The 70019-nt window shown below is 49.0% G+C and overlaps 1 protein-coding gene and 1 long non-coding RNA gene across 4 annotated transcripts; one reads left to right on the top strand and one right to left on the bottom strand.

The window, feature by feature from the left end:
- Positions 1-37837: 37837 nt before the first annotated feature.
- Positions 37838-58511, bottom strand: LOC140420166 (uncharacterized). Of its 2 annotated transcripts, XR_011946217.1 has the most exons (3): positions 58442-58511; positions 52904-55080; positions 37838-39738 (listed from the first exon to the last, which is right to left on the bottom strand). XR_011946217.1 is itself a non-coding variant. In XM_072504186.1 (2 exons), the coding sequence occupies exon 2, from the start codon at positions 54720-54722 to the stop codon at positions 53565-53567; it is 1158 nt and encodes a 385-aa protein (XP_072360287.1). In that variant the 5' UTR covers positions 54723-55080; positions 58442-58511; the 3' UTR covers positions 49691-53564. The 2 variants fall into 2 exon arrangements, 1 of the variants encoding a protein (XP_072360287.1); XM_072504186.1 differs by lacking the exon at positions 37838-39738 and having other exon boundaries at positions 49691-55080.
- Positions 58512-58677: 166 nt separating this feature from the next.
- On the top strand, positions 58678-64552 carry LOC140420165 (uncharacterized). Of its 2 annotated transcripts, XR_011946216.1 has the most exons (3): positions 58692-58965; positions 59134-59535; positions 62056-64552. It is a non-coding gene; the product is annotated as an uncharacterized lncRNA (long non-coding RNA). The 2 variants fall into 2 exon arrangements; XR_011946215.1 differs by having other exon boundaries at positions 58678-59535.
- Positions 64553-70019: the final 5467 nt, after the last annotated feature.

Raw genomic sequence — 70019 nt, 5'->3', positions numbered from 1 at the left:
GAACCCAGTCAGTGTACTGAGAGAAACTGTGAGAGAGAGAGACCCCAGTCAGTGTACTGAGAGAAACTGTGAGAGAGAGAGAACCCAGTCAGTGTACTGAGAGAAACTGTGAGAGAGAGAGAACCCAGTCAGTGTACTGAGAGAAACTGTGAGAGAGAGAGAACCCAGTCAGTGTACTGAGAGAGACTGTGAGAGAGAGAGACCCCAGTCAGTGTACTGAGAGAAACTGTGAGAGAGAGAGACCCCAGTCAGTGGACTGAGAGAAACTGTGAGAGAGAGAGAACCCAGTCAGTGTACTGAGAGAAACTGTGAGAGAGAGAGAACCCAGTCAGTGTACTGAGAGAAACTGTGAGAGAGAGAGAACCCAGTCAGTGTACTGAGAGAAACTGTGAGAGAGAACCCAGTCAGTGTACTGAGAGAAACTGTGAGAGAGAGAGAGACCCCAGTCAGTGGACTGAGAGAAACTGTGAGAGAGAGAACCCAGTCAGTGTACTGAGAGAAACTGTGAGAGAGAGAACCCAGTCAGTGTACTGAGAGAAACTGTGAGAGAGAGAGACCCCAGTCAGTGTACTGAGAGAAACTGTGAGAGAGAACCCAGTCAGTGTACTGAGAGAAACTGTGAGAGAGAGAGACCCCAGTCAGTGTACTGAGAGAAACTGTGAGAGAGAGAACCCAGTCAGTGTACTGAGAGAAACTGTGAGAGAGAGAACCCAGTCAGTGTACTGAGAGAAACTGTGAGAGAGAGAGACCCCAGTCAGTGTACTGAGAGAAACTGTGAGAGAGAGAGAACCCAGTCAGTGTACTGAGAGAAACTGTGAGAGAGAGAGAGAACCCAGTCAGTGTACTGAGAGAAACTGTGAGAGAGAACCCAGTCAGTGTACTGAGAGAAACTGTGAGAGAGAACCCAGTCAGTGTACTGAGAGAAACTGTGAGAGAGAGAGACCCCAGTCAGTGTACTGAGAGAAACTGTGAGAGAGAGAACCCAGTCAGTGTACTGAGAGAAACTGTGAGAGAGAGAGACCCCAGTCAGTGTACTGAGAGAAACTGTGAGAGAGAGAACCCAGTCAGTGTACTGAGAGAAACTGTGAGAGAGAGAGAACCCAGTCAGTGTACTGAGAGAGAGAGAGAGAGAGAGACCCCAGTCAGTGTACTGAGAGAAACTGTGAGAGAGGGAGAACCCAGTCAGTGTACTGAGAGAAACTGTGAGAGAGAGAACCCAGTCAGTGTACTGAGAGAAACTGTGAGAGAGAGAGAACCCAGTCAGTGTACAGAGAGAAACTGTGAGAGAGAGAGAACCCAGTCAGTGTACTGAGAGAAACTGTGAGAGAGAGAGAACCCAGTCAGTGTACTGAGAGAAACTGTGAGAGAACCCAGTCAGTGTCCTGAGAGAAACTGTGAGAGAGAGAGAACCCAGTCAGTGTACTGAGAGAAACTGTGAGAGAGAGAGACCCCAGTCAGTGTACTGAGAGAAACTGTGAGAGAGAGAACCCAGTCAGTGTACTGAGAGAAACTGAGAGAGAGAGAGAGAACCCAGTCAGTGTACAGAGAGAAACTGTGAGAGAGAGAGAACCCAGTCAGTGTACTGAGAGAAACTGTGAGAGAGAGAGAACCCAGTCAGTGTACTGAGAGAAACTGTGAGAGAACCCAGTCAGTGTCCTGAGAGAAACTGTGAGAGAGAGAGAACCCAGTCAGTGTACTGAGAGAAACTGTGAGAGAGAGAGACCCCAGTCAGTGTACTGAGAGAAACTGTGAGAGAGAGAACCCAGTCAGTGTACTGAGAGAAACTGTGAGAGAGAGAGAGACCCCAGTCAGTGTACTGAGAGAAACTGTGAGAGAGAGACCCCAGTCAGTGTACTGAGAGAAACTGCGAGAGAGAGAGAACCCAGACAGTGTACTGACAGAAACTGTGAGAGAGAGAGAGAACCCAGTCAGTGTACTGAGAGAGACTGTGAGAGAGAGAGAACCCAGTCAGTGTACTGAGAGAAACTGTGAGAGAGAGAGACCCCAGTCAGTGTACTGAGAGAAACTGAGAGAGAGAGAGAACCCAGTCAGTGTACTGAGAGAAACTGTGAAAGAGAGAGACCCCAGTCAGTGTACTGAGAGAAACTGTGAGAGAGAGAGACCCCAGTCAGTGTACTGAGAGAAACTGTGAGAGAGAGAACCCAGTCAGTGTACTGAGAGAAACTGTGAGAGAGAGACACCCAAGTCAGTGTACTGAGAGAAACTGTGAGAGAGAGAGAACCCAGTCAGTGTACTGAGAGAAACTGTGAGAGAGAGAGCACCCAGTCAGTGTACTGAGAGAGACTGTGAGAGAGAGAGACCCCAGTGTACTGAGAGAAACTGTGAGAGAGAGAACCCAGTCAGTGTACTGAGAGAAACTGCGAGAGAGAGAGAACCCAGTCAGTGTACTGAGAGAAACTGTGAGAGAGAGAGAACCCAGTCAGTGTACTGAGAGAAACTGTGAGAGAGAACCCAGTCAGTGTACTGAGAGAAACTGTGAGAGAGAGAGAACCCAGTCAGTGTACTGAGAGAAACTGTGAGAGAGAACCCAGTCAGTGTACTGAGAGAAACTGTGAGAGAGAGAGACCCCAGTCAGTGTACTGAGAGAAACTGTGAGAGAGAGAGACCCCAGTCAGTGTACTGAGAGAAACTGTGAGAGAGAGAGAACCCAGTCAGTGTACTGAGAGAAACTGTGAGAGAGAGAGAACCAAGTGAGTGTACTGAGAGAAACTGTGAGAGAGAGAGAACCCAGTCAGTGTACTGAGAGAAACTGTGAGAGAGAGAGACCCCAGTCAGTGTACTGAGAGAAACTGTGAGAGAGAGAGAGAACCCAGTCAGTGTACTGAGAGAAACGGTGAGAGAGAGAGAACCCAGTCAGTGTACTGAGAGAAACTGCGAGAGAGAGAGAACCCAGTCAGTGTACTGAGAGAAACTGTGATAGAGAGAAAACAGTCAGTGTACTGAGAGAAACTGTGAGAGAGAGAGAACCCAGTCAGTGTACTGAGAGAAACTGTGAGAGAGAGAGAACTCAGACAGTGTACTGAGAGAAACTGAGAGAGAGAGAGAACCCAGTCAGTGTACTGAGAGAGAGACAGACCCCAGTCAGTGTACTGAGAGAAACTGTGAAAGAGAGAGACCCCAGTCAGTGTACTGAGAGAAACTGTGAGAGAGAGAACCCAGTCAGTGTACTGAGAGAAACTGTGAGAGAGAGACACCCAAGTCAGTGTACTGAGAGAAACTGTGAGAGAGAGAGAACCCAGTCAGTGTACTGAGAGAGACTGTGAGAGAGAGAGACCCCAGTGTACTGAGAGAAACTGTGAGAGAGAGACCCCAGTCAGTGTACTGAGAGAAACTGTGAGAGAGAGAACCCAGTCAGTGTACTGAGAGAAACTGTGAGAGAGAGAACCCAGTCAGTGTACTGAGAGAAACTGTGAGAGAGAGAGAACCCAGTCAGTGTACAGAGAGAAACTGTGAGAGAGAGAGAACCCAGTCAGTGTACTGAGAGAAACTGTGAGAGAGAGAGAACCCAGTCAGTGTACTGAGAGAAACTGTGAGAGAACCCAGTCAGTGTACTGAGAGAAACTGTGAGAGAGAGAACCCAGTCAGTGTACTGAGAGAAACTGTGAGAGACCCCAGTCAGTGTCCTGAGAGAAACTGTGAGAGAGAGAGAGAACCCAGTCAGTGTACTGAGAGAAACTGTGAGAGAGAGAGAACCCAGTCAGTGTACTGAGAGAGACTGTGAGAGAGAGAGACCCCAGTGTACTGAGAGAAACTGTGAGAGAGAGACCCCAGTCAGTGTACTGAGAGAAACTGTGAGAGAGAGAACCCAGTCAGTGTACTGAGAGAAACTGTGAGAGAGAGAGAACCCAGTCAGTGTACAGAGAGAAACTGTGAGAGAGAGAGAACCCAGTCAGTGTACTGAGAGAAACTGTGAGAGAGAGAGAGAACCCAGTCAGTGTACTGAGAGAAACTGTGAGAGAACCCAGTCAGTGTACTGAGAGAAACTGTGAGAGAGAGAACCCAGTCAGTGTACTGAGAGAAACTGTGAGAGACCCCAGTCAGTGTCCTGAGAGAAACTGTGAGAGAGAGAGAGAACCCAGTCAGTGTACTGAGAGAAACTGTGAGAGAGAGAGAACCCAGTCAGTGTACTGAGAGAGACTGTGAGAGAGAGAGACCCCAGTCAGTGTACTGAGAGAAACTGTGAGAGAGAGAGAACCCAGTCAGTGTACTGAGAGAAACTGTGAGAGAGAGAGACCCCAGTCAGTGTACTGAGAGAAACTGTGAGAGAGAGAACCCAGTCAGTTTACTGAGAGAAACTGTGAGAGAGAGAGAACCCAGTCAGTGTACTGAGAGAAACTGTGAGAGAGAGAGAACCCAGTCAGTGTACTGAGAGAAACTGCGAGAGAGAGAGACCCCAGTCAGTGTACTGAGAGAAACTGTGAGAGAGAGAGAACCCAGTCAGTGTACTGAGAGAAACTGTGAGAGAGAGAGACCCCAGTCAGTGTACTGAGAGAAACTGTGAGAGAGAGAACCCAGTCAGTGTACTGGGAGAAACTGTGAGAGAGAGAGAGACCCCAGTCAGTGTACTGAGAGAAACTGTGAGAGAGAGACCCCAGTCAGTGTACTGAGAGAAACTGCGAGAGAGAGAGAGAACCCAGACAGTGTACTGACAGAAACTGTGAGAGAGAGAGAGAACCCAGTCAGTGTACTGAGAGAGACTGTGAGAGAGAGAGAACCCAGTCAGTGTACTGAGAGAAACTGTGAGAGAGAGAGACCCCAGTCAGTGTACTGAGAGAAACTGAGAGAGAGAGAGAACCCAGTCAGTGTACTGAGAGAAACTGTGAAAGAGAGAGACCCCAGTCAGTGTACTGAGAGAAACTGTGAGAGAGAGAGACCCCAGTCAGTGTACCGAGAGAAACTGTGAGACAGAGAACCCAGTCAGTGTACTGAGAGAAACTGTGAGAGAGAGAACCCAGTCAGTGTACTGAGAGAAACTGTGAGAGAGAGACACCCAAGTCAGTGTACTGAGAGAAACTGTGAGAGAGAGAGACCCCAGTCAGTGTACTGAGAGAAACTGTGAGAGAGAGAGCACCCAGTCAGTGTACTGAGACAGACTGTGAGAGAGAGAGACCCCAGTGTACTGAGAGAAACTGTGAGAGAGAGAACCCAGTCAGTGTACTGAGAGAAACTGCGAGAGAGAGAGAACCCAGTCAGTGTACTGAGAGAAACTGTGAGAGAGAGAACCCAGTCAGTGTACTGAGAGAAACTGTGAGAGAGAGAGAACCCAGTCAGTGTACTGAGAGAAACTGTGAGAGAGAACCCAGTCAGTGTACTGAGAGAAACTGTGAGAGAGAGAGACCCCAGTCAGTGTACTGAGAGAAACTGTGAGAGAGAGAGACCCCAGTCAGTGTACTGAGAGAAACTGTGAGAGAGAGAGAACCCAGTCAGTGTACTGAGAGAAACTGTGAGAGGGAGAGAACCCAGTCAGTGTACTGAGAGAAACTGTGAGAGAGAGAGAACCCAGTCAGTGTACTGAGAGAAACTGTGAGAGAGAGAGACCCCAGTCAGTGTACTGAGAGAAACTGTGAGAGAGAGAGAGAGAACCCAGTCAGTGTACTGAGAGAAACGGTGAGAGAGAGAGAACCCAGTCAGTGTACTGAGAGAAACTGCGAGAGAGAGAGAACCCAGTCAGTGTACTGAGAGAAACTGTGAGAGAGAGAACCCAGTCAGTGTACTGAGAGAAACTGTGAGAGAGAGAGAACCCAGTCAGTGTACTGAGAGAAACTGTGAGAGACCCCAGTCAGTGTACTGAGAGAAACTGTGAGAGAGAGAGACCCCAGTCAGTGTACTGAGAGAAACTGTGAGAGAGAGAGAACCCAGTCAGTGTACTGAGAGAAACTGCGAGAGAGAGAGAACCCAGTCAGTGTACTGAGAGAAACTGTGAGAGAGAGAGAACCCAGTCAGTGTACTGAGAGAAACTGCGAGAGACCCCAGTCAGTGTACTGAGAGAAACTGTGAGAGAGAGACCCCAGTCAGTGTACTGAAAGAAACTGCGAGAGAGAGAACCCAGTCAGTGTACTGAGAGAAACTGTGAGAGAGAGAACCCAGTCAGTGTACTGAGAGAAACTGCGAGAGAGAGAGAACCCAGTCAGTGTACTGAGAGAAAATGTGGGAGAGAGAACACAGTCAGTGTACTGAGAGAAACTGCGAGAGAGAGAGAACCCAGTCAGTGTACTGAGAGAAACTGTGGGAGACCCCAGTCAGTGTACTGAAAGAAACTGCGAGAGAGAGAGAACCCAGTCAGTGTACTGAGAGAAACTGTGGGAGAGAGAACCCAGTCAGTGTACTGAGAGAAACTGAGAGAGAGAGAGAACCCAGTCAGTGTACTGAGAGAAACTGTGAGAGAGAGAGACCCCAGTCAGTGTACTGAGAGAAACTGTGAGAGAGAGAGAACCCAGTCAGTGTACTGAGAGAAACTGTGAGAGAGAGAGAACCCAGTCAGTGTACTGAGAGAAACTGTGAGAGAGAGAGAACCCAGTCAGTGTACTGAGAGAGACTGTGAGAGAGAGAGACCCCAGTCAGTGTACTGAGAGAAACTGTGAGAGAGAGAACCCAGTCAGTGTACTGAGAGAAACTGTGAGAGAGAGAGAGACCCCAGTCAGTGTACTGAGAGAAACTGTGAGAGAGAGAGACCCCAGTCAGTGTACTGAGAGAAACTGTGAGAGAGAGAGAACCCAGTCAGTGTACTAAGAGAAACTGCGAGAGAGAGAGAACCCAGTCAGTGTACTGAGAGAAACTGTGAGAGAGAGAGAACCCAGTCAGTGTACTGAGAGAAACTGTGAGAGAGAGAGACCCCAGTCAGTGTACTGAGAGAAACTGTGAGAGAGAGAGACCCCAGTCAGTGTACTGAGAGAAACTGTGAGAGAGAGAGACCCCAGTCAGTGTACTGAGAGAAACTGTGAGAGAGAGAGAACCCAGTCAGTGTACTGAGAGAAACTGTGAGAGAGAGAGAACCCAGTCAGTGTACTGAGAGAAACTGTGAGAGAGAGAGAACCCAGTCAGTGTACTGAGAGAAACTGTGAGAGAGAGAGACCCCAGTCAGTGTACTGAGAGAAACTGTGAGAGAGAGAGAACCCAGTCAGTGTACTGAGAGAAACTGTGATAGAGAGAAAACAGTCAGTGTACTGAGAGAAACTGTGAGAGAGAGAGAACCCAGTCAGTGTACTGAGAGAAACTGTGAGAGACCCCAGTCAGTGTACTGAGAGAAACTGTGAGAGAGAGAGACCCCAGTCAGTGTACTGAGAGAAACTGTGAGAGAGAGACCCCAGTCAGTGTACTGAGAGAAACTGTGAGAGAGAGAGACCCCAGTCAGTGTACTGAGAGAAACTGCGAGAGAGAGAACCCAGTCAGTGTACTGAGAGAAACTGTGAGAGAGAGAGAACTCAGACAGTGTACTGAGAGAAACTGAGAGAGAGAGAGAACCCAGTCAGTGTACTGAGAGAGAGACAGACCCCAGTCAGTGTACTGAGAGAAACTGTGAAAGAGAGAGACCCCAGTCAGTGTACTGAGAGAAACTGTGAGAGAGAGAACCCAGTCAGTGTACTGAGAGAAACTGTGAGAGAGAGACACCCAAGTCAGTGTACTGAGAGAAACTGTGAGAGAGAGAGAACCCAGTCAGTGTACTGAGAGAGACTGTGAGAGAGAGAGACCCCAGTGTACTGAGAGAAACTGTGAGAGAGAGACCCCAGTCAGTGTACTGAGAGAAACTGTGAGAGAGAGAACCCAGTCAGTGTACTGAGAGAAACTGTGAGAGAGGGAGAACCCAGTCAGTGTACTGAGAGAAACTGTGAGAGAGAGAACCCAGTCAGTGTACTGAGAGAAACTGTGAGAGAGAGAGAACCCAGTCAGTGTACAGAGAGAAACTGTGAGAGAGAGAGAACCCAGTCAGTGTACTGAGAGAAACTGTGAGAGAGAGAGAACCCAGTCAGTGTACTGAGAGAAACTGTGAGAGAACCCAGTCAGTGTACTGAGAGAAACTGTGAGAGAGAGAACCCAGTCAGTGTACTGAGAGAAACTGTGAGAGACCCCAGTCAGTGTCCTGAGAGAAACTGTGAGAGAGAGAGAGAAACCAGTCAGTGTACTGAGAGAAACTGTGAGAGAGAGAGAACCCAGTCAGTGTACTGAGAGAGACTGTGAGAGAGAGAGACCCCAGTCAGTGTACTGAGAGAAACTGTGAAAGAGAGAGAACCCAGTCAGTGTACTGAGAGAAACTGTGAGAGAGAGAGACCCCAGTCAGTGTACTGAGAGAAACTGTGAGAGAGAGAACCCAGTCAGTGTACTGAGAGAAACTGTGAGAGAGAGAGAACCCAGTCAGTGTACTGAGAGAAACTGTGAGAGAGAGAGAACCCAGTCAGTGTACTGAGAGAAACTGCGAGAGAGAGAGACCCCAGTCAGTGTACTGAGAGAAACTGTGAGAGAGAGAGAACCCAGTCAGTGTACTGAGAGAAACTGAGAGAGAGAGAGACCCCAGTCAGTGTACTGAGAGAAACTGTGAGAGAGAGAACCCAGTCAGTGTACTGAGAGAAACTGTGAGAGAGAGAGAGACCCCAGTCAGTGTACTGAGAGAAACTGTGAGAGAGAGACCCCAGTCAGTGTACTGAGAGAAACTGCGAGAGAGAGAGAACCCAGACAGTGTACTGACAGAAATTGTGAGAGAGAGAGAGAACCCAGTCAGTGTACTGAGAGAGACTGTGAGAGAGAGAGAACCCAGTCAGTGTACTGAGAGAAACTGTGAGAGAGAGAGACCCCAGTCAGTGTACTGAGAGAAACTGAGAGAGAGAGAGAACCCAGTCAGTGTACTGAGAGAAACTGTGAAAGAGAGAGACCCCAGTCAGTGTACTGAGAGAAACTGTGAGAGAGAGAGACCCCAGTCAGTGTACTGAGAGAAACTGTGAGAGAGAGAACCCAGTCAGTGTACTGAGAGAAACTGTGAGAGAGAGACACCCAAGTCAGTGTACTGAGAGAAACTGTGAGAGAGAGAGAACCCAGTCAGTGTACTGAGAGAAACTGTGAGAGAGAGCACCCAGTCAGTGTACTGAGAGAAACTGTGAGAGAGAGAGACCCCAGTCAGTGTACTGAGAGAAACTGTGAGAGAGAGAGACCCCAGTCAGTGTACTGAGAGAGACTGTGAGAGAGAGAGACCCCAGTGTACTGAGAGAAACTGTGAGAGAGAGAACCCAGTCAGTGTACTGAGAGAAACTGCGAGAGAGAGAGAACCCAGTCAGTGTACTGAGAGAAACTGTGAGAGAGAGAACCCAGTCAGTGTACTGAGAGAAACTGTGAGAGAGAGAGAACCCAGTCAGTGTACTGAGAGACTGTGAGAGAGAGAGACCCCAGTCAGTGTACTGAGAGAAACTGTGAGAGACCCCAGTCAGTGTACTGAGAGAAACTGTGAGAGAGAGAGACCCCAGTCAGTGTACTGAGAGAAACTGTGAGAGAGAGAGAACCCAGTCAGTGTACTGAGAGAAACTGCGAGAGAGAGAGAACCCAGTCAGTGTACTGAGAGAAACTGTGAGAGAGAGAGAACCCAGTCAGTGTACTGAGAGAAACTGCGAGAGACCCCAGTCAGTGTACTGAGAGAAACTGTGAGAGAGAGACCCCAGTCAGTGTACTGAAAGAAACTGCGAGAGAGAGAACCCAGTCAGTGTACTGAGAGAAACTGTGAGAGAGAGAACCCAGTCAGTGTACTGAGAGAAACTGCGAGAGAGAGAGAACCCAGTCAGTGTACTGAGAGAAAATGTGGGAGAGAGAACCCAGTCAGTGTACTGAGAGAAACTGCGAGAGAGAGAGAACCCAGTCAGTGTACTGAGAGAAACTGTGAGAGAGAGAGAACCCAGTCAGTGTACTGAGAGAAACTGTGAGAGAGAGAGACCCCAGTCAGTGTACTGAGAGAAACTGTGAGAGAGAGAGAGAACCCAGTCAGTGTACTGAGAGAAACGGTGAGAGAGAGAGAACCCAGTCAGTGTACTGAGAGAAACTGCGAGAGAGAGAGAACCCAGTCAGTGTACTGAGAGAAACTGTGAGAGAGAGAGAGAACCCAGTCAGTGTACTGAGAGAAACTGAGAGAGAGAGAACCCAGTCAGTGTACTGAGAGCAACTGTGAGAGAGAGAGAACCCAGTCAGTGTACTGAGAGAAACTGTGAGAGACCCCAGTCAGTGTACTGAGAGAAACTGTGAGAGAGAGAGACCCCAGTCAGTGTACTGAGAGAAACTGTGAGAGAGAGAGAACCCAGTCAGTGTACGGAGAGAAACTGCGAGAGAGAGAGAACCCAGTCAGTGTACTGAGAGAAACTGTGAGAGAGAGAGAACCCAGTCAGTGTACTGAGAGAAACTGCGAGAGACCCCAGTCAGTGTACTGAGAGAAACTGTGAGAGAGAGACCCCAGTCAGTGTACTGAGAGAAACTGCGAGAGAGAGAGAACCCAGTCAGTGTACTGAGAGAAAATGTGGGAGAGAGAACCCAGTCAGTGTACTGAGAGAAACTGTGAGAGAGAGAACCCAGTCAGTGTACTGAGAGAAACAGCGAGAGAGAGAGAACCCAGTCAGTGTACTGAGAGAAAATGTGGGAGAGAGAACCCAGTCAGTGTACTGAGAGAAACTGCGAGAGAGAGAGAACCCAGTCAGTGTACTGAGAGAAACTGTGGGAGAGAGAACCCAGTCAGTGTACGGAGAGAAACTGAGAGAGAGAGAGAACCCAGTCAGTGTACTGAGAGAAACTGTGAGAGAGAGACCCCAGTCAGTGTACTGAGAGAAACTGAGAGAGAGAGAGAACCCAGTCAGTGTACTGAGAGAAACTGTGAGAGACCCCAGTCAGTGTACTGAAAGAAACTGCGAGAGAGAGAGAACCCAGTCAGTGTACTGAGAGAAACTGTGGGAGAGAGAACCCAGTCAGTGTACTGAGAGAAACTGAGAGAGAGAGAGAACCCAGTCAGTGTACTGAGAGAAACTGTGAGAGAGAGAGACCCCAGTCAGTGTACTGAGAGAAACTGTGAGAGAGAGAGAACCCAGTCAGTGTACTGAGAGAAACTGTGAGAGAGAGAGAACCCAGTCAGTGTACTGAGAGAGACTGTGAGAGAGAGAGACCCCAGTCAGTGTACTGAGAGAAACTGTGAGAGAGAGAGACCCCAGTCAGTGGACTGAGAGAAACTGTGAGAGAGAGAGAACCCAGTCAGTGTACTGAGAGAAACTGCGAGAGAGAGAGAACCCAGTCAGTGTACTGAGAGAAACTGTGAGAGAGAGAGAACCCAGTCAGTGTACTGAGAGAAACTGTGAGAGAGAGAGACCCCAGTCAGTGTACTGAGAGAAACTGTGAGAGAGAGAGAGAACCCAGTCAGTGTACTGAGAGAAACTGTGAGAGAGAGAGACCCCAGTCAGTGTACTGAGAGAAACTGTGAGAGAGAACCCAGTCAGTGTACTGAGAGAAACTGTGAGAGAGAGAACCCAGTCAGTGTACTGAGAGAAACTGTGAGAGAGAGAGACCCCAGTCAGTGTACTGAGAGAAACTGTGAGAGAGAGAGAACCCAGTCAGTGTACTGAGAGAAACTGTGAGAGAGAGAGAGAACCCAGTCAGTGTACTGAGAGAAACTGTGAGAGAGAACCCAGTCAGTGTACTGAGAGAAACTGTGAGAGAGAACCCAGTCAGTGTACTGAGAGAAACTGTGAGAGAGAGAGACCCCAGTCAGTGTACTGAGAGAAACTGTGAGAGAATGAACCCAGTCAGTGTACTGAGAGGAACTGTGAGAGAGAGAACCCAGTCAGTGTACTGAGAGAAACTGTGAGAGAGAGAGACCCCAGTCAGTGTACTGAGAGAAACTGTGTGAGAGAGAGACCCCAGTCAGTGTACTGAGAGAAACTGTGAGAGAGAGAGACCCCAGTCAGTGTACTGAGAGAAACTGTGAGAGAGAGAGACCCCAGTCAGTGTACTGAGAGAAACTGTGAGAGAGAGAACCCAGTCAGTGTACTGAGAGAAACTGTGAGAGAGAGAGAACCCAGTCAGTGTACTGAGAGAGAGAGAGAGAGAGAACCCAGTCAGTGTACTGAGAGAAACTGTGAGAGAGAGAGAACCCAGTCAGTGTACTGAGAGAAACTGTGAGAGAGAGAGAACCCAGTCAGTGTACTGAGAGAAACTGTGAGAGAACACAGTCAGTGTACTGAGAGAAACTGTGAGAGAGAGAACCCAGTCAGTGTACTGAGAGAAACTGTGAGAGACCCCAGTCAGTGTCCTGAGAGAAACTGTGAGAGAGAGAGAGAACCCAGTCAGTGTACTGAGAGAAACTGTGAGAGAGAGAGAACCCAGTCAGTGTACTGAGAGAGACTGTGAGAGAGAGAGACCCCAGTCAGTGTACTGAGAGAAACTGTGAGAGAGAGAACCCAGTCAGTGTACTGAGAGAAACTGTGAGAGAGAGAGAACCCAGTCAGTGTACTGAGAGAAACTGTGAGAGAGAGAGAACCCAGTCAGTGTACTGAGAGAAACTGCGAGAGAGAGAGAGACCCCAGTCAGTGTACTGAGAGAAACTGTGAGAGAGAGAGAACCCAGTCAGTGTACTGAGAGAAACTGTGAGAGAGAGAGACCCCAGTCAGTGTACTGAGAGAAACTGTGAGAGAGAGAACCCAGTCAGTGTACTGAGAGAAACTGTGAGAGAGAGAGAGACCCCAGTCAGTGTACTGAGAGAAACTGTGAGAGAGAGACCCCAGTCAGTGTACTGAGAGAAACTGCGAGAGAGAGAGAACCCAGACAGTGTACTGAGAGAGACTGTGAGAGAGAGAGAACCCAGTCAGTGTACTGAGAGAAACTGTGAGAGAGAGAGACCCCAGTCAGTGTACTGAGAGAAACTGAGAGAGAGAGAGACCCCAGTCAGTGTACTGAGAGAAACTGTGAGAGAGAGAACCCAGTCAGTGTACTGAGAGAAACTGTGAGAGAGAGAACCCAGTCAGTGTACTGAGAGAAACTGCGAGAGAGAGAGAACCCAGTCAGTGTACTGAGAGAAACTGTGAGAGAGAGAACCCAGTCAGTGTACTGAGAGAAACTGTGAGAGAGAGAGAACCCAGTCAGTGTACTGAGAGAAACTGTGAGAGAGAACCCAGTCAGTGTACTGAGAGAAACTGTGAGAGAGAGAGAACCCAGTCAGTGTACTGAGAGAAACTGTGAGAGAGAACCCAGTCAGTGTACTGAGAGAAACTGTGAGAGAGAGAGACCCCAGTCAGTGTACTGAGAGAAACTGTGAGAGAGAGAGACCCCAGTCAGTGTACTGAGAGAAACTGTGAGAGAGAGAGAACCCAGTCAGTGTACTGAGAGAAACTGCGAGAGAGAGAACCCAGTCAGTGTACTGAGAGAAACTGCGAGAGAGAGAGAACCCAGTCAGTGTACTGAGAGAAACTGTGATAGAGAGAAAACAGTCAGTGTACTGAGAGAAACTGTGAGAGAGAGAGAACCCAGTCAGTGTACTGAGAGAAACTGTGAGAGACCCCAGTCAGTGTACTGAGAGAAACTGTGAGAGAGAGAGACCCCAGTCAGTGTACTGAGAGAAACTGAGAGAGAGAGAGAACCCAGTCAGTGTACTGAGAGAGAGACAGACCCCAGTCAGTGTACTGAGAGAAACTGTGAGAGAGAGACCCCAGTCAGTGTACTGAGAGAAACTGTGAGAGAGAGAGACCCCAGTCAGTGTACTGAGAGAAACTGCGAGAGAGAGAACCCAGTCAGTGTACTGAGAGAAACTGTGAGAGAGAGAGAACTCAGACAGTGTACTGAGAGAAACTGAGAGAGAGAGAGAACCCAGTCAGTGTACTGAGAGAGAGACAGACCCCAGTCAGTGTACTGAGAGAAACTGTGAAAGAGAGAGACCCCAGTCAGTGTACTGAGAGAAACTGTGAGGGAACCCAGTCAGTGTACTGAGAGAAACTGTGAGAGAGAGACACCCAAGTCAGTGTACTGAGAGAAACTGTGAGAGAGAGAGAACCCAGTCAGTGTACTGAGAGAGACTGTGAGAGAGAGAGACCCCAGTGTACTGAGAGAAACTGTGAGAGAGAGACCCCAGTCAGTGTACTGAGAGAAACTGTGAGAGAGAGAACCCAGTCAGTGTACTGAGAGAAACTGTGAGAGAGGGAGAACCCAGTCAGTGTACTGAGAGAAACTGTGAGAGAGAGAACCCAGTCAGTGTACTGAGAGAGACTGTGAGAGAGAGAGAACCCAGTCAGTGTACAGAGAGAAACTGTGAGAGAGAGAGAACCCAGTCAGTGTACTGAGAGAAACTGCGAGAGAGAGACCCCAGTCAGTGTACTGAGAGAAACTGTGAGAGAGAGAACCCAGTCAGTGTACTGAGAGAAACTGTGAGAGAGAGAGAACCCAGTCAGTGTACAGAGAGAAACTGTGAGAGAGAGAGAACCCAGTCAGTGTACTGAGAGAAACTGTGAGAGAGAGAGAACCCAGTCAGTGTACTGAGAGAAACTGTGAGAGAACCCAGTCAGTGTACTGAGAGAAACTGTGAGAGAGAGAACCCAGTCAGTGTACTGAGAGAAACTGTGAGAGACCCCAGTCAGTGTCCTGAGAGAAACTGTGAGAGAGAGAGAGACCCCAGTCAGTGTACTGAGAGAAACTGTGAGAGAGAGAGAACCCAGTCAGTGTACTGAGAGAAACTGCGAGAGAGAGAGACCCCAGTCAGTGTACTGAGAGAAACTGTGAGAGAGAGAGAACCCAGTCAGTGTACTGAGAGAAACTGTGAGAGAGAGAGACCCCAGTCAGTGTACTGAGAGAAACTGTGAGAGAGAGAACCCAGTCAGTGTACTGAGAGAAACTGTGAGAGAGAGAGAGACCCCAGTCAGTGTACTGAGAGAAACTGTGAGAGAGAGACCCCAGTCAGTGTACTGAGAGAAACTGCGAGAGAGAGAGAACCCAGACAGTGTACTGAGAGAAACTGAGAGAGAGAGAGAACCCAGTCAGTGTACTGAGAGAAACTGTGAAAGAGAGAGACCCCAGTCAGTGTACTGAGAGAAACTGTGAGAGAGAGAGACCCCAGTCAGTGTACTGAGAGAAACTGTGAGAGAGAGAACCCAGTCAGTGTACTGAGAGAAACTGTGAGAGAGAGACACCCAAGTCAGTGTACTGAGAGAAACTGTGAGAGAGAGAGAATCCAGTCAGTGTACTGAGAGAAACTGTGAGAGAGAGAGCACCCAGTCAGTGTACTGAGAGAGACTGTGAGAGAGAGAGACCCCAGTGTACTGAGAGAAACTGTGAGAGAGAGAACCCAGTCAGTGTACTGAGAGAAACTGCGAGAGAGAGAGAGAACCCAGTCAGTGTACTGAGAGAAACTGTGAGAGAGAGAACCCAGTCAGTGTACTGAGAGAAACTGTGAGAGAGAGAGAACCCAGTCAGTGTACTGAGAGAAACTGTGAGAGAGAGAGACCCCAGTCAGTGTACTGAGAGAAACTGTGAGAGACCCCAGTCAGTGTACTGAGAGAAACTGTGAGAGAGAGAGACCCCAGTCAGTGTACTGAGAGAAACTGTGAGAGAGAGAGAACCCAGTCAGTGTACTGAGAGAAACTGTGAGAGAGAGAGAACCCAGTCAGTGTACTGAGAGAAACTGTGAGAGAGAGAGACCCCAGTCAGTGTACTGAGAGAAACTGTGAGAGAGAGAGAGAACCCAGTCAGTGTACTGAGAGAAACGGTGAGAGAGAGAGAACCCAGTCAGTGTACTGAGAGAAACTGCGAGAGAGAGAGAACCCAGTCAGTGTACTGAGAGAAACTGTGAGAGAGAGAGAACCCAGTCAGTGTACCGAGAGAAACTGAGAGAGAGAGAACCCAGTCAGTGTACTGAGAGCAACTGTGAGAGAGAGAGAACCCAGTCAGTGTACTGAGAGAAACTGTGAGAGACCCCAGTCAGTGTACTGAGAGAAACTGTGAGAGAGAGAGACCCCAGTCAGTGTACTGAGAGAAACTGTGAGAGAGAGAGAACCCAGTCAGTGTACTGAGAGAAACTGCGAGAGAGAGAGAACCCAGTCAGTGTACTGAGAGAAACTGTGAGAGAGAGAGAACCCAGTCAGTGTACTGAGAGAAACTGCGAGAGACCCCAGTCAGTGTACTGAGAGAAACTGTGAGAGAGAGACCCCAGTCAGTGTACTGAAAGAAACTGCGAGAGAGAGAACCCAGTCAGTGTACTGAGAGAAACTGTGAGAGAGAGAACCCAGTCAGTGTACTGAGAGAAACTGCGAGAGAGAGAGAACCCAGTCAGTGTACTGAGAGAAAATGTGGGAGAGAGAACCCAGTCAGTGTACTGAGAGAAACTGCGAGAGAGAGAGAACCCAGTCAGTGTACTGAGAGAAACTGTGGGAGAGAGAACCCAGTCAGTGTACTGAGAGAAACTGAGAGAGAGAGAACCCAGTCAGTGTACTGAGAGAAACTGTGAGAGAGAGACCCCAGTCAGTGTACTGAGAGAAACTGAGAGAGAGAGAGAACCCAGTCAGTGTACTGAGAGAAACTGTGAGAGACCCCAGTCAGTGTACTGAAAGAAACTGCGAGAGAGAGAGAACCCAGTCAGTGTACTGAGAGAAACTGTGGGAGAGAGAACCCAGTCAGTGTACTGAGAGAAACTGAGAGAGAGAGAGAACCCAGTCAGTGTACTGAGAGAAACTGTGAGAGAGAGAGACCCCAGTCAGTGTACTGAGAGAAACTGTGAGAGAGAGAGAACCCAGTCAGTGTACTGAGAGAAACTGCGAGAGAGAGAGAACCCAGTCAGTGTACTGAGAGAAACTGTGAGAGAGAGAGACCCCAGTCAGTGTACTGAGAGAAACTGTGAGAGAGAGAGAGAACCCAGTCAGTGTACTGAGAGAAACTGTGAGAGAGAGAGACCCCAGTCAGTGTACTGAGAGAAACTGTGAGAGAGAACCCAGTCAGTGTACTGAGAGAAACTGTGAGAGAGAGAGACCCCAGTCAGTGGACTGAGAGAAACTGTGAGAGAGAGAACCCAGTCAGTGTACTGAGAGAAACTGTGAGAGAGAGAACCCAGTCAGTGTACTGAGAGAAACTGTGAGAGAGAGAGACCCCAGTCAGTGTACTGAGAGAAACTGTGAGAGAGAACCCAGTCAGTGTACTGAGAGAAACTGTGAGAGAGAGAGACCCCAGTCAGTGTACTGAGAGAAACTGTGAGAGAGAGAACCCAGTCAGTGTACTGAGAGGAACTGTGAGAGAGAGAACCCAGTCAGTGTACTGAGAGAAACTGTGAGAGAGAGAGACCCCAGTCAGTGTACTGAGAGAAACTGTGAGAGAGAGAGAACCCAGTCAGTGTACTGAGAGAAACTGTGAGAGAGAGAGAGAACCCAGTCAGTGTACTGAGAGAAACTGTGAGAGAGAACCCAGTCAGTGTACTGAGAGAAACTGTGAGAGAGAACCCAGTCAGTGTACTGAGAGAAACTGTGAGAGAGAGAGACCCCAGTCAGTGTACTGAGAGAAACTGTGAGAGAGAGAACCCAGTCAGTGTACTGAGAGAAACTGTGAGAGAGAGAACCCAGTCAGTGTACTGAGAGAAACTGTGAGAGAGAGAGACCCCAGTCAGTGTACTGAGAGAAACTGTGAGAGAGAGAGACCCCAGTCAGTGTACTGAGAGAAACTGTGAGAGAGAGAACCCAGTCAGTGTACTGAGAGAAACTGTGAGAGAGAGAGAACCCAGTCAGTGTACTGAGAGAGAGAGAGAGAGAGAGACCCCAGTCAGTGTACTGAGAGAAACTGTGAGAGAGGGAGAACCCAGTCAGTGTACTGAGAGAAACTGTGAGAGAGAGAACCCAGTCAGTGTACTGAGAGAAACTGTGAGAGAACCCAGTCAGTGTCCTGAGAGAAACTGTGAGAGAGAGAGAACCCAGTCAGTGTACTGAGAGAAACTGTGAGAGAGAGAGACCCCAGTCAGTGTACTGAGAGAAACTGTGAGAGAGAGAACCCAGTCAGTGTACTGAGAGAAACTGTGAGAGAGAGAGAGACCCCAGTCAGTGTACTGAGAGAAATTGTGAGAGAGAGACCCCAGTCAGTGTACTGAGAGAAACTGCGAGAGAGAGAGAACCCAGACAGTGTACTGACAGAAACTGTGAGAGAGAGAGAGAACCCAGTCAGTGTACTGAGAGAGACTGTGAGAGAGAGAGAACCCAGTCAGTGTACTGAGAGAAACTGTGAGAGAGAGAGAACCCAGTCAGTGTACTGAGAGAAACTGTGAAAGAGAGAGACCCCAGTCAGTGTACTGAGAGAAACTGTGAGAGAGAGAGACCCCAGTCAGTGTACTGAGAGAAACTGTGAGAGAGAGAACCCAGTCAGTGTACTGAGAGAAACTGTGAGAGAGAGACACCCAAGTCAGTGTACTGAGAGAAACTGTGAGAGAGAGAGAACCCAGTCAGTGTACTGAGAGAAACTGTGAGAGAGAGAGCACCCAGTCAGTGTACTGAGAGAGACTGTGAGAGAGAGAGACCCCAGTGTACTGAGAGAAACTGTGAGAGAGAGAACCCAGTCAGTGTACTGAGAGAAACTGCGAGAGAGAGAGAACCCAGTCAGTGTACTGAGAGAAACTGTGAGAGAGAGAACCCAGTCAGTGTACTGAGAGAAACTGTGAGAGAGAGAGAACCCAGTCAGTGTACTGAGAGAAACTGTGAGAGAGAACCCAGTCAGTGTACTGAGAGAAACTGTGAGAGAGAGAGACCCCAGTCAGTGTACTGAGAGAAACTGTGAGAGAGAGAGACCCCAGTCAGTGTACTGAGAGAAACTGTGAGAGAGAGAGAACCCAGTCAGTGTACTGAGAGAAACTGTGAGAGAGAGAGAACCCAGTCAGTGTACTGAGAGAAACTGTGAGAGAGAGAGAACCCAGTCAGTGTACTGAGAGAAACTGTGAGAGAGAGAGACCCCAGTCAGTGTACTGAGAGAAACTGTGAGAGAGAGAGAGAACCCAGTCAGTGTACTGAGAGAAACGGTGAGAGAGAGAGAACCCAGTCAGTGTACTGAGAGAAACTGCGAGAGAGAGAGAACCCAGTCAGTGTACTGAGAGAAACTGTGATAGAGAGAAAACAGTCAGTGTACTGAGAGAAACTGTGAGAGAGAGAGAACCCAGTCAGTGTACTGAGAGAAACTGTGAGAGACCCCAGTCAGTGTACTGAGAGAAACTGTGAGAGAGAGAGACCCCAGTCAGTGTACTGAGAGAAACTGTGAGAGAGAGACTCCAGTCAGTGTACTGAGAGAAACTGTGAGAGAGAGAGACCCCAGTCAGTGTACTGAGAGAAACTGCGAGAGAGAGAACCCAGTCAGTGTACTGAGAGAAACTGTGAGAGAGAGAGAACTCAGACAGTGTACTGAGAGAAACTGAGAGAGAGAGAGAACCCAGTCAGTGTACTGAGAGAGAGACAGACCCCAGTCAGTGTACTGAGAGAAACTGTGAAAGAGAGAGACCCCAGTCAGTGTACTGAGAGAAACTGTGAGAGAGAGAACCCAGTCAGTGTACTGAGAGAAACTGTGAGAGAGAGACACCCAAGTCAGTGTACTGAGAGAAACTGTGAGAGAGAGAGAACCCAGTCAGTGTACTGAGAGAGACTGTGAGAGAGAGAGACCCCAGTGTACTGAGAGAAACTGTGAGAGAGAGACCCCAGTCAGTGTACTGAGAGAAACTGTGAGAGAGAGAACCCAGTCAGTGTACTGAGAGAAACTGTGAGAGAGAGAACCCAGTCAGTGTACTGAGAGAAACTGTGAGAGAGAGAGAACCCAGTCAGTGTACAGAGAGAAACTGTGAGAGAGAGAGAACCCAGTCAGTGTACTGAGAGAAACTGTGAGAGAGAGAGAACCCAGTCAGTGTACTGAGAGAAACTGTGAGAGAACCCAGTCAGTGTACTGAGAGAAACTGTGAGAGAGAGAACCCAGTCAGTGTACTGAGAGAAACTGTGAGAGACCCCAGTCAGTGTCCTGAGAGAAACTGTGAGAGAGAGAGAGAACCCAGTCAGTGTACTGAGAGAAACTGTGAGAGAGAGAGAACCCAGTCAGTGTACTGAGAGAGACTGTGAGAGAGAGAGACCCCAGTGTACTGAGAGAAACTGTGAGAGAGAGACCCCAGTCAGTGTACTGAGAGAAACTGTGAGAGAGAGAACCCAGTCAGTGTACTGAGAGAAACTGTGAGAGAGAGAACCCAGTCAGTGTACTGAGAGAAACTGTGAGAGAGAGAGAACCCAGTCAGTGTACAGAGAGAAACTGTGAGAGAGAGAGAACCCAGTCAGTGTACTGAGAGAAACTGTGAGAGAGAGAGAACCCAGTCAGTGTACTGAGAGAAACTGTGAGAGAACCCAGTCAGTGTACTGAGAGAAACTGTGAGAGAGAGAACCCAGTCAGTGTACTGAGAGAAACTGTGAGAGACCCCAGTCAGTGTCCTGAGAGAAACTGTGAGAGAGAGAGAGAACCCAGTCAGTGTACTGAGAGAGACTGTGAGAGAGAGAGAGAACCCAGACAGTGTACTGACAGAAACTGTGAGAGAGAGAGAGAACCCAGTCAGTGTACTGAGAGAGACTGTGAGAGAGAGAGAACCCAGTCAGTGTACTGAGAGAAACTGTGAGAGAGAGAGAACCCAGTCAGTGTACTGAGAGAAACTGTGATAGAGAGAAAACAGTCAGTGTACTGAGAGAAACTGTGAGAGAGAGAGAACCCAGTCAGTGTACTGAGAGAAACTGTGAGAGACCCCAGTCAGTGTACTGAGAGAAACTGTGAGAGAGAGAGACCCCAGTCAGTGTACTGAGAGAAACTGTGAGAGAGAGACCCCAGTCAGTGTACTGAGAGAAACTGTGAGAGAGAGAGACCCCAGTCAGTGTACTGAGAGAAACTGCGAGAGAGAGAACCCAGTCAGTGTACTGAGAGAAACTGTGAGAGAGAGAGAACTCAGACAGTGTACTGAGAGAAACTGAGAGAGAGAGAGAACCCAGTCAGTGTACTGAGAGAGAGACAGACCCCAGTCAGTGTACTGAGAGAAACTGTGAAAGAGAGAGACCCCAGTCAGTGTACTGAGAGAAACTGTGAGAGAGAGAACCCAGTCAGTGTACTGAGAGAAACTGTGAGAGAGAGACACCCAAGTCAGTGTACTGAGAGAAACTGTGAGAGAGAGAGAACCCAGTCAGTGTACTGAGAGAGACTGTGAGAGAGAGAGACCCCAGTGTACTGAGAGAAACTGTGAGAGAGAGAACCCAGTCAGTGTACTGAGAGAAACTGTGAGAGAGGGAGAACCCAGTCAGTGTACTGAGAGAAACTGTGAGAGAGAGAACCCAGTCAGTGTACTGAGAGAAACTGTGAGAGAGAGAGAACCCAGTCAGTGTACAGAGAGAAACTGTGAGAGAGAGAGAACCCAGTCAGTGTACTGAGAGAAACTGTGAGAGAGAGAGAACCGAGTCAGTGTACTGAGAGAAACTGTGAGAGAACCCAGTCAGTGTACTGAGAGAAACTGTGAGAGAGAGAACCCAGTCAGTGTACTGAGAGAAACTGTGAGAGACCCCAGTCAGTGTCCTGAGAGAAACTGTGAGAGAGAGAGAGAACCCAGTCAGTGTACTGAGAGAAACTGTGAGAGAGAGAGAACCCAGTCAGTGTACTGAGAGAGACTGTGAGAGAGAGAGACCCCAGTCAGTGTACTGAGAGAAACTGTGAGAGAGAGAGAACCCAGTCAGTGTACTGAGAGAAACTGTGAGAGAGAGAGACCCCAGTCAGTGTACTGAGAGAAACTGTGAGAGAGAGAACCCAGTCAGTGTACTGAGAGAAACTGTGAGAGAGAGAGAACCCAGTCAGTGTACTGAGAGAAACTGTGAGAGAGAGAGAACCCAGTCAGTGTACTGAGAGAAACTGCGAGAGAGAGAGACCCCAGTCAGTGTACTGAGAGAAACTGTGAGAGAGAGAGAACCCAGTCAGTGTACTGAGAGAAACTGAGAGAGAGAGAGACCCCAGTCAGTGTACTGAGAGAAACTGTGAGAGAGAGAACCCAGTCAGTGTACTGAGAGAAACTGTGAGAGAGAGAGAGACCCTTGTCAGTGTACTGAGAGAAACTGCGAGAGAGAGAGAACCCAGACAGTGTACTGACAGAAACTGTGAGAGAGAGAGAGAACCCAGTCAGTGTACTGAGAGAGACTGTGAGAGAGAGAGAACCCAGTCAGTGTACTGAGAGAAACTGTGAGAGAGAGAGACCCCAGTCAGTGTACTGAGAGAAACTGAGAGAGAGAGAGAACCCAGTCAGTGTACTGAGAGAAACTGTGAAAGAGAGAGACCCCAGTCAGTGTACTGAGAGAAACTGTGAGAGAGAGAGACCCCAGTCAGTGTACCGAGAGAAACTGTGAGAGAGAGAACCCAGTCAGTGTACTGAGAGAAACTGTGAGAGAGAGAACCCAGTCAGTGTACTGAGAGAAACTGTGAGAGAGAGACACCCAAGTCAGTGTACTGAGAGAAACTGTGAGAGAGAGAGAACCCAGTCAGTGTACTGAGAGAAACTGTGAGAGAGAGAGACCCCAGTCAGTGTACTGAGAGAAACTGTGAGAGAGAGAGCACCCAGTCAGTGTACTGAGAGAGACTGTGAGAGAGAGAGACCCCAGTGTACTGAGAGAAACTGTGAGAGAGAGAACCCAGTCAGTGTACTGAGAGAAACTGCGAGAGAGAGAGAACCCAGTCAGTGTACTGAGAGAAACTGTGAGAGAGAACCCAGTCAGTGTACTGAGAGAAACTGTGAGAGAGAGAGAACCCAGTCAGTGTACTGAGAGAAACTGTGAGAGAGAGAGAACCCAGTCAGTGTACTGAGAGAAACTGTGAGAGAGAGAGACCCCAGTCAGTGTACTGAGAGAAACTGTGAGAGAGAGAGAACCCAGTCAGTGTACTGAGAGAAACTGTGAGAGAGAGAGAACCCAGTCAGTGTACTGAGAGAAACTGTGAGAGAGAGAGAACCCAGTCAGTGTACTGAGAGAAACTGTGAGAGAGAGAGACCCCAGTCAGTGTACTGAGAGAAACTGTGAGAGACAGAGAACCCAGTCACTGTACTGAGAGAAACTGTGAGAGAGAGAGAACCCAGTCAGTGTACTGAGAGAAACTGTGAGAGAGAGAACCCAGTCAGTGTACTGAGAGAAACTGTGAGAGAGAGAGACCCCAGTCAGTGTACTGAGAGAAACTGTGAGAGAGAGAGAACCCAGTCAGTGTACTGAGAGAAACTGTGAGAGAGAGAGAACCCAGTCAGTGTACTGAGAGAAACTGTGAGAGACCTCAGTCAGTGTACTGAGAGAAACTGCGAGAGAGAGACCCCAGTCAGTGTACTGAGAGAAACTGTGAGAGAGAGACCCCAGTCAGTGTACTGAGAGAAACTGCGAGAGAGAGAACCCAGTCAGTGTACTGAGAGAAACTGTGAGAGAGAGAGAACTCAGACAGTGTACTGAGAGAAACTGAGAGAGAGAGAGAACCCAGTCAGTGTACTGAGAGAGAGACAGACCCCAGTCAGTGTACTGAGAGAAACTGTGAAAGAGAGAGACCCCAGTCAGTGTACTGAGAGAAACTGTGAGAGAGAGAACCCAGTCAGTGTACTGAGAGAAACTGTGAGAGAGAGACACCCAAGTCAGTGTACTGAGAGAAACTGTGAGAGAGAGAGAACCCAGTCAGTGTACTGAGAGAGACTGTGAGAGAGAGAGACCCCAGTGTACTGAGAGAAACTGTGAGAGAGAGACCCCAGTCAGTGTACTGAGAGAAACTGTGAGAGAGAGAACCCAGTCAGTGTACTGAGAGAAACTGTGAGAGAGGGAGAACCCAGTCAGTGTACTGAGAGAAACTGTGAGAGAGAGAACCCAGTCAGTGTACTGAGAGAAACTGTGAGAGAGAGAGAACCCAGTCAGTGTACAGAGAGAAACTGTGAGAGAGAGAGAACCCAGTCAGTGTACTGAGAGAAACTGTGAGAGAGAGAGAACCCAGTCAGTGTACTGAGAGAAACTGTGAGAGAACCCAGTCAGTGTACTGAGAGAAACTGTGAGAGAGAGAACCCAGTCAGTGTACTGAGAGAAACTGTGAGAGACCCCAGTCAGTGTCCTGAGAGAAACTGTGAGAGAGAGAGAGAACCCAGTCAGTGTACTGAGAGAAACTGTGAGAGAGAGAGAACCCAGTCAGTGTACTGAGAGAGACTGTGAGAGAGAGAGACCCCAGTCAGTGTACTGAGAGAAACTGTGAGAGAGAGAGAAAACCCAGTCAGTTTACTGAGAGAAACTGTGAGAGAGAGAGACCCCAGTCAGTGTACTGAGAGAAACTGTGAGAGAGAGAACCCAGTCAGTGTACTGAGAGAAACTGTGAGAGAGAGAGAACCCAGTCAGTGTACTGAGAGAAACTGTGAGAGAGAGAGAACCCAGTCAGTGTACTGAGAGAAACTGCGAGAGAGAGAGACCCCAGTCAGTGTACTGAGAGAAACTGTGAGAGAGAGAGAACCCAGTCAGTGTACTGAGAGAAACTGAGAGAGAGAGAGACCCCAGTCAGTGTACTGAGAGAAACTGTGAGAGAGAGAACCCAGTCAGTGTACTGAGAGAAACTGTGAGAGAGAGAGAGACCCCAGTCAGTGAACTGAGAGAAACTGTGAGAGAGAGACCCTAGTCAGTGTACTGAGAGAAACTGCGAGAGAGAGAGAACCCAGACAGTGTACTGACAGAAACTGTGAGAGAGAGAGAGAACCCAGTCAGTGTACTGAGAGAGACTGTGAGAGAGAGAGAACCCAGTCAGTGTACTGAGAGAAACTGTGAGAGAGAGAGACCCCAGTCAGTGTACTGAGAGAAACTGAGAGAGAGAGAGAACCCAGTCAGTGTACTGAGAGAAACTGTGAAAGAGAGAGACCCCAGTCAGTGTACTGAGAGAAACTGTGAGAGAGAGAGACCCCAGTCAGTGTACCGAGAGAAACTGTGAGAGAGAGAACCCAGTCAGTGTACTGAGAGAAACTGTGAGAGAGAGAACCCAGTCAGTGTACTGAGAGAAACTGTGAGAGAGAGACACCCAAGTCAGTGTACTGAGAGAAACTGTGAGAGAGAGAGAACCCAGTCAGTGTACTGAGAGAAACTGTGAGAGAGAGAGCACCCAGTCAGTGTACTGAGAGAGACTGTGAGAGAGAGAGACCCCAGTGTACTGAGAGAAACTGTGAGAGAGAGAACCCAGTCAGTGTACTGAGAGAAACTGCGAGAGAGAGAGAACCCAGTCAGTGTACTGAGAGAAACTGTGAGAGAGAGAGAACCCAGTCAGTGTACTGAGAGAAACTGTGAGAGAGAACCCAGTCAGTGTACTGAGAGAAACTGTGAGAGAGAGAGACCCCAGTCAGTGTACTGAGAGAAACTGTGACAGAGAGAGAACCCAGTCAGTGTACTGAGAGAAACTGTGAGAGAGAACCCAGTCAGTGTACTGAGAGAAACTGTGAGAGAGAGAGAACCCAGTCAGTGTACTGAGAGAAACTGTGAGAGAGAGAGAACCCAGTCAGTGTACTGAGAGAAACTGTGAGAGAGAGAGACCCCAGTCAGTGTACTGAGAGAAACTGTGAGACAGAGAGAACCCAGTCAGTGTACTGAGAGAAACTGCGAGAGAGAGAGAACCCAGTCAGTGTACTGAGAGAAACTGTGAGAGAGAGAGACCCCAGTCAGTGTACTGAGAGAAACTGTGAGAGAGAGAGACCCCAGTCAGTGTACTGAGAGAAACTGTGAGAGAGAGAGAACCCAGTCAGTGTACTGAGAGAAACTGTGAGAGAGAGAGAACCCAGTCAGTGTACTGAGAGAAACTGTGAGAGAGAGAGAACCCAGTCAGTGTACTGAGAGAAACTGTGAGAGAGAGAGACCCCAGTCAGTGTACTGAGAGAAACTGTGAGAGAGAGAGAACCCAGTCAGTGTACTGAGAGAAACTGTGAGAGAGAGAGAACCCAGTCAGTGTACTGAGAGAAACTGTGAGAGAGAGAGAACCCAGTCAGTGTACTGAGAGAAACTGTGAGAGAGAGAGACCCCAGTCAGTGTACTGAGAGAAACTGTGAGAGAGAGAGAACCCAGTCAGTGTACTGAGAGAAACTGTGAGAGAGAGAGAACCCAGTCAGTGTACTGAGAGAAACTGTGAGAGAGAGAGACCCCAGTCAGTGTACTGAGAGAAACTGTGAGAGACCCCAGTCAGTGTACTGAGAGAAACTGTGAGAGAGAGAGACCCCAGTCAGTGTACTGAGAGAAACTGTGAGAGAGAGAGAACCCAGTCAGTGTACTGAGAGAAACTGCGAGAGAGAGAGAACCCAGTCAGTGTACTGAGAGAAACTGTGAGAGAGAGAGAACCCAGTCAGTGTACTGAGAGAAACTGCGAGAGACCCCAGTCAGTGTCCTGAGAGAAACTGTGAGAGAGAGACCCCAGTCAGTGTACTGAAAGAAACTGCGAGAGAGAGAACCCAGTCAGTGTACTGAGAGAAACTGTGAGAGAGAGAACCCAGTCAGTGTACTGAGAGAAACTGCGAGAGAGAGAGAACCCAGTCAGTGTACTGAGAGAAAATGTGGGAGAGAGAACACAGTCAGTGTACTGAGAGAAACTGCGAGAGAGAGAGAACCCAGTCAGTGTACTGAGAGAAACTGTGGGAGAGAGAACCCAGTCAGTGTACTGAGAGAAACTAAAAGAGAGAGAGAACCCAGTCAGTGTACTGAGAGAAACTGAGAGAGAGAGAGAACCCAGTCAGTGTACTGAGAGAAACTGTGAGAGACCCCAGTCAGTGTACTGAAAGAAACTGCGAGAGAGAGAGAACCCAGTCAGTGTACTGAGAGAAACTGTGGGAGAGAGAACCCAGTCAGTGTACTGAGAGAAACTGAGAGAGAGAGAGAACCCAGTCAGTGTACTGAGAGAAACTGTGAGAGAGAGAGACCCCAGTCAGTGTACTGAGAGAAACTGTGAGAGAGAGAGAACCCAGTCAGTGTACTGAGAGAAACTGTGAGAGAGAGAGAACCCAGTCAGTGTACTGAGAGAAACTGTGAGAGAGAGAGAACCCAGTCAGTGTACTGAGAGAGACTGTGAGAGAGAGAGACCCCAGTCAGTGTACTGAGAGAAACTGTGAGAGAGAGAACCCAGTCAGTGTACTGAGAGAAACTGTGAGAGAGAGAGAGACCCCAGTCAGTGTACTGAGAGAAACTGTGAGAGAGAGAGACCCCAGTCAGTGTACTGAGAGAAACTGTGAGAGAGAACCCAGTCAGTGTACTGAGAGAAACTGCGAGAGAGAGAGAACCCAGTCAGTGTACTGAGAGAAACTGTGAGAGAGAGAGAACCCAGTCAGTGTACTGAGAGAAACTGTGAGAGAGAGAGACCCCAGTCAGTGTACTGAGAGAAACTGTGAGAGAGAGAGAGACCCCAGTCAGTGTACTGAGAGAAACTGTGAGAGAGAACCCAGTCAGTGTACTGAGAGAAACTGTGAGAGAGAGAGACCCCAGTCAGTGTACTGAGAGAAACTGTGAGAGAGAGAACCCAGTCAGTGTACTGAGAGAAACTGTGAGAGAGAGAACCCAGTCAGTGTACTGAGAGAAACTGTGAGAGAGAGAGACCCCAGTCAGTGTACTGAGAGAAACTGTGAGAGAGAACCCAGTCAGTGTACTGAGAGAAACTGTGAGAGAGAGAGACCCCAGTCAGTGTACTGAGAGAAACTGTGAGAGAGAGAACCCAGTCAGTGTACTGAGAGAAACTGTGAGAGAGAGAACCCAGTCAGTGTACTGAGAGAAACTGTGAGAGAGAGAGACCCCAGTCAGTGTACTGAGAGAAACTGTGAGAGAGAACCCAGTCAGTGTACTGAGAGAAACTGTGAGAGAGAGAGACCCCAGTCAGTGTACTGAGAGAAACTGTGACAGAGAGAGAACCCAGTCAGTGTACTGAGAGAAACTGTGAGAGAGAACCCAGTCAGTGTACTGAGAGAAACTGTGAGAGAGAGAGAACCCAGTCAGTGTACTGAGAGAAACTGTGAGAGAGAGAGAACCCAGTCAGTGTACTGAGAGAAACTGTGAGAGAGAGAGACCCCAGTCAGTGTACTGAGAGAAACTGTGAGAGAGAGAGAACCCAGTCAGTGTACTGAGAGAAACTGCGAGAGAGAGAGAGAACCCAGTCAGTGTACTGAGAGAAACTGTGAGAGAGAGAGAACCCAGTCAGTGTACTGAGAGAAACTGTGAGAGAGAGAGACCCCAGTCAGTGTACTGAGAGAAACTGTGAGAGAGAGAGAACCCAGTCAGTGTACTGAGAGAAACTGTGAGAGAGAGAGAACCCAGTCAGTGTACTGAGAGAAACTGTGAGAGAGAGAGAACCCAGTCAGTGTACTGAGAGAAACTGTGAGAGAGAGAGACCCCAGTCAGTGTACTGAGAGAAACTGTGAGAGAGAGAGAACCCAGTCAGTGTACTGAGAGAAACTGTGAGAGAGAGAGAACCCAGTCAGTGTACTGAGAGAAACTGTGAGAGAGAGAGACCCCAGTCAGTGTACTGAGAGAAACTGTGAGAGACCCCAGTCAGTGTACTGAGAGAAACTGTGAGAGAGAGAGACCCCATTCAGTGTACTGAGAGAAACTGTGAGAGAGAGAGAACCCAGTCAGTGTACTGAGAGAAACTGCGAGAGAGAGAGAACCCAGTCAGTGTACTGAGAGAAACTGTGAGAGAGAGAGAACCCAGTCAGTGTACTGAGAGAAACTGCGAGAGACCCCAGTCAGTGTACTGAGAGAAACTGTGAGAGAGAGACCCCAGTCAGTGTACTGAAAGAAACTGCGAGAGAGAGAACCCAGTCAGTGTACTGAGAGAAACTGTGAGAGAGAGAACCCAGTCAGTGTACTGAGAGAAACTGCGAGAGAGAGAGAACCCAGTCAGTGTACTGAGAGAAAATGTGGGAGAGAGAACACAGTCAGTGTACTGAGAGAAACTGCGAGAGAGAGAGAACCCAGTCAGTGTACTGAGAGAAACTGTGGGAGAGAGAACCCAGTCAGTGTACTGAGAGAAACTAAAAGAGAGAGAGAACCCAGTCAGTGTACTGAGAGAAACTGAGAGAGAGAGAGAACCCAGTCAGTGTACTGAGAGAAACTGTGAGAGAGAACCCAGTCAGTGTACTGAGAGAAACTGTGAGAGAGAGAGACCCCAGTCAGTGTACTGAGAGAAACTGTGAGAGAGAGAACCCAGTCAGTGTACTGAGAGAAACTGTGAGAGAGAGAACCCAGTCAGTGTACTGAGAGAAACTGTGAGAGAGAGAGACCCCAGTCAGTGTACTGAGAGAAACTGTGAGAGAGAGAGAACCCAGTCAGTGTACTGAGAGAAACTGTGAGAGAGAGACCCCAGTCAGTGTACTGAGAGAAACTGTGAGAGAGAACCCAGTCAGTGTACTGAGAGAAACTGTGAGAGAGAGAGACCCCAGTCAGTGTACTGAGAGAAACTGTGAGAGAGAGAACCCAGTCAGTGTACTGAGAGAAACTGTGAGAGAGAGAACCCAGTCAGTGTACTGAGAGAAACTGTGAGAGAGAGAGACCCCAGTCAGTGTACTGAGAGAAACTGTGAGAGAGAGAGAACCCAGTCAGTGTACTGAGAGAAACTGTGAGAGAGAGAGACCCCAGTCAGTGTACTGAGAGAAACTGTGAGAGAGAACCCAGTCAGTGTACTGAGAGAGACTGTGAGAGAGAGAGAACCCAGTCAGTATACTGAGAGAAACTGTGAGAGACCCCAGTCAGTGTACTGAGAGAAACTGTGAGAGAGAGAGACCCCAGTCAGTGTACTGAGAGAAACTGTGAGAGAGAGAGAACCCAGTCAGTGTACTGAGAGAGACTGTGAGAGAGAGAGAACCCAGTCAGTGTACTGAGAGAAACTGCGAGAGAGAGAGAACCCAGTCAGTGTACTGAGAGAAACTGTGGGAGAGAGAACCCAGTCAGTGTACTGAGAGAAACTAAAAGAGAGAGAGAACCCAGTCAGTGTACTGAGAGAAACTGTGAGAGAGAGAGACCCCAGTCAGTGTACTGAGAGAAACTGTGAGAGACCCCAGTCAGTGTACTGAAAGAAACTGCGAGAGAGAGAGAACCCAGTCAGTGTACTGAGAGAAACTGTGGGAGAGAGAACCCAGTCAGTGTACTGAGAGAAACTGAGAGAGAGAGAGAACCCAGTCAGTGTACTGAGAGAAACTGTGAGAGAGAGAGACCCCAGTCAGTGTACTGAGAGAAACTGTGAGAGAGAGAGAACCCAGTCAGTGTACTGAGAGAAACTGTGAGAGAGAGAGAACCCAGTCAGTGTACTGAGAGAAACTGTGAGAGAGAGAGAACCCAGTCAGTGTACTGAGAGAGACTGTGAGAGAGAGAGACCCCAGTCAGTGTACTGAGAGAAACTGTGAGAGAGAGAACCCAGTCAGTGTACTGAGAGAAACTGTGAGAGAGAGAGAGACCCCAGTCAGTGTACTGAGAGAAACTGTGAGAGAGAGAGACCCCAGTCAGTGTACTGAGAGAAACTGTGAGAGAGAACCCAGTCAGTGTACTGAGAGAAACTGCGAGAGAGAGAGAACCCAGTCAGTGTACTGAGAGAAACTGTGAGAGAGAGAGAACCCAGTCAGTGTACTGAGAGAAACTGTGAGAGAGAGAGACCCCAGTCAGTGTACTGAGAGAAACTGTGAGAGAGAGAGAGACCCCAGTCAGTGTACTGAGAGAAACTGTGAGAGAGAACCCAGTCAGTGTACTGAGAGAAACTGTGAGAGAGAGAGACCCCAGTCAGTGTACTGAGAGAAACTGTGAGAGAGAGAACCCAGTCAGTGTACTGAGAGAAACTGTGAGAGAGAGAACCCAGTCAGTGTACTGAGAGAAACTGTGAGAGAGAGAGACCCCAGTCAGTGTACTGAGAGAAACTGTGAGAGAGAACCCAGTCAGTGTACTGAGAGAAACTGTGAGAGAGAGAGACCCCAGTCAGTGTACTGAGAGAAACTGTGAGAGAGAGAACCCAGTCAGTGTACTGAGAGAAACTGTGAGAGAGAGAATCCAGTCAGTGTACTGAGAGAAACTGTGAGAGAGAGAGACCCCAGTCAGTGTACTGAGAGAAACTGTGAGAGAGAACCCAGTCAGTGTACTGAGAGAAACTGTGAGAGAGAGAGACCCCAGTCAGTGTACTGAGAGAAACTGTGACAGAGAGAGAACCCAGTCAGTGTACTGAGAGAAACTGTGAGAGAGAACCCAGTCAGTGTACTGAGAGAAACTGTGAGAGAGAGAGAACCCAGTCAGTGTACTGAGAGAAACTGTGAGAGAGAGAGAACCCAGTCAGTGTACTGAGAGAAACTGTGAGAGAGAGAGACCCCAGTCAGTGTACTGAGAGAAACTGTGAGAGAGAGAGAACCCAGTCAGTGTACTGAGAGAAACTGCGAGAGAGAGAGAGAACCCAGTCAGTGTACTGAGAGAAACTGTGAGAGAGAGAGAACCCAGTCAGTGTACTGAGAGAAACTGTGAGAGAGAGAGACCCCAGTCAGTGTACTGAGAGAAACTGTGAGAGAGAGAGAACCCAGTCAGTGTACTGAGAGAAACTGTGAGAGAGAGAGAACCCAGTCAGTGTACTGAGAGAAACTGTGAGAGAGAGAGACCCCAGTCAGTGTACTGAGAGAAACTGTGAGAGAGAGAGAACCCAGTCAGTGTACTGAGAGAAACTGTGAGAGAGAGAGAACCCAGTCAGTGTACTGAGAGAAACTGTGAGAGAGAGAACCCAGTCAGTGTACTGAGAGAGACTGTGAGAGAGAGACCCCAGTCAGTGTACTGAGAGAAACTGTGAGAGAGAGAGAACCCAGTCAGTGTACTGAGAGAAACTGTGAGAGAGAGAGACCCCAGTCAGTGTACTGAGAGAAACTGTGAGAGAGAGAGAACCCAGTCAGTGTACTGAGAGAAACTGTGAGAGAGAGAGAACCCAGTCAGTGTACTGAGAGAAACTGTGAGAGAGAGAGACCCCAGTCAGTGTACTGAGAGAAACTGTGAGAGACCCCAGTCAGTGTACTGAGAGAAACTGTGAGAGAGAGAGACCCCATTCAGTGTACTGAGAGAAACTGTGAGAGAGAGAGAACCCAGTCAGTGTACTGAGAGAAACTGCGAGAGAGAGAGAACCCAGTCAGTGTACTGAGAGAAACTGTGAGAGAGAGAGAACCCAGTCAGTGTACTGAGAGAAACTGCGAGAGACCCCAGTCAGTGTACTGAGAGAAACTGTGAGAGAGAGACCCCAGTCAGTGTACTGAAAGAAACTGCGAGAGAGAGAACCCAGTCAGTGTACTGAGAGAAACTGTGAGAGAGAGAACCCAGTCAGTGTACTGAGAGAAACTGCGAGAGAGAGAGAACCCAGTCAGTGTACTGAGAGAAAATGTGGGAGAGAGAACACAGTCAGTGTACTGAGAGAAACTGCGAGAGAGAGAGAACCCAGTCAGTGTACTGAGAGAAACTGTGGGAGAGAGAACCCAGTCAGTGTACTGAGAGAAACTAAAAGAGAGAGAGAACCCAGTCAGTGTACTGAGAGAAACTGAGAGAGAGAGAGAACCCAGTCAGTGTACTGAGAGAAACTGTGAGAGAGAACCCAGTCAGTGTACTGAGAGAAACTGTGAGAGAGAGAGACCCCAGTCAGTGTACTGAGAGAAACTGTGAGAGAGAGAACCCAGTCAGTGTACTGAGAGAAACTGTGAGAGAGAGAACCCAGTCAGTGTACTGAGAGAAACTGTGAGAGAGAGAGACCCCAGTCAGTGTACTGAGAGAAACTGTGAGAGAGAGAGAACCCAGTCAGTGTACTGAGAGAAACTGTGAGAGAGAGACCCCAGTCAGTGTACTGAGAGAAACTGTGAGAGAGAACCCAGTCAGTGTACTGAGAGAAACTGTGAGAGAGAGAGACCCCAGTCAGTGTACTGAGAGAAACTGTGAGAGAGAGAACCCAGTCAGTGTACTGAGAGAAACTGTGAGAGAGAGAACCCAGTCAGTGTACTGAGAGAAACTGTGAGAGAGAGAGACCCCAGTCAGTGTACTGAGAGAAACTGTGAGAGAGAGAGAACCCAGTCAGTGTACTGAGAGAAACTGTGAGAGAGAGAGACCCCAGTCAGTGTACTGAGAGAAACTGTGAGAGAGAACCCAGTCAGTGTACTGAGAGAGACTGTGAGAGAGAGAGAACCCAGTCAGTATACTGAGAGAAACTGTGAGAGACCCCAGTCAGTGTACTGAGAGAAACTGTGAGAGAGAGAGACCCCAGTCAGTGTACTGAGAGAAACTGTGAGAGAGAGAGAACCCAGTCAGTGTACTGAGAGAGACTGTGAGAGAGAGAGAACCCAGTCAGTGTACTGAGAGAAACTTTGAGAGAGAGAGACCCCAGTCAGTATACTGAGAGCAACTGTGAGAGAGAGAGACCCCAGTCAGTGTACTGAGAGAAACTGTGAGAGAGAGAGACCCCAGTCAGTGTACTGAGAGAAACTGTGTGAGAGAGAGAACCCAGTCAGTGTACTGACAGAAACTGTGAGAGAGAGAGAACCCAGTCAGTGTACTGAGAGAAACTGTGAGAGAGAGAGACCCCAGTCAGTGTACTGAGAGAAACTGCGAGAGAGAGAGACCCCAGTCAGTGTACTGAGAGAAACTGTGAGAGAGAGAGAACCCAGTCAGTGTACTGAGAGAAACTGTGAGAGAGAGAGACCCCAGTCAGTGTACTGAGAGAAACTGTGAGAGTGAGAACCCAGTCAGTGTACTGAGAGAAACTGTGAGAGAGAGAGAACCCAGTCAGTGTACTGAGAGAAACTGTGAGAGAGAGACCCCAGTCAGTGTACTAAGTGAAACTGTGAGAGAGAGAGAACCCAGTCAGTGTACTGAGAGAAACTGTGAGAGAGAGAGACCCCAGTCAGTGTACTGAGAGAAACTGTGAGCGAGAGAGAACCCAGTCAGTGTACTGAGAGAAACTGTGAGAAGAGAGAACCCAGTCAGTGTACTGAGAGAAACTGTGAGAAAGAACCCAGTCAGTGTACTGAGAGAAACTTCGAGAGACCCCAGTCAGTGTACTGAAAGAAACTGCGAGAGAGAGAGAACCCAGTCAGTGTACTGAGAGAAACTGCGAGAGACCCCAGTCAGTGTACTGAAAGAAACTGCGAGAGAGAGAGAACCCAGTCAGTGTACTGAGAGAAACTGTGGGAGAGAGAACCCAGTCAGTGTACTGAGAGAAACTGAGAGAGAGAGAGAACCCAGTCAGTGTACTGAGAGAAACTGTGAGAGAGAGAACCCAGTCAGTGTACTGAGAGAAACTGTGAGAGAGAGACCCCAGTCAGTGTACTGAGAGAAACTGTGAGAGAGAGAGAACCCAGTCAGTGTACTGAGAGAAACTGTGAGAGAGAGACCCCAGTCAGTGTACTGAGAGAAACTGTGAGAGAGAGAACCCAGTCAGTGTACTGAGAGAAACTGCGAGAGAGAGAGACCCCAGTCAGTGTACTGAGAGAAACTGTGAGAGAGAGAGAACCCAGTCAGTGTACTGAGAGAAACTGTGAGAGAGAGAGACCCCAGTCAGTGTACTGAGAGAAACTGTGAGAGAGAGAACCCAGTCAGTGTACTGAGAGAAACTGTGAGAGACCCCAGTCAGTGTACTGAGAGAAACTGTGAGAGAGAGAGACCCCAGTCAGTGTACTGAGAGAAAATGTGAGAGAGAGAGACCCCAGTCAGTGTACTGAGAGAAACTGCGAGAGACCCCAGTCAGTGTACTGAGAGAGACTGTGAGAGAGAGAGACCCCAGTCAGTGTACTGAGAGAAACTGTGAGAGAGAGAGACCCCAGTCAGTGTACTGAGAGAAACTGCGAGAGAGAGAGACCCCAGTCAGTGTACTGAGAGAGAGAGAGAGAGAGAGAGAACCCAGTCAGTGTACTGAGAGAAACTGTGAGAGAGAGAGAACCCAGTCAGTGTACTGAGAGAAACTGCGAGAGAGAGAGAACCCAGTCAGTGTACTGAGAGAGACTGTGAGAGAGAGAGAGACCCCAGTCAGTGTACTGAGAGAAACTGTGAGATAGAGAGAACCCAGTCAGTGTACTGAGAGAAACTGTGAGAGAGACAGAGACCCCAGTCAGTGTAAAAGGAGGCATTTGTCAGGGCTAAAAGGTTGGGAACAGACAAAGCCTGTGTGGCATATAAGGAAAGTAGGAAGGAACTTAAGCAAGGAGTCAGGAGGGCTAGAAGGGGTCATGAAAAGTCATTGGCAAATAGGGTTAAGGAAAATCCCAAGGCTTTTTACACGTACATAAAAAGCAAGAGGGTAGCCAGGGAAAGGGTTGGCCCACTGAAGGATAGGCAAGGGAATCTATGTGTGGAGCCAGAGGAAATGGGCGAGGTACTAAATGAATACTTTGCATCAGTATTCACCAAAGAGAAGGAATTGGTAGATGTTGAGTCTGGAGAAGGGGGTGTAGATAGCCTGGGTCACATTGTGATCCACAAAGACGAGGTGTTGGGTGTCTTAAAAAATATTAAGGTAGATAAGTCCCCAGGGCCTGATGGGATCTACCCCAGAATACTGAAGGAGGCTGGAGAGGAAATTGCTGAGGCCTTGACAGAAATCTTTGGATCCTCGCTGTCTTCAGGGGATGTCCCGGAGGACTGGAGAATAGACAATGTCGTTCCTCTGTTTAAGAAGGGTAGCAAGGATAATCCCGGGAACTACAGGCCGGTGAGCCTTACTTCAGTGGTAGGGAAATTACTGGAGAGAATTCTTCGAGACAGGATCTACTCCCATTTGGAAGCAAATGGACGTATTAGTGAGAGGCAGCACGGTTTTGTGAAGGGGAGGTCGTGTCTCACTAACTTGATAGAGTTTTTCGAGGAGGTCACTAAGATGATTGATGCAGGTAGGGCAGTAGATGTTGTCTGTATGGACTTCAGTAAGGCCATTGACAAGGTCCCTCATGGTAGACTAGTACAAAAGGTGAAGTCACACGGGATCAGGGGTGAACTGGCAAGGTGGATACAGAACTGGCTAGGCCATAGAAGGCAGAGGGTAGCAATGGAGGGATGCTTTTCTAATTGGAGGGCTGTGACCAGTGGTGTTCCACAGGGATCAGTGCTGGGACCTTTGCTCTTTGTAGTATATATAAATGATTTGGAGGAAAATGTAACTGGTCTGATTAGTAAGTTTGCAGACGACACAAAGGTTGGTGGAATTGCGGATAGCGATGAGGACTGTCTGAGGATACAGCAGGATTGAGATTGTCTGGAGACTTGGGCGGAGAGATGGCAGATGGAGTTTAATCCGGACAAATGTGAGGTAATGCATTTTGGAAGGGCTAATGCAGGTAGGGAATATACAGTGAATGGTAGAACCCTCAAGAGTATTGAAAGTCAAAGAGATCTAGGAGTACAGGTCCACAGGTCATTGAAAGGGGCAACACAGGTGGAGAAGGTAGTCAAGAAGGCATACGGCATGCTTGCCTTCATTGGCCGGGGCATTGAGTATAAGCATTGGCAAGTCATGTTGCAGCTGTATAGAACCTTAGTTAGGCCACACTTGGAGTATAGTGTTCAATTCTGGTCGCCACACTACCAGAAGGATGTGGAGGCTTTAGAGAGGGTGCAGAAGAGATTTACCAGAATGTTGCCTGGTATGGAGGACATAAGCTATGAGGAGCGATTGAATAAACTCGGTTTGTTCTCACTGGAACGAAGGAGGTTGAGGGGCGACCTGATAGAGGTATACAAAATTATGAGGGGCATAGACAGAGTGGATAGTCAGAGGCTTTTCCCCAGGGTAGAGGGGTCAATTACTAGGGGGCATAGGTTTAAGGTGAGAGGGGCAAGGTTTAGAGTAGATGTACGAGGCAAGTTTTTTACGCAGAGGGTAGTGGGTGCCTGGAACTCACTACCGGAGGAGGTAGTGGAAGCAGGGACAATAGGGACATTCAAGGGGCATCTTGACAAATATATGAATAGGATGGGAATAGAAGGATACGGACCCAGGAAGTGTAGAAGATTGTAGTTTAGTCGGGCAGTATGGTCGGCACGGGCTTGGAGGGCCGAAGGGCCTGGTCCTGTGCTGTACATTTCTTTGTTCTTTGTTCTTTGTACTGAGAGAAACTGTGAGAGAGAGAGAACCCAGTCAGTGTACTGAGAGAGACTGTGAGAGAGAGAGACCCCAGTCAGTGTACTGAGAGAGACTGTGAGAGAGAGAGAACCCAGTCAGTGTACTGAGAGAAACTGTGAGAGAGAGAGAACCCAGTCAGTGTACTGAGAGAAACTGTGAGAGAGAGAGAACCCAGTCAGTGTACTGAGATAAACTGTGAGAGAGAGAGAGCCCAGTCAGTGTACTGAGAGAAACTGTGAGAGAGAGAGAACCCAGTCAGTGTACTGAGAGAAACTGTGAGAGAGAGAACCCAGTCAGTGTACTGAGAGAAACTGTGAGAGAGAGAGAACCCAGTCAGTGTACTGAGAGAAACTGTGAGAGAGAGAGAACCCAGTCAGTGTACTGAGAGAAACTGTGAGAGAGAACCCAGTCAGTGTACTGAGAGAAACTGTGAGAGAGAGAGAACCCAGTCAGTGTACTGAGAGAAACTGTGAGAGAGAGAGAACCCAGTCAGTGTACTGAGAGAAACTGTGAGAGAGAACCCAGTCAGTGTACTGAGAGAAACTGTGAGAGAGAGAGAACCCAGTCAGTGTACTGAGAGAAACTGTGAGAGAGAGAGACCCCAGTCAGTGTACTGAGAGAAACAGTGAGAGAGAGAGACCCCAGTCAGTGTACTGACAGAAACTGAGAGAGAACCCAGTCAGTGTACTGAAACTGGGTGAGAGAGAACCCAGTCAGTAACAAAAATAAGTAATGAAATTGAGTCCAGACATAGATCTGCATGAACTGACACCACTTTATTCACAGATTAACAGAGCAAACATTGTACTTGAATCAATGTTATTAATTGCTAGAATTTAATGAATAAAGGGTCAGATTAACTATATCACCTCCAGTATCAGATAGGCCTGTTTAATACAGAACAGGGTTAAACCCAGTGTCCAATATTAGAGGTCTCTGTGGCTGTTGGACGCCTAGTTTCACTGTACAGCTGACAAACCCACAGCTTCAGTGAACCCGTCTACCCAGGGTCTGTTTCTAAACCCTCATCACAACATATTACCTGGTTCGCTATTTATATATGGTCATCATGGTCAGACAGCTAACACAAAGCTCAACCAGAAACTATGGTTCTTCTTTCTACTGATTCCAGCTCCTATTCCAGCACCATCACCCCCCGATTAGTTGGAGGCCCGTTTCCCAGTCAGTCCTCCAGAACCTAGCTGTCTCTCTGTTTGTGTGATGTCCATGGCAGATTCCCAACAGGGTATTCACAGCTAACTTCAGCCCTCAGCTCCGTTGCCTGGCTGACATTGACACGAGAATTGAGAGACAGAAAGGTGCTGGAGGCTCAAATGGGAAGTTGAAACTTGTGGCTCTGAATCACCTGTTAGGATCTCTGTAAAGACCGGGATTTATTTTTGATCTACCTGTAGTGGAGGAAAAACACTATTTTCTATCCCAGTTAAAATCTCACAGTAACTTCAGTGCAGTGTTAATGTAAGCCCACTTGTGACAATAAAGATTTTTTTTTTTTTAAATGTTCCTCAACCCTTTTGTGGATCATTTCAGTGGAAACGTGCTCTCCCCCAGGCTCAAAGAGCATCAGCCCACTGGAAGCAAAGTCGTGAGACCGGCCAATCCAGCAGAAAGAAACCCTCCAACCCTCCCACTTCAACAAGTGTCAGAATGAACATGGTTCAGTCCTGGATGTGATTAACAACAGCAAAAACAGCAGAATCCAACCCCTGTTATCACTTGTGAACCTGCTGGTGTATCAGCAGGGATGTGGACCGAGTGAATCCCTTCCCACACACCAAGCAGGTAAAGGGCCTCTCCCCTGTGTGAACTCGCTGGTGTCTCTGCAGGCTGGATAACTGAGTGAATTCCTTCTCACACTCCGAGCAGGTGAATGGCCTCTCCCCAGTGTGAACTCGCTGGTGTGTCTGCAGATTGATTAACTGAGTAAATCTCTTCCCACACTGAGAGCAGATGAACGGCCTCTCCCCAGTGTGAACTCGCTGGTGTGTCTGCAGGTGGGTTGACCGAAAGAATCCCATCCCACAGTCAGAGCAGGTGAATGGCCTCTCCCCAGTGTGAACCAGCTGGTGTCTCCGCAGTGCAGATGACTTTCTAAACCTCTTTGTGCATTCAGAGCAGCTGAACGGTCTCTCCTCAGTGTGAACGCGCTGGTGAGTCATCAGGTCCTGAGAGCTTTTGAAGCCGCTCCCGCAGTCAGAGCATTTAAAGGGTCTCTCCTGGGTATGAGTGATATTGTGTCTCAGCAGGTTGCATAACCGAGTGAATCCCTTTCCACACTCCGAGCAGGTGACTGGCCTCTCCCCAGTGTGAACTGTCTGATGTGTCAGCAGTTGGGATGAACGACTGAATCCCACCCCACAGTCAGAGCAAGTGAATGGCCTCTCCCCTGTGTGAACTCGCTGGTGTGCCCGCAGGTTGGATGAATCACTGAATCCCTTCCCACACACAGAGCAGGTGAACGGCCTCTCCCCAGTGTGACTCCGTTGATGAGTTTCCAGCTCAGATGGGGCTCTGAATCCCTGTCCACAGTCCCCACATTTCCACTGTTTCTCCATGATGTGGGTGTCCTTGTGTCTCTCCAGGTTGGACAATCAATGATTTGAGATTCCTGTCTGTAAATTCTCACCTTTTAACATCCTGTAAAAGGAGTTTACAAAAGAAATCACGGTCAGCACAGGATAGAAATTCAGAACAGACAATTGTAGTTTCTGGAGAACATTTTTTCCCCTCTCATTCCCCAAAAGCTGTAAATCTCCATCCCACACACTCTCCCTCCATTCTCACTCTGCTGTGTCTAATATTCCCCCTCCCAATTCTCCTGAAGGTGCCGATTCAGGCTGATTGACAAATCCAAGCTCACTGCTTCCTGTCCTGGACACAGGGACCTGAAAATCTTCATGTAGGCTGCCAGAGAGACTATGTCACTGGACTAAAAATATGTATAATATAAAGACTGCATTCACTTCCTTCCCTTCCCAATTCTCATGGTGGTGCTGATTGATGCTGATCAACAAATCTAAACTCGAGACTTCCGGTGGCAGCCATGGGAGCTCCTGCCGCAAACGGACTTACGGGCCCTTTTTAGGAGCTTTAGCGGCTCTCCCTCAGTGAAATTCGACGGGGCAAGCAACGCTGGAAAGGTTCCCCACATCGGTGTATGGAGGGGACCAGAAGTAGGGCTGCCAAGCAAGCGAGTGCGGAGAAGCGGGTGGAACGGGCGCAGGAGCACAAAATGGCGGCCGGCTCGGGTCAGGCAGCGTGGGCCCAGTGGTCGCGGGAACAGCAGGACTTCCTCAGAAGCTGCTTTGCAGAATTAAAAATGGAGATTCTGGCCCCGATGAAGGCCTCAATGGAGAAGATGGTTCAGACCCAGAAGATGCAGGAAAAGGCGATTAAGGAGATCGAGAAAAAGGTCTCTGATAACGAGGAGGAGATACTTGCTTTGGCCGTCAGGGTGGAGGCGCATGATGCCTTGCATAAGAGATGGCAGGAGAGATTGGAAGACCTTGAAAACAGGTCCAGGAGACAAAACCTGCAAATTTTGGGTCTTCCCAAGGGTGCAGAGGGGTCGGACGCGAGTGCATTTGTGATCACGCTGCTGGGGACTCTGTTGGGGATGGGGGCATTCCCTCAGCCTCTGGAACTGGATGGGGCGCACAGAGTCCTCGCAAGGAAGCCCAAGACTAACGAACCGTCGAGGGCTATGGTGGTGCAATTTCACCGCTTCTCAGACAAGGAACGTGTCCTGCGATGGGCTGGTAAGGAGCGGAGCAGCAAGTGGGAGAACAGTGTAATTCACATATACCAGGACCTGGGAGCAGAACTGGCCAAGAGGCGCGCTGGATTGAACCGTGCTAAGACGGCCCTCCACAACAAAAGGGTGAAGTTCGGGCTGCTGCATCCGGCGAGGCTTTGGGTCACGTATCAAGACCGGCATCACTACTTCAATACACCGGACGAGGCGTGGAGAAGTTCAACTCAAGGTAAAGGACAGCTACACTTTGATGAAACGCTCTTTTGGGGATGTGTAACATGATATTGTCCTAACATAAGATTGTGGGTAATGTTAAATGTTTGAGGGGGCTGGGGAGGTGGCTGGAGGGAGATATGTTATGTTGTTTCCCTTTTTGTTGCCTGTTTCTCTGGCCATGCTCTCTGCATTTGCGGAGCGCAGCCACAGAGGGGGGAGAGGGGCCCTATACTTAGGGCTGCTCTTCAGGCATCTGGAGCTGTTTCTTTTATGGGGCTGGGTTAACCTCTGGGGTTTGTTTCGTGTTGGGGGCTGTAAAGGCAGTTAAATTGAGGCTTTCCATGGGAAGAGAGGGGCCCGATTAACTTGACAACAGGATGATTGGAGACAGAAGCGGGAGCATCCGGGGTCAGCATGGGTCAGCTGACTCATGGAAGCGTAATGGGGGGAGAATTAGTGTTAAGCTGGTGCTTGACTTGAGGGATTGGGATCGTGGGGCTGCTGAGGGGGGGGGGATGTTGCTTTGCTGACAGAAGAGGAGCCAACTTTGGGGAACAGCTGGAGAGTCGGGGGGGGGCGGCCTCCAATGGGAGGGCTCGAGTAAGCGGGGGGCGCGGGCTCGTGGCTGGCTGTAAAAGGGGGATGGTTAGTCGGCAGGGGAGGGGGGTTAACCCCCATCCAGGCTGATCACGTGGAATGTGAGGGGTCTGAATGGGCCAGACAAAAGGGCTCGCGTGTTCTCGCACTTAATGGGGTTAAAGGCAGACGTGGCCATACTACAGGAGACGCATTTAAAACTCGCTGACCAAACGAGGTTAAGGAGGGGATGGGTGGGCCAGGTGTTCCATTCGGGGCTGGACACGAAGACCAGGGGGGTGGCAATTCTGGTTAGTAAACGGGTGGCATTCGTGGCTGTGAGTATTGTGGCGGACAAGGGGGGCAGGTACATAATGGTGAGTGGAAAGCTTCAGGGGGCCCGGGTGGTGTTCGTGAACGTCTACGCCCCGAACTGGGATGATGTGGAATTCATGAGATGCATGCTGGGTAAAATCCTGGACTTCGAGTCACATAATTTGATCATGGGGCGTGACTTTAACACAGTCATTGACCCTGTATTGGACCGGTCAAAGTCCAGGTCAGGAAAGTGACCGGCAGCGGCTAAGGAACTGAGGGGTTTTATGGAAAAATGGGGGGGTGGGGGCGTAGACCCATGGAGATTTGCTCGGCCGAGGGCGAAGGAGTTCTCTTTTTTTCTCCCACGTTCACAAAGTTTATTCTCGTATAGATTTTTTTGTTGTGAGCAGGGCGTTGATCCCAGGGGTGGAGTACTCGGCCATTGCAGTCTCTGACCATGCTCCGCACTGGGTGGACTTGCGACTTGGTGAAGTGAGAGGGCAGCACCCACTCTGGAGACTAGATGTGGGACTGTTAGCGGACAAATTTGTGGGCGGATAAATAGGAACATCCAAAACTACTTGGAACAAACGATATGAGAGAGGTAACAGCAGCTACGGTTTTGGAGGCTCTGAAAGCAGTTATCAGAGGGGAGTTAATCTCTGTCAGATCCCATAGGGAGAAGAAAGAAAGAGCGGAGAGAGAGAGAGAGGCTAGTGGAGGAGATACTCAGAGTAGTCAGGAGTTACGCGGAGACCCCGAGACGGGGCTACTGAAGGAGCGCCGGAGACTGCAGGCGGAGTTTGATCTGCTGACCACAGGGAAAGCGGCAGCACAGCCGAGGAAGGTAAAAGGGGCAGTCTATGAGTATGGGGAGAAAGCGAGTAGAATGCCGGCGCACCAACTTCGTAGGAGAGAGGCGGCCAGGGAAATTGGGGGAGTTCAGGATAAGGAAGGTAACATGGTCTTGGATCCAGAGGAGGTGAACAAAGTCTTTAAGGAGTTTTATTGTAAACTGTACGAGTCAGAACCCCCGGCGGGAGGGGAAGGGGTGAAGTAATTCATGGACCAATTGCGGTTTCCAAAGGTGGAAGAGGATCTGACGGCGGGACTGGGGCCCCGATAGAGTTGGAGGAGATTGTTAAGAACCTAGAGTATGCAGTCGGGCAAGGCCCCGGGGCCGGACGGCTATCCTGTAGAATTCTGCAAGAAATTTTCGGAACTGTTGAGTCCACTCCTGCTAAGGACCTTTAACAAGGCTAGAGAGGAACCCTCCCCCCAACAATGTCACAGGCCTCGATCTCACTCATTCTCAAACGGGAGAAAGATCTGCTACAATGTGGGCCCAACAGACCGATATCGCTTTTGAACGCAGATGCCAAATTGCTGGCCAAGATTGATTAGAATAGAGGACTGTGTCCCAGGGGTGATAGGGGAGGATCAGACAAGCTTCGTGAAGGGCAGGCAACTGAACACCAATGTACGGAGGCTCCTAAACATTATTATGATGCGCTCAGAAGGAGGGGAGGCAGAAGTAGCGGCTGCGATGGATGCAGAGAAAGCCTTTGACCGGGTGGAATGGGAGTACCTGTGGGAAACACTAACAACGTTTGGATTCGGTGAGGGATTCATAGGATGGGTCAAATACTTTATCAGGCCCCCGTAGCAAGTGTGTGCATGAACTGGGTGAGGTCGGAGTATTTTAGGCTTCACCGAGGGACGAGGCAGGGGTGCTTCCTCTCCCCGTTACTATTTGCCCTTGCAATAGAGCCGTTGGCCATAGCGCTGAGAGCTCCAAAGAACTGGCAGGGGTTGGTTTGGGGGGGTGGGGGGGAAGAGGAGCATCGGGTCTCGTTCTACGCGGATGATCTGCTCCTTTATATTTCGGACCCACTAGAGGGGATGGGGGAGGTCATGCAGATACTGAAGCACTTTCACTTAAGATGGTAGAGAAGACCTTTCTGTACCTAGGTATACAGGTGGCTCGAAACTGGGATGCCCTGCACAAGCTTAACTTATCCGGGCTGGTAGAGCAGATGAAATGAAAAAATGAAATGAAAATCACTTATTGTCACAAGTAGGCTTCAATGAAGTTACTGTGAAAAGCCCCTAGTCACCACATTCCGGCTCCTGTTCGGGGAGGCTGGTACGGGAATTGAACCGTGCTGCTGGCCTGCTTGGTCTGCTTTAAAAGCCAGCGATTTAACCCAGTGTGCTAAACCATCCCCTGGATGGAGGGGACTTTAAAAGGTGGGACATGCTCCCGCTTTCTCTAGCGGGGAAGGTGCAGACCGTTAAGATGACGGTCCTCCCCAGATTTTTGTTTGTCTTCCAGTGCCTTCCCATCTTCATCCCGAAGACCTTCTTTAAGCGGGTGAACAAGATCATCTCGGGATTTGTCTGGGCAAATAGGACCCCGCAAGTAAAGAGACGGTTTATAGCGCAAAGTCGGGGGGGGGGGGGGGGGGGGGGGGGTGGGCTGCCGAATTTTTGCAGCTGCTACTGAGCGGCTAATATAGCCATGATTAGGAAATGGGTATTGGGGAGGGGTCGGCGTGGGAGCGGTTAGAGGCGGCGTCATGCAAAGGCACCAGCTTAGGGGCACTGGTTCTCGCCGGCACACTACTCCTCAAGTCCGGTGGTGGCGGCAGCACTGAGGATCTGGGGGTCAGTGCAGAAGGCACAGGAAGGTGGAAGGAGCCTCAGTTTGGACCCCGATATGCAACAATCACAGATTTGTTCCAGGCAAGATAGACGGAGGGGTTCAAAGCTGGCATAGGGCAGGTTTTAAAAGGATGGGGGGCCTGTTCATAGATGGGACTTTTCCCAGCTTGAAGGCGCTGGAGGAGAAATTTAATCTGCCCCCTGGAAATGCCTTCAGATACCTTCAGGTCCGCTCCTTTCGAAAAAAAGGTGGCGGCATTTCCGTTGCTACCCCCACATAGGATACACAATAGGGTGGTCTCTGGCACCTGGGTAAGGGTGGTGTCTGGCACCTGGGTAGGCTAACCAGCCTTTCTTGGACATCTACCAAGAACAACAGGAGGCGGAGGAAGCCCCAGGGTGGAACTTAAGGGCAAGTGGGAGGAGGAGCTAGGTGGGGAGCTGGATGCGGGCCTGTGGGCTGATGCCCGAAGCAGGGTTAATTCCTCTTCATCATGTGCCAGGCTTGGCTTAATTCAGTTTAAGGTGGTCCATCAGGCACACATGACGGCAGCGAGCATGTCCATATGTTCTGGGTATGTCCGGCTCTCAAAGGATTCTGGCAGGGTTTCGCTAAGGCAATGTCCAAGATCCTAAACACGCGGGTGGTGCCGAGTCCAGGGATCGCGATCTTTGGTGTGTCAGACGATCCGGGAGTTCAGGAAGCGAAAGAGGCCGAGGTTTTGGCCTTTGCCTCCCTGGTAGCCCGGAGACGGATCTTGTTAATGTGGAGACTAGAAAGCCCCGATTGTGGAGACCTGGGTTAGTGACAGAGCTGGGTTTCTCAGTCTTGAGAAAATAAATTTGTCTTGAGAGGGTCCATGATGGGGTTCTCTCGGAGGTGGCGGCATTCCTCGACTTTCGAGGAGAGCGTTAAAATGTCAGCAGCAGCAATCTGGGAGGGGGAGGGGGGGGGGGGGGTTCGGTTAGGTGGGGAAATGTTTGCTTGCTGTATATTCTTTTTTTTTGTATAATGTTAACGTGCACCTTCTTTTGTTAAATGTTGTTAATGGTTATGTAAAAATTTTGTTTCGATAAAAACCTTAATAAAAATAATTTTTGAAAAATAATTTCTAAATGAAATTGGATGGGTGCTGCAGGGTTACAAAATGGGACAGACTCGAGACTGACAGAAATGCTCAACAGAGAGTCAGCATCAACTCGAAATGTCCATTGGACTCCTGATGTTCTGTAATATATCCGACTGGAAATATATAACGTAGCGACAGTTCTACGTTACAAGACTGGAATAATCAATGTACTTTATTCCAACGCCACCAATAATGTATCTAATCTGTGCAATGTAACAACACAAGATATATCGCTGTCCTCATAGAATCAGAGAGTTTCACAGCAGCGCAAGAGGCCCTTCGGCCCATCCTGTCTGTACTGGTTATCAGGCACCTATCTATTCTCATCCCATTTTCCAGCACTTGGTCTGTAGCCTTGTGTGCTTTGACCTGTCAAATACTCATCTAAATGTTTCTTCAATGTTGTGAGGTTTCCCACCTTTACCACAATTCAGGCAGTGAGTTCCATATCCCACCATCCTCTGGTGAAAATGTTTTTCTTCAAATACCCTCTAAATCTCCTGCCCCTCATCTTAAATTTATGCCCGCTGTTTATCGACATGTCTACTAAGGGGAAAGGTTTCTTCCAATCTACTCTTGCAATGTCTTTTATAAATTTGTCGACCTCAATCACTTACCCCTCAGCTTCCTCAGCTGTAAGGGGAACAACTCCTAACCAGCCTTTCTTCACAGCTGAAACGTCCAGGCAACATCCTGGTGAATCTCCTCTGCACCCTTTCTAGTCTAATCATATCCTTCCTCTAGAGTAGCAACCATAACTGCACAGTACTGCAGCTGTAGCCTAATGCGCATTTTATACAGCTCCATCATAACCACCCTGCTCCTATATTCAATACCTCAGCTGATAAAAGCAAGTATCCCATATCCCTTATTATCCACCTTATCTCCGTGTCTTTCTGACTTCAGGGATCTATGGACATGCACACCAAGGTCCCTCTGGTCCTCTATGCTTCCTAGGATCCTACCATTCATTGTATATTCCCTTGCCTGGTTAGTCCTCTCAAAATGCATTACCTCACACTTTGCAGGGTTAAAATCATTTGCCACTGTTCTGACCATCTAACAAGACCATCTATAGCATCCTGTAATACAAGGCTTTCCTCCTATTTACCACTCCACCAATGTTTTGTCATCTGCATACGCTCTTGCCACCTACATTCACGTCTACATCATTAATGTACACGACAAACAGCAAAGGGCCCAGCAGCAATCCTATCGGAACACACTGGACACGGGGTTTCAGTCACAAAGACAACCTTCGACGATCACCCTCTGCCTCCTGCCACAAAACCAATTTTGGATCCAATTTGCCAAATTGCCCTGGATCAATTGGGCTCTTACCTTCTTGACCAGTCTCCCATGACAGACTGAAGCCTCACTGAAGTCCATGTAGACCACATCTACAGCACGGTAGCACAGTGGTTAGCACAGTTGCTTCACAGCTCCAGGGTCCCAGGTTCGATTCCGGCTTTGCTCACAGTCTGTGCGCAGTTTGCACGTTCTTCCCGTGCCTGCATGAGTTTCCTCCAGGTGCTCCGGTTTCCTCCCACAGTTCAAAGATGTGCAGGTTAGGTGGATTGGCTTTGCTATGGCTATGCCCCTCATGTCCGAAAAGGGTTAGGTGGGGTTACTGGGATAGGGTGGAGATGTGGGCTTAGGTAGGGTGATCTTTCCAATAGCTGGCACAGACTCGATGGGCTGAATGGCCTCCTTCTGCTCTGTAAATTCTACTGTGCGGAGTCTGCACATTCTCCCTGTGTGTGCGTGGGTTTCCTCCGGGTGCTCCGGTTTCCTCCCACAGTCCAAAGATGTGCGGGTTCGGTGGATTGGCCAAGATAAATTGCCCATAGTGTCTAAAATTGCCCTTAGTGTTGGGTGGGGTTACTGGGTTATGGGGATAGGGTGGAGGTGTGGACCTTGGGTAGGGTACTCTTTCCAAGAGCCGGTGCAGACTCGATGGGCCGAATGGCCTCCTTCTGCACTGTAAATTCTATAATTCTATGAACACGATCTCCCCCTGACAAAACCATGCTGACTATCCTTCTTTAATCCTTACCTCCCCAAGTGGAGATGAATTCTGGCCCTCGGAATTGTTTCCAACAGTTTCTCCACCACTGAAGTTAAGCTCACTGGTCTGTAATTACATGTTTTTTCCCTACTTCCCTTTGTGAATAATGGCACCACATTATCTGTCTCCAGTCCTCTGGCACCGCTCCTGTGACCAGAGAAGATTTGAAAATTATTCTCAGAGCCTCTGCAATCTCCTCTCTTGCCTCCCACAGCAGCCTGGGAAACATCTCATCAGGATTTAAACAAGTCACCAATTGAAGGTCAGAATAAGAAATGGAAAGGGGGAGAAAAGAAAGTGTTTTACTCACAGATGTTGGAGACAGGAGGAGGTTTCAAAGACAAAGGAGCAGCAGCTTTGCTGAGCAGCCAGTGACGGGCCCGGAAGCCGTTCGCTGATCTTCCCCTCCCCCGGCCCGGAACTGCGCATGTCCAAACTGCACATTGGCCCCGCCCCCGACAATCCTGCTGAAAGGCTCTGCTTTTCCAGCCAATCAAGTGCGGGCTATGTGTGAATGCAAATAGAGCTTCACACAGACTGAAACCTCCTCCTGTCTCCAACATCTGGGAGTAAAACTCTTTTCTCCCCCTTTCCATTTATTTTCTCATTCTCACCTTCAATTGGTCACTTGCAGCAACTGAAGGGAAAGGAAGTGAATCCAGGGAGGGTGCAGACTCTGGAAAGCTTGGCCCAGGTCTCTCTCTCTCTTTTAAAGTACGAAGTCTTACAACACCAGGTTAAAGTCCAACAGGTTTGTTTCGATGTCACTAGCTTTCGGAGCGCTGCTCCTTCCTCAGGTGAATGAAGAGGTCTGTTCCAGAAACACATATATAGACAAATTCAAAGATGCCAAACAATGCTAGGAATGCGAGCATTAAAGACATTTAAAGACATGTGGAGATGCCGGCATTGGACTGGGATGAGCACAGTAAGAAGTCTTATAACACCAGGTTAAAGTACAACAGGTTTGTTTTAAACACTACCTTTCGGAGCACTGTTCCTTCCTCAGGTGAATTCCTTCCTCTTTTAAAGACATTGACATCCTTTGCTCCCTCAGCTTGACATTTATTTGTCTGGCTAAATCGGTACCATATAACTCCAGACATATCTCTTTCCAAATGTTCACAATTAAAGGGCTGGTTTCCACAGAAGGGGCAGGAAATTAATATAGGACAGAGATATGTCTAGAGTTATCTGGTACCGATTAGATATGTTATTGATGGTTCAGTAATAAAGTATATTTATTATTATTTCTAGTTGTGTAATATTGTAAAACATAGAACATGGAACATATAGTGCAGAAGGAGGCCATTCAGCCCATCAATTCTGCACAGACCGACTTAAGTCCTCACTTCCACCCTATCCCCGTAACCCAATAACCCACCAAATCTTTTTGGTCACGAAAGGGCAATTTATCATGGCCAATCCACCTAACCTGCACATCTTAGATTGGATTGGATTTGTGTATTGTCACATGTACCGAGGTACAGTGAAAAGTATTTTTCTGCGAGCAACTCAACAGATCATGAAGTACGTGGGAAGAAAAGGGAATAAAAGAAAATACACAATAGGGCAACACAAGGTAAGGTCTTTGGACTGTGGGAGGAAACCGGAACACCCAGAGGAAACCCACGCAGACACAGGGAGAACATGCAGGCTCCGCACAGACAGTGACCCAGCGGGGAATCAAATGTAGGACCCTGGCGCTGTGAAGCCACAGTGCTATCCACCTGTGCTACCATGCTGCTACCGTACTGTAGCTACGTTATAGGGTTGTAAGTCTCTGGATTTCTCTTCCACAGGGATCAGTGGAGGCTGGGGTGGATGGTGGTGGGGGGGTTCACTGAATATATTCACAGAAGATTTAAAAAACATCTTTTTATTCGTTTTTTTTTACCATATTTTAACAATAAACACATAGTGACAGATATAATTGGTGGAAAATGGGTAGAGAGAACAAGCGATATTGCCAGCGGAAATACAAGCAACACATCGCAGAATTAATTTGGAACAGGATATTTGAGGGACCAGAGCCTCGAGATGAAATGCTGGATCAATTCAACAACCAGTTAACATTGACTGGGGAGTAGAGGCAGCATCATGTAAGGGCACAGGTTTGGGGGCATTGGTAACGGCACCTCTGCCGTTCCCGCCAGCACAGTACTGCACCAGCCCCGTGGTGGTGGCGGCCCTGAGAGTCTGGGGGAATGGAGGAAACATGTGGGAGCAGAGGGAGCATCGGTCTGGACTCCAATCTGCAATAACCATCGGATTGTCCCGGGGAGGCTGGATGGAGGGTTTCGGAGTTTATCAAAGAGCAGGGATCGAGAGGGTGGGAGATCTGTTCACAACAGGAGCTTTCCCAACCTGAGGGAGGTAGAGAAGAAATTTGAATTGACGGGAGGGAATGAGTTTAGGTACCTGTAGACGCGAGACTTCCTACGCAGGCAGGTCTCAACCTTCCCGCTCCTACCACCAAGGGGGATACAGGACAGGGTAGTTTCCAGAATCTGGGTGGGAGAGGTGAAGGTTTGGGACATCTATAAAGACATCATGGGGTCAAAGGAAACGCAGACTGAGGAGTTGAAACACAAATGGGAAGAGGAGTTAGGAGGAGAGATAGAGGACGATCTCTGGGCGGATGCGTTAAGTAGAGTCAACTCGTCCACATCATGTGCCAGGCTCAGCCTGATACAATTTAAGGTCGTTCACCAGGCACACATGACATTGGCCCGGATGAGAAGTTCCTTTGAGATAGAAGACAGGTGTGCAAGGTATGCGGGAGGACCAACAAACCATGTCCATATGTTCTGGACATGCCCAAAGCATAGGGGATTCTGGCAGGAGTTTGCGGATGTAATGTCCAAGGTGTTAAAAACAAGGGTGGCACCAAGTCCATAGGTGGCAATTTCCTTAGTGTCGGGAGATCCGGGAATCCAGGAGGAGAACGAGGCAGACGTTCTGACCTTTGGCTCCCTGGTAGCCCGGAGACGGATACTATTAACTTGGAGGGACTCGAAGCCCCCAAAGTCAGAGACCTGGCTCACTGACATGGCTAGCTTTCTCTGTCTGGAGAAAATCAAGTTCGCCGTGAGAGGGTCAATGTTAGGCATCGTCCGGAGGTGGCAGCCGTTCGTCGACTTCTTTAGAAAAAATTAACTGTCAGCAGACAGAGAGGGGGGGGGGGATAAATTTACATTTGTGTGCAAGGTGGGACCTGTGAGGGAGGAAGACGGTCTTTGCACTATGTTTATATTTGTATGTACACTGTTTCTTCTGTTATTGTTACAAAATCACAAATACCTCAATAAAATGTTTTTATAAAAAAAGAAGAAAGGGTAGTGCAGAAAGGGGAAAGAGGTATTAGATCGTCAGTTATATTTTTCTGACAGTTAAGTTATAATACTGTACTTAATAAAAGGTTATCTGTGTTAAAGTTACAAACTTGGTGACTGCAGATTCAGCCAAGAACCTCCGGTATTTTAAAATGACATCTAATTTCACTTGTATTGCAACTCCGGGTCAAGTGGGGCTGGAATTGACCGCGCACCAGCACAGGGTGTTGTGACATAATTTTCCCACATGGAGATGTGGGAAAGGGAAGAAAAGAGAGAGAGAGAGGGAGAAGAGAATGAGAGGACAAAAGAGGGAGGGAGAAGAGAGAGAGAATCATGGTTGGAGTTAAAGGCAGAAGTAAGGAAATTAAAGGAGGAGGAATAACCCTTCCCAGTCCAAATCCTAGTGGGGATCTGTTTAAATTTATATAAGCCCTCCCAAGATTTGAGGGGAAAGATGTAGAAACATTCTTCATGGCATTTGAGAAAATAGCAACTCAAATAGAGTGGACGAAGGAAGAGAGAGCATGCAAACTAAACTGACGGGGCAAGTGCAGGAAGTTTATACTTTCCTGTCAGAGGGGTTGTCTAAGGGTTACGACAAGGTAAAAGACTATTCTGGATGTATATCAATTAGTTTTGGAGCCAATGAGGCAAACGTTTTGGAATTTAAGGAAACAACCAGGACAGACTTATACTGAATTTGAAAGGACAATTTTAATCAGTGGTTATGAGCATGGGCGTTGAAACCAGCAATGGTGCTCTGAGAAAAATAATTTTCCCAGAAGAATTTAAGAATTCAATAGCTTCTGTGATAAGAATCCACGTTGAAGACCAAAGGGGGATGACCGCTAGACAAGCAGCAATAATGGCTGACCATTATGAGCTGATCCGTAAATTTAAATCTTTGTTCCGTCACCCCCATTATTTTGTTAATGACAGGAAGTGGGAGAGTGAAAGGAAGAGAGGTAGCCAAGGTAAGGAATAGATAGCTGGGAATGCTCGGAGGTCGTCTCCTCAGACTAGGAAGGAAGGTACTGAGCATGGAGGTGAGACTCAAAGGTCTCAGTGTTACCATCCCAATAAAGTGGGAAGCATTCGTACAGCCTGTTGGAAGTTGCAAGGAAAGCCCATGGGACTTGTTGAGATTCATAAGGAGGATTCGGAAAAGGCATCAAAAGTGGAGAATACTGCAGAGCAGACAGTTGCCCTAAGTGGAATGAGGAGACCCGAGGTCAACTCTGCTGTGGAAGCAGGTGTGGTGAGTGAGGTAGGTGAGAGATATGCAGGGCTTTGATCTGAGAGGAAGATCATCCCATTTTCATCAAATGATGGAGCCAAACCCAAAATTATTTCAAGGGTCACAGATCCTACACAAACTCTCTTACTGGAGAGGGATTTGGTTTTTCCTCTGGAGAGTTCAATGAAAGCTAAGGGGCTGGATTCTCCGCTGTCGGGATTCTCCGTTTCACCGGCAGCCCGGGGAATTCCCGATGGCATGAGGCTGCCCACAATGGGAAACCCCATTGGCCGGCTGGCGAGACGAAGAATCCCGGGGGCCCGCCGCAGCAGATTTCTGGTGCGGTCGGAGGGAGAATCCCGCCCACGGTGTTGGTGAATGGGATAAGTGGAGATTATATCCCAGTTCCATTGTATAAAGTACAATTGGAATGTGATTTATTATCAGGTCCTGTAGTTGTCAGAGTGGTTAAGAAGTTACCTGTAGACAGAGTAGACTTACTTTTGGGGAATTATTTGGCAGTTGTGAAGGTTGTAGCTTCACCCATGATTACAGAGTGTCTGAGGGAAGATAAGGAGACAAAACAGTTACGGGAACAGTTTCCAGATATTTCTCCGTCGTGTGTGGTGACCTGGCCAATGGCTAAACAAAGTTCATCGCCAGAGATTAAAGTCACACGACAATCAGATGGTAGAGCAGCCAAAACTATCCTTGAGAATGAGGATAATTGTGAGGAAGTGTTTGCTAGGACTTCATTAACTGAGGCCCAGGAGGCAGAACCAGAGTTATAGAGATTAGCACATTTAGGTCTCATGGAAGTTGAGGCTGAAATGGTTCCAAACTGTTATTACATTAAGAACGGAGTTCTGAGGAGGAAGTGGAGACATCCTCATAGACCTGTGGATGAGGAGTGGATGTTTGTTCATCAGATATCCCAAACATTGTAGGGAAATACTACGGGTAGCACGAGATACCAATGGCAGGACTTGTGGAAATTTGGAAAACCCAGGCATCAGTCAACAGGCATTCTTCCTAGCCAGGACAGCAAAGAATGTAGTCGATTCTGTAGAATTGGTCATACCTGCCAGGAAATAGGTAAACCGCAACACAGGATTAAACCCGTGCCTTTAATACCCATACCAGTGTTTTAAGAACCGTTTATTCAGGCATTGGTGGATTGCAGAGGATCGTTGTGTAAAATGAAGGCAGGGCTGAGCGGCGTCTCCCCAGTGTGAACTCGCTGATGCTTCTGCAGGTTGGATAACTGAGTGAATCCCTTCCCACACTGAGAGCAGGTGAATGGCCTCTCCCCAGTGTGAACTCGCTGGTGTGTCTGCAGATTGGAAAACTGAGTGAATCCTTTCCCACACTGAGAGCAGGTGAAAGGCCTCTGGCCAGTATGTACTCGCTGGTGTCTCTGCAGGGTGGATGTTTGAGTGAATCCCTTCCCACATTGACAACAGGTGAACGGCCTCGCCCCAGTGTGAACCCGCTGATGTCTCTGCAGGGTGGATGAATGACTGAATCCCTTCCCACACTGAGGGCAGGTGAATGGTCTCTCCCCAGTGTGAACTCGCTGGTGTCTCTGCATGGTGGATGAATCACTGAATCTCTTCCCACAATGAGAGCAGGTAAGTGGCCTCTCCCTGGTGTGAACTCGCTGGTGTGTCTGCAGGGTGGAGGAATCACTGAATCCCTTCCCACACTGAGAGCAGGTGAATGGCCTCTCCCCAGTGTGAACTCGTTGATGTCTCTGCAGATTAGATGACTGAATAAATCGCTTCCCACACTGAGAGCAGGTGAACGGCTTCTCCCCAGTATGAACCCGCTGATGTGTCTGCAGGGTGGATGAATTACTGAATCCCTTCCCACATTGAACACAGGTGAACGGCTTCTCCCCAGTGTGAATTCGCTGGTGTGTCCGCAGGCTGGATAACCGTGTGAATCCCTTCCCACACTGAGAGCAGGTGAATGGCTTCTCCCCAGTGTGAACTCGCTGGTGTATCTGTAGGTTGGATGACTGAATAAATCCCTTCCCACACTGAGGGCAGGTGAACGGCTTCACCCCAGAGTGAACCCGCTGATGTCTCTGGAAGTTGGATGAATCACTGAATCCTTTCCCACACTGAGAGCAGGTGAATAGTGTTTCTCCTGTGTGAACTCGCTGGTGTGACTGCAGACAGATTAAATGAGTGAATCCCTTCCCACATACAGAGCAGGTGAACGGCCTCTCCCCGGTGTGAATGCGTCGATGAGTTTCCAGCGCAGATGGGACTCTGTATCCCTTCCCACAGTCCCCACATTTCCAAGGTTTCTCCATGTTTTGTTAATCCCTGTGTCTCTCCAGGTTTGCCGGTCAGTTGAAGCCTCGTCCACACACAGAACACATGCACGGTCTCTCCCCGCTGTGAATGGTGTGATATTTATTCAAGCTGTGTAACTGGTTAAAGCTCTTTCCACAGTCAGTGCTCTGGAACACTCTCACTCGGGTGTGTGTATCTTGGTGCATTTGCAGTCACACTGATGTTTAAAATCTTTTGAAGTCAACAGATCGGTAAACCATTCTCCCTCTAGATTCAAAGACCAATGACATTTAGGCCCTGATGAATTGAGTGAGTATGTGAGACCGAGACATGATGTTTGAGATATCTGTCTGTAATTCCTCCTCTTCTAATATCCTGTGAAAACAGTTTGGAAAAGACATTACAGTCAGCATAAGATCGAAATTCAGAACAGACAATTCTACTTACAATGGAACATTTTTTCCTCTCTCATTCACCAAAAGCTGTAAATCTCCGTCCCACACACTCTCCCTCCATTCTCACTCTGCTGTATCTAATATTCGCCCTCACAATTCTCCTGAAGGTGCTGATTCAGGCAGATTAACAGATCCATGCTCACTGCTTCCTGTCCTGGACACGGAAACCATAACAAATCGGAGTTGCAGTCGGCCATTCAGCCCATCGACCCTGCCCAACCATTCAATGAGATCATTGGCCGATCTACCTCAGCACCATTTTCCCACACTATCCCCCATATCCCTCAATATCTTCTATATCTAGTAACCTATCAATCTCTGTCTTGAAAATACTTGATGATTGAGGCTCCACAGTCCTCTGGGGCAGAGACTTCCAAAGCTTCACCACATCCTCGAGTGAAGAAATCCCTCCTCATCTCAGCCTTCTTTCCATTTTCCCACCTGTTCCCCATAACCTTCATTACTCAGAAATCTATCCAACTCATCCGTAAAACTATTCAATGACCCAGCCTCCACTGGTCCCTGTGGAAGAGAAATCCAGAGACTAACAACCATCTGATGGAAGAGATGATTGGAAATATATAACATAGTTACTATACTATATTACACAGCTAGAAATAATAATAAATGTGCTTTATTACAGAACCCTGAATAATATATCGAATGTATACCATAGAACAAAGAACAAAGAAATGTACAGCACAGGAACAGGCCCTTCGGCCCTCCAAGCCCGTGCCGACCATGCTGCCCAACTAAACTACAATCTTCTACACTTCCTGGGTCCGTATCCCTCTATTCCTATCCTATTCATGTATTTGGCAAGATGCCCCTTAAATGTCACTATCGTCCCTGCTTCCACCACCTCCTCCGGTAGCGAGTTCCAGGCACCCACTACCCTCTGCGTAAAAAACTTGCCTCGTACATCTACTCTAAACCTTGCCCCTCTCACCCTAAACCTATGCCCCCTAGTAATTGACCCCTTTACCCTGGGGAAAAGCCTCTGACTATCCACTCTGTCTATGCCCCTCATAATTTTGTAGACCACTATCAGGTCTCCCCTCAACCTCCTTCGTTCCAGTGAGAACAAACCAAGTTTATTCAACCGCTCCTCATAGCTAATGCCCTCCATACCAGGCAACATTCTGGTAAATCTCTTCTGCACCCTCTCTAAAGCCTCCACATCCTTCTGATAGTGTGGCGACCAGAATTGAACACTATACTCCAAGTGTGGCCTAACTAAGGTTCTATACAGCTGCAACATGACTTGCCAATTCTTATACTCAATGCCCCAGCCAATGAAGGCAAGCATGCCCTATGCCTTCTTGACTACCTTCTCCACCTGTGTTGCCCCTTTCAATGACCTGTGGACCTGTACTCCTAGATCTCTTTGACTTTCAATACTCTGGAGGGTTCTACCATTCACTGTATATTCCCTACCTGCATTAGACCTTCCAAAATGCATTACCTCACATTTGTCCGGATTAAACTCCATCTGCCATCTCTCTGCCCAAGTCTCCAAACAATCTAAATTCTGCTGTATCCTCTGACAGTCCTCATCGCTATCCGCAATTCCACCAACCTTTGTGTCATCTGCAAACTTACTAATCAGACCAGTTACATTTTCCTCCAAATCATTTATATATACTACAAAGAGCAAAGGTCCCAGCACTGATCCCTGTGGAACACCACTGGTCACAGCCCTCCAATTAGAAAAGCATCCTTCCATTGCTACTTTCTGCCTTCTATGACCTAGCCAGTTCTGTATCCACCTTGCCAGCTCACCCCTGATCCCGTGTGACTTCACCTTTTGTACTAGTCTACCATGAGGGACCTTGTGAAAGGCCTTACTGAAGTCCATATAGACAACATCCACTGCCCTACCTGCATCAATCATCTTAGTGACCTCCTCGAAAAACTCTACCAAGTTAGTGAGACACGACCTCCCCTTCACAAAACCATGCTGCCTCTCACTAATACGTCCATTTGCTTCCAAATGGGAGTAGATCCTGTCTCGAAGAATTCTCTCTAGTAATTTCCCTACCACTGAAGTAAGGCTCACCGGCCTGCAGTTCCCTGGATTATCCTTGCTACCCTTCTTAAACAGAGGAACAACATTGGCTATTCTCCAGTCCTCCGGGACATCCCCTGAAGACAGTGAGGATCCAAAGATTTCTGTCAAGGCCTCAGCAATTTCCTCTCCAGCCTCCTTCAGTATTCTGGGGTAGATCCCATCAGGCCCTGGGGACTTATCTACCTTAATATTTTTTAAGACACCCAACACCTCGTCTTTTTGGATCTCAATGTGACCCAGGCTATCTACACACCCTTCTCCAGACTCAACATCTACCAATTTCTTCGCTTTGGTGAATACTGATGCAAAGTATTCATTTCGTACCTCGCCCATTTCCTCTGGCTCCACACATAGATTCCCTTGCCTATCCTTCAGTGGGCCAACCCTTTCCCTGGCTACCCTCTTGCTTTTTATGTACGTGTAAAAAGTTTTGGGATTTTCCTTAACCCTATTTGCCAATGACTTTTCGTGACCCCTTCTAGCCCTCCTGACATACAACAACACCAGACATATCATGAAAAATTAAATGAAAATCGCTTATTGTGCTGCTGGCCTGCCTTGGTCTGCTTTAAAAGCCAGCGATTTAACCCAGTGTGCTAAACCGGGTGGCACAGTAGCATAGTGTTTAGCACTGTTGCTTCACAGCGCCAGGGTCACAGGTTCGATTTCCGGCTTGGGCCACTGACTGTGCGGAGTCTGCACTTTCTCCCCATGTCTGTGTGGGTTTCCTCCGGGTGCTCCGGTTTCCTCTCACAAATTCCGAAAGACGTGCTTGTTAGGTGAATTGGACATTCTGAATTCTTCCTCTGTGTACCCGAACAGGCACCAGACTGTGACGACTAGGGGTTTTTCATAGTAACTTCATTGCAGTGATACTGTAAGCCTACTTGTGACAATAATAAAGATTATGATTATCTCTCTCCGATATTAATTTACTGTCACCTTAAATGACAGCTATGCTGGGGAAATCAGCACTTTAATTGTGAACATTAGGAAAGAGACCATCCTTTTAGCCAGACAAATAAATGTGTCAAGCTGAGGGAGCAAAGGCTATGAATGTCTTTCAGAGAGAGAGACCTGGGCCAAGCTTTGCAGAGTCTGCACCCTCCCTGTATTCACTTCCTTTCCCTTCAGTTGCTGCAAGTGACCAATTGAAGGTGAGAATGAGAAAAGAAATGGAAAGGGGGAGAAAAGAAAGTGTTTTACTCACAGATGTTGGAGACAGGAGGAGGTGTGAAGCTCAATCTTCAATCACTCCCATTGGCTGCAGGACCAGAGTCCTTCCGGTCGTCCAACTCTTCCCATTGGTCAACACCAATGCTGAAAAGTCAGGAGGTGAGCTCTCCCCCGCACATGCTCAGTGCCCCCTCTCCCTTGGGCATGCGCAGTCGCTGGCCCCGCTGTGCCCCCCACCCCCACCCCGGGGGAATGTCACAGGTTCTGGTCGGAGACGTCAGCCGGTTGCGTGGAAACCTTGTCTCGAGGAGTGAGAACAATGAGTGGGCCCCGGCGTGGTTCCCGGGACCGTGCCTGCGCACTGGAATGCAGAGACGTCACCGCGGAGCAGAATGATTCCTATTGTCTCATTCACGCAGATCTCTCACACAATTAAAGGTTCTGGTTTCCCCAGGAGGTGGCTGATTTTTAAGGGGACAGTAAATTAATATCGGCCAGGAAGCACTGAGCAGGGACCTGTCAATCAGCCTGAATCAGCCCCTCAGGAGAATTGGGAGGGTGAATATTAGCTACAGCAGAGTGAGAATGGAGGGAGAGTGAGTGGGACGGAGATTTCCAGCTTTTGGGGAATGAGAGAGGAAAGAATGATCCAGAGAAACTACAATTGTCTGTTCTGAATTTCTATCCTGTACTGACAGTGATACATTTTTAAAACTCCTTTTACAGGATATCAGAAGGAGAGGATTTGCAGACAGAAACCTCACACCTGCAGATCTGCAGATCTGCTCTATTCATTAGCCTTCAATTGTTGGATAAACGTTTGTCTATTTTGTCTACTGCAGAAGATTTTATGAATCAATTTGACTGGAAAAGCACCGAGATACACACATATCCGAGTGATAGTGTTCCAGTGCACAGAATGTGGAAATAGCTTTAATCAGTTATATAGCTTGAAGAAAACATAAAGAATTGGTGCAGGGAAAGACCCAACACGTGTGTGGAGAAGGCTTCAACAAATGAATTGAATGTTGAGAGGCAGAAAGACACTTGCAAGGAGAAACAATGGAAATATGAGGAATGTGGGAAAGGATTCATATCCCCACTGAAGCTGGAAATTCACCAGTCCTGGTGGGTATTTTTCATCCTATATTAAATTATAAGTCGTTGTTTTATTTGTTCATGAATGTGGGCGTCGCTGGCTCGTCCAGCATTTATTGCCCATCCCTGAGGACATGTAAGAGTCAACCACATTGCTGTGGGGCTGGAATCACATGTAGGCCAGACCAGGTAAGAATGACAGATTTCCTTCCCTCACGGACATTAGTGAACCAGATGGGTTTTTACAACAATTGACAATGGCTTCATGGTCATCACTGGACTTTAAACTCCAGATTTTTATTTAATTCCAATTCCACCATCTGCCCTGGTGGGATTTGAACCCAGGTCCCCAGAGCATCACCCTGGGTCTCTGGATTACTAGTACAGCAACAATACCACTACGTCACTGTCTCCACATAATAGAGGTAGGGACTTTGTTGATTTATTGTTTAAATATATGGTATTCATTTAAAATTTTAAATTTAAAGGGTGTACTCATGGCAGGAGAGCTCAAAGCCTTGGTTTGGTCCTCTTGCTCCATGTGGGAATCCAGGTGCATTTCCAGTTCCCGGGACCAGCATTGTGTGCAGGAAGTGTGCCCAGCTGCAGCTCCTGAAAGCTTGGGTTTCAGAGCTGGAACGGCGGCTGTGGGCATCCATGAGTCTGAGAGCATCGTGGATAGCATGTTTAGAGAGGTGGTCACATCGCAGCTGGAGGAACTTGAGGAAGGAAGGCAATGGGTGACCGCTATGCAATCCAAGAGAAAGAGGCAGGTTGTTCAGGAGTCTCCTGGGGCCCTGCTCGCAAATCGGTATTCCATTTTGGAGGTTGATAAGGCTGGTCCCTCCAGGGAGTATGATCAGAGGCAAGTTTCTGGCACCACAAGCAGCCTGTCTGTACAGGAGAGGGGAAGAGAGGAAGAGCAATAACAATAGGGGATCCTATTGTATCTGTAAAATCTCAGATATGTCAACCAGTATTTTAGTCAAAGTTCTACCCAGGTGTCATTTAATAGTGAGGAGAACAAAGGACAAAATACAAGTTCAACAATCTTTATTGAACAAAGTTAATCCGTGAATTAACCCAAGTTTATATACAAGAATTACCCAGGATTCGGCTATACTACCCGCAAAGATCGCTGGATTGAACTGTAGATCCGATCCTCAAGCCTCTCTCGTCCATCATCACTAAATTTGTCTCACTGGCAATTCCTCCCTCCTTCCTTCTCTGGTCAGTCTGGGGTTAGTCAGGGTCATCTCCCACACCAGGTTTTCGCTGCTGGTGTGTCTTGGACATCTATTTTTATCCTCCTCCCTCCCCGCCTTTTCCAGAAACTTCTCTGGCTTCTGGCCATTGAGGTCTTGGGAGAGGGTCCCAATACCCAATGGGTTTCTTGATGTTTGCTTGACAGGAGACTGGGCCCCACCCCCAGGTATCCTTCTCTGTGGTATTTGCTTGCACATAACCTGTTGTTCTGGGTGCCCAAGAGTCTGGCTCGATCTGGGATACTGACAATGGGCTTGTGCATATGAATAGAGTGCAATGATCTGTTGATGGCGAGTTGATAGGGCAGTTCCAGATATGCCCTAGCAGCCTGTCTGAGTCTATATATTCAAACTTGACCAAGTCCGAATTCCCAGCATGGAATAGAGCAGTTTCTCCAGCATGGGGGATTGTGGGAGCGGCGGCCGCACATCTTTGGGTTGTGGTTATGAGACCCACGGAGACACGGGGAGAATGCGCATGTCTCAAACCAGGGGCTGGTTTAGCACACTGAGCTAAATCGCTGGCTTTTAAAGCAGACCAAGGCAGGCCAGCAGCACAGTTCAATTCCCGTACCAGCCTCCCCAAACAGGCGCCAGAATGTGGCGACTAGGGGCTTTTCACAGTAACTTCATTTGAAGCCTACTTGTGACAAGCGATTTTCATTTTTCATTTCATTTTCAGACTCGTGACCCGGAGCCGGAATCGAACCTGGGTCCACAACGCCGTGAAGTTAGACAGATTGCCGATTGACAAGAGAGTTGAGTGTCATGGGGTACAGGTAGAAAAATTAAGTGAAAGTGAAGATGAGGAGTGAATTCTTCACTCGAGGATGCGGTGAAGCTTTGGAATTCTCTACTCCAGATGTCTGTCATCAAGTATTTTCCATTTTGAGATTAAGGTTTCGAGATGTTGAAGATATCAAGGGATATGGGAGATAGTGTGGGAAAATGGTGTTGAAGAGATCGGCAATTGAACTCAATAAAGGGTTCAGCAAGTCCAATGGGCCAAATGGCTGACTGCAGCTCCTATTTGTTATGATCTCTGTGTCCAGGACAAGAAGCAGTTAGCAGGGATCTGTCAATCAGCCTGAATCAGCACCTACAGGAGAATTGGGAGGGTGAATATTAGATACAGCAGAGTGAGAATGGAGGGAGAGTGTGTGGGATGGAGATTTACAGCTTTTGGGGAATAAGAGAAGGAAGAATGTTCCATAGGAAGCAGAATTGTCTGTTCTGAATTTCAATCCTGTACTGACAGTGATGACTTTTGTAAATTGTTTTTCAGGATATTAGAAGAGGAGGAATTACAGACAGAAATCTCAAATGTTACGTCTCAATCTGACAGTCACTTGATTCCTTGGGACACACACACACAAGTGAGAGTGTTCCAGAGCACTGACTGTGGAAAGACCTTTTTTAAAAAAAAATTTTATTCTCCTCCTTTTTCACATTTTCTCCCACATTTACACCCATCAACAATAAACAATAATCAGCAAGATATGTCAATCCCCATAATAACAACAACGATCCCATCTACCCACCAACCCCCAAACCTCAACCCGCATGTTTACATAAACAAATGACAAAAAGGAATCAGGGATTACCCATAGTCACCCTTAATCTACCCAGCACCCCCCCCCCCCCCGCCCCCCAACTAATGTCGATGTTATCCAGTTCTTGAAAGTGCATAATAAATAGTGCCCATGACTTGTAGAACCCTTCCGAGCTTCCCCTCAGTTCGAACCTAACCTTCTCAAGGGTCAAGTATTCCAACAGGTCCCCCCGCCACGCCAGGGAACAGGGTGGAGAGGCTGCTCTCCATCCCAGCAGGATCTGCCTTTGGGCGATCAACGAGGCGAAGGCTATGATATCTGCCTCCGCTCCCGTTTCCAACCCTGGCTGGTCCGACACCCCGAATATGGCCTCCTGGGGACCCGGGTCCAGTTTCACACACATCACCTTGGAAATTACCCGAAACACCTCCTTCCAGTACTCCCCTGGCTTTGGACAGGACCAAAACATATGAACGTGATTCGCGGGCCCCCCCCCCCCCCGGCAACGCTCACACACATCCTCTACTCCTTCAAAAAATCAGCTCATCCTCGTCCTCGTGAGGTGCGCTCTATATACCACCTTCAGCTGTATCAGCCCCAACCTCGCACATGAGGTGGAGGCATTCACTCTCCGGAGCACCTCACACCAGACCCCCTCCTCTATAACCTCTCCCAGCTCTTCCTCCCACTTTGCTTTGATCCCTTCCAGTGGAGCGTGATCCTCTTCCAGAATAGCTCCGTACACCGCTGACACTGCCCCCTTCTCCAGTCCTCTTGTCGTCAACAGCTCCTCCAGCAATGTGGAGGCCGGTTCCTCTGGGAAGCTCTGTATCTCCTTCCTGGCAAAATCCCGAACCTGCATGTACCTAAACCCTTCTCCCTGCTCTAGCCCATACTTCGCTTCCAGCTCCCTCAATCCTACAAACCGACCCCGAAGAAACAAATCTTTTAGCGTCTTAATCCCCTTCTCTTCCCATTTCCGAAAACTTCCATCCCACCTCCCTGGCTCAAATCTGTGGTTCCCCCGAATCGGCATTTCCCTTGACCCTAAACCCAACCTTAAGTGTTAGCGAAACTGCCTCCAGATTTTCAATGAAGCCTGTGGAAAGACCTTTAACCAGTTACACAGCCTGAAAAATACATCACACCATTCACAGCGGGGAGGGACTGTACATCTGTTCTGCGTGTGGGTAAGGTTTCAATTGTCCAACTTGGAGAGTCACAAGGAGACGCAAAACATGAAGAAACCGTGGAAATGTGAAGATTGTGGGAAGGGATTCAAAGCCCCATCTGCACTGGAAGCTCATCGGCGCAGTCACACTGGGGAGAGGCCGTTCACCTGCTCTCAGTGTGAGAAGAGATACACTTGGTTATCCAGCCTGAACACACACCAGCGAGTTCACACTGGGAGGTGGCAATTCAGCTGCTCTCAGTGTGGAAAGAGATTCAGTGATTCATCCACCCTGCAGACACATCAGCGAGTTCACACTGGGGGGAGGCCATTCACCTGCTCTCAGTGTGAAAAGAGATTCACTCAGTTAGCCCACCTGCAGACACACCAGCGAGTTCACACTGGGGAGAGGCCGTTCACCTGCTCTCACTGTGAGAAGAGATTCACTCAGTTATCCGCCCTGCAGACACACCAGCGAATTCATACTGGGAAGAATCCGTTCACCTGCTCTCAGTGTGGGAAGGGATTCACTGAATCAATCACACTGCGGAGACACCAGCGAGTTCACACTGGGGAGAGGCCATTCACCTGCTCTCAGTGTGGGAAAGGTTTCAGTTACTCATCCAACCTGCAGAGACACCAGCGAGTTCACTCTTGGAAGAGGCCATTCACCTGCTCTGTGTGGGAAGGAATTCTGTGTTTCCTCGCGCTTACTCAGACACAAACAACTTCACGAGTGATTCCAGGGATTGGATTCTGCTGTTACTGTTTCTGCTTCAGTTACATCCAGGACGGCATTTTGTTCATTCTGACAGTTGGTGTTGGAGGGAATTAAAGTTGAGTCCTGGAGACTGTGTTGAACTTTCAGGAAAAGTCTTTGTTTCACATGCATGTGGGACATACAGAGGCTCGGGCCTGAATGCTGCAGGTCCCTATGAGTCTGTGTCTCTGCCCCATTGTACATTGCAATGACCAGTTATACTGTCCGATGTCGTATTGATACGTTAATTGTTTTTACAGACTACCGATCTTTGGATAAATGTAAAACTTAATATTAACATTGATTCGTTTCACTGAATACTGGATGGTTTGCATAATCACATTAAGGGACTTCCGGTTGCGCTATGCCCGGGTAGGTCGCATGGTCGGCAGCTCCCGCCAACAATGAACTTTGGGCCCTTGTACAGAGCTCCAGCGGCACTTGAACTATGATTCCCAGTGTGGGAAGGAAACAGTGAGGATCCCCCAGCGCTGTATGGAGTGGACCAGGAGTGGGGCGATCAAAAAAGCGGCTTTGGAGAAAAGAGGAGAACGGGCGCGAAAAGGCAAGATGGCGGCCGGCGCGGATCAGGCAGCGTGGGCCCAGTGGTCACGGGAGCAGCAGGAGTTTCTTAGAAGCTGCCTCACTGAGTTAAAAGTGGAGATGCTGGTCTCTATGAAAGCTTCCATTGAAAGGTTGGTGGAGACCCAGAAGGCGCAGCGGGTGGCGATTAAGGAGCTGCAGAAAAAGGCCTCTGAAAACGAGGATGAGATTTAGGGCCTGGCGGTTAGAGTGGAGGCGCACGAGGTGCAGCACAAAAGAAGGCAGGAGAAGCTGGAAGACCTGGAGAATAGGTCAAGGAAGCAGAACCTGCAAATTCTGGGTCTCCCTGAAGGCGCGGAGGGGTCGGATGCGGGTGCATATGTGACCATGATGCTGGGAACACTGATGGGCACGGGGGCCTTCCCGCGGCCCCTGGAGCTTGACGGGGCGCAAGGAGTCCTGGCAAGGAAGCCTAAGGCGAACGAGCTGCCTAGAGCTATGGTGGTAAGGTTCCACTGCTTCACCGTCAAGGACTGTGTCCTGCGATGGGCAAAGAAGGAGCGAAGCAGTGAGTGGGAGAACTGCGAGATCCGCATCTACCAGGACTGGGGTGCAGAGCTGGCCAAGAGCCGTGCGGGATTCAACTGGGCCAAGGCGATCTTTCACAGCAAAGGGGTGAAGTTTGGGTTGCTGCAACCGGTGAGGCTGTGGGTCACGTACGAAGACCGGCACCATATTTCGATACGCCGGATGAGGCGTGGACTTTTATTGAGAACGAGAAGCTGGACTTGAATTAATGGACTGCTGTATGTTGTTGGGGCACCCTGGGGGGGCGGTGTTATGTTGGTTTTTTCCCGTGTTTTCTTTTTTAGCCCCTTTGTTCTGGGCCCTCGAGATTCTGGGTCTGTTTGCTGATTGTGTAGAGCTGCGTCACAGGCAGTGGGGACGGGCCGGACAGCGAGAGCAGTTTGCTGGGGGGGGTGGGGGGGGGGGGGGGGGGGGGAGTCGCTCAACGTTGGGGATAGCACCCAAAGTTTGTTTGTTTGTTTGAGCTTTTTTTCTCTTGACACACGGGAATAAGGGAGGGGGCGCCCTCTCTCCCTCACTTGGTGGGTGTGGGGGGGGGTGGATGTTGGAGACCCGTAGAGGGAGCCAACAGTGGGATTGGAGGTAGAGGCGAGAGCGGCCAGGGTCAGCATGAGTCAGCTGACTTACAGAAGAGCAATGGGGGGGGGGAGAATTGGGGTTAAGCGGATGCTTGACTTGGGAGAGGGGGATCGGGGGGGGGGGGGCTGGGTTGCTGCTTTGCTGGCTGTAGGGGAAGCAACTTTCGGAGTCAAAGGGGGAGTCGGGACGGGGAGCCTCCGGCTGGGGGGCTGGAGTGTGCGGAAGGCGCAGACACGTGGCTGGCCTAAAAAAGGAGATGGCTAGTCAGCAGGGGGTGGGGGGTGGGGGTAATTAACCCTCCGACCAGGCTGATCACGTGGAACGTGAGGGGCCTGAATGGGCCGGTCAAGAGGGTCTGTGTGTTCTCGCATTTAAAGGGGTTAAAGGCAGACGTAGCCATGCGACAAGAAACGCATCTGAAGGTCACGGATCAAACCAGGCTGAGGAAGGGATGGGTGGGGCAGGTCTTTCACTCGGAGCTGGATGCGAAGACCAGGGGGGGTCGCAATCTTAGTGAGCAAACGGGTGGCATTTGAGGCGGGGGGTATTGTGGCGGATAAACGGGGTAGATATATTATAGTGAGTGGCAGGCTGCAGAGGGCCCGGGTGGTGCTATGAACGCGAATGCCCCGAACTGGGATGATGCGAGTTTTATGAAGCGAATGTTGAGTAAAACTCTGGATCTGGAGTCATGCAGTCTGGTAATGGGGGGGGGGGGGCCTTTAATACGGTCCTGGACCCGGCACTGGACCAGTCTAGGTCTAGATCGGGGAAGAGGCCAGCAGCGGCCAAGGTCCTGAGGGGGTTCATGGAACAGATGGGGGGAGTGGACCCGTGGAGATTCGCTCGGTCAAGGGCAAAGGAGGTTTCTTCTCCCATGTTCACAAAGTGTGGTCGCGGATCAACATTTTCATGGTGAGCAAGGCGCTAATCCGAGAGTGGAGGGGGTAGAGTACTCAGCCATTGCGCTCTCGGACCATGCTCCGCACTGGGTGGAGTTGAGGCTGGGGGCGGAGAGAGGCCAATGCCCTCTATGGAGACTGGGCATAGGACTATTGGCGGATGAGGAGGTCTGTGGGCGAATTAGGAGGAGCATCCAAAACTATGTGGCGACCAACGATACTGGGGAGGTTTCCGTGAGTGTGGTCTGGGAGGCGCTGAAGGCAGTTATCGGGGGGAGCTAATTTCTATCAGGGCCCACAGAGAGAAGAAGGATAGGATGGAGAGGGAGAGGTTGGTGGGGGAGATACTCAGGGTGGACAGGAGGTATGTGGAGTCCCCCGAGGAGGGGCTGCGAAAGGAGCGCCAGAGACAGCAGGCGGAGTTTGACTTGCTCACCACAGGGAAAGCAGAGGCTCAGTTGAGGAAGTTACAAGGAGCAGTGTACGAGCATGGGGAGAAGTCAAGTAGGATGCTGGCGCACCAACTATGGAAGAGAGAGGCGGCCAGGGAAACTGGGGTGTTAGGGACAGGGGGGGGTAACACGGTCCTGAGTTCGGAAAGGATCAATGAGGTCTTCAAGGATTTTTATGGTAAATTGGATGAGTCAGAACCCCCGGAGGGGAGGGAAGGGATGAAGCAATTCTTGGACCAACTGAGGTTTCCGAAGGTGGAGGAGGATCTAGAAGAGGGATTAGGGGCCCCGATTGAGTTGGAGGAATTGGTTAAAGATTTGGAGGGTATGCAGTCGGGCAAGGCCCCGGGACCGGACGGATATCCTGTAGAATTCTATAGGAAATTCTCAGAGCTGTTGAGCCCGCTATTGCTGAGAACCTTCAACGAGGCTAAGGAAAGGGGAACCCTTCCCCCGACGATGTTGCGGGCCTTGATCTCGCTCATCCTTCAGTGAGATAGGGACCCATTGCAATGTGGCTCCTACAGACCGATATTGCTCCTTAATGTAGACGCCAAACTGTTGGCCAAGGTCCTGGCCACTAGAATTGAGGACTGTGTCCCGGGGTGATTAATGAGGACCAGACGGGGTTTGTTAAGGGCAGGCAGCTGAACACGAATGTGCGGAGGCTCCTGAACGTGATCATGATGCCCTCGGAAGGAGGGGATGCAGAAGTCGTGGCTGCAATGGATGCGGAAAAAGCCTTTGATCGGGTGGAGTGGGAGTACCTGTGGGAAGTATTAGGCACATTTGGATTTGGCGAGGAATTCATAGGGTGGGTCTAATTACTGTATCAGGCCCCCGTAGCGAGTGTGTCCACGAACCAGCTGCGGTCGGAGTACTTTAGGCTGCATCGAGGAACCCCGGTCCCCCCTGCTGTTTGCCCTGGCAATCGAGCCGTTGGCCATGGCGCTGAGGGGGTCTAGAAACTGAAGGGGGCTGGTTCGGGGAGAGGAGGAGCATCGGGTTTCATTGTATGCGGATGACCTGCTCCTGTATATTTCAGATCCGGTGGAGGGGATGGGGGAAGTCATGTAGATCCGAAAAGATTTCGGGGATTTCTCGGGGTATAAGTTGAATGTCGGGAAAAGCAAGCTTTTTGTGTTCAATGCGAGGGGCCAGGAAAAGAGACTGGGAGAGCTTCCGCTCAAGATGGTGGAGAGGAGCTTTCGCTACTTGGGCATACGGGTGGCTAAGAGTTGGGATGCCCTGCATAAGCTCAACCTAACGGGGCTTGTGGATCAGATGGAGGAGGACATTAAGAGGTGAGACATGTTACCGCTTTCCCTGGCGGGCAGGGTGCAGTCCGTGAAGATGACCGTCCTCCCCAGGTTCTTGTTCGTCTTCCAGTGCCTTCCCATCCTCATCCCCAAATCCCTCTTCAGGCGGGTGAACAGGATTATCACGGGATTTGTGTGGGCAAAAAAGACCCCGCGAGTTTAAAGGCTGTTCTTAGAGTGCAGTCAGGGGGGAGGGGGGGGGGGGGGGAATGCTGGCGCTGCTAAACGTCTGCAGCTATTATTGGGCAGCGAACATATCCATGATTCGGAAGTGGGGGGGGGGGTCGGCGTGGAAACGGCTGGAGGCGCCGTCTTGCAGGGATACGAGCTTGGGGGCACTGATAATGGCACGACTGCCACTCCCGCCGGCACAGTACACTACGAGCCCGGTGGTGAAGGTGGTACTGAGGATCTGGGGTCAGTGGAGAATACACAGGGGGGAGGTAGGGGCCTCAGTCTGGACCCCGGTACGAAACAACCACAGGTTCGTCCCAGGTAGAATAGATGGAGGGTTTCTAAGCTGGCACAGAGCGGGTATCAAAAGGATGTGGGGGACTTGTTTATAGATGGGACTTTTGCTAGCCTGAGGGCACTGGGGGAGAAATTCAGGTTGCCCCAGGGAATACCTTTTGATACCTGCAAGTCTGCGCTTTCTCGAAGAAGCAGGTGGTGGAATTTCTGCTGCTACCTGCCCGCAGGATACAGGACAGGGTAGTCTCGGGCATGTGGATAGGAGACGGAAAGGTATCAGGCATATACCAGGAGCTGAAGGAGGCAGAGGAGGCCTCGGCGGAGGAGCTGAAAGGCAAGTGGGATGAGGAGCTGGATGAGGGCCTGTGGGTGGACGCCCTGGGCAGGGTCAATTCCTCCTCATCTTGTGCCAGGCTTAGCCTGATTCAGTTTAAGGTGGTACACCGGGCGCACATGACAGCAGCAAGAATGAACAAGTTCTTTGGGTGAAGGACAGGTGTGTGAGGTGTTCAGGGAGCCCAGTAAACCATGTCAATATGTTTTTGGCATGCCCGGCACTTAAAGAATTCTGGAGAGTCTTTGCAAAGGCTATGTCCAAGATCTTGGACACTCGGGTAAAGCCGAGTTGGGGGATAGTGATATTTGGGGTGTCAGAAGATCCGAGAATGCAGGAGCCGACAGAGGCCGGAGTTCTGGCCTTTGCCTCCTTGGTAGCCTGGAGACGGCTCTTGTTAATGTGGAGGGATACGGCCGCCATTAGTACTCCTGAGCCTTGTCTCCCGACTCCTGAGACAAGGATGAAAAATAGGGATGGGAGGGCAGTGACCCCACCCTGATACAAAGTACATTTGGGTAGTCACTAGATTTGATTGTGAGCCCCCCTCCCCTTAGCAAACAGTTTGTTAACTTCA

The sequence above is a fragment of the Scyliorhinus torazame genome, chromosome 5, assembly GCF_047496885.1.
Source record: "Scyliorhinus torazame isolate Kashiwa2021f chromosome 5, sScyTor2.1, whole genome shotgun sequence".
NCBI classification, from domain to species: domain Eukaryota; kingdom Metazoa; phylum Chordata; class Chondrichthyes; order Carcharhiniformes; family Scyliorhinidae; genus Scyliorhinus; species Scyliorhinus torazame.
This window is presented reverse-complemented; position numbering and strand designations above follow the sequence as displayed.

Excerpts from the sequence above, each read along its gene's own strand:
- LOC140420166 (XM_072504186.1), bottom strand. The coding sequence starts at position 54,722 with ATGGAGAAACCTTGGAAATGTGGGGACTGTGGGAAGGGATACAGAGTC.